The 71,311-nt window shown below is 48.8% G+C and overlaps 1 long non-coding RNA gene across 1 annotated transcript; it reads left to right on the forward strand.

Moving 5' to 3' along the window:
• The first annotated feature begins 13,798 nt into the window (after positions 1-13,798).
• On the forward strand, positions 13,799-24,294 carry LOC103350376 (uncharacterized). Its single transcript, XR_011388242.1, has 2 exons — positions 13,799-13,844; positions 23,815-24,294. It is a non-coding gene; the product is annotated as an uncharacterized lncRNA (long non-coding RNA).
• The last annotated feature ends 47,017 nt before the right edge of the window (positions 24,295-71,311 follow it).

Genomic DNA, 71,311 nt, shown 5'->3' on the forward strand with positions numbered 1-71,311 from the left:
GACCTCCCACAGTGACTGCCCCAAATCCCAGCCATACCCTCTGCCCTCCCATGCACCACAGTGTTTTCACAGTCCCAGCACAGACGCCTCCCATGGTCATGATCACCCAGGCCCCTGCCAGTTCTCCCAGCCAGACTCAGGCGTCTCCACTTTGCTAGTTGCTGGGTGCATGGACATGAGCTGGTGTAGCTGTTACTTATATCCAAAATGGCACCCGCCCTCTCTTGGCTTGTTACAGGATGCTGGTGCAGGGTGGTCTGGGAGAGAGAAATGTGTCTCCTTTTTGTTCTCTAGTGTGACAGCTACACTCTCCTCCACAGGGTTCCCAGCCAGATTTCCACCAGGCTCTTCCTATCACCAGTGGCTTGGGCTGCTGCCGTTTGGTTTCACCTCATTTTGCAGAGCTGGTGCTGAGGTTCTCGGCTGCTGAGGCCCTGAGATGTGGGCGTCCACAGCCTCCACGTAGGTCCACAGTGTCCCTCTAATTTGTGTGGCGTTTCCTCTGTTGTTTTCTCCCTAATCTTCCCTGAGACTACACTCTCTCTATTTTTAAGAACTATCTTCTAGACTAGAGTAGTAAGTTCCCTCCCTATTCTGCCATCTTGGAGCCAGTCTCTCCCATACGTTTTGATATGTTGTGTTGTCATCTTCATTTGTTTCCAGAAATTTTTTGATTTCTTTTTTGATTTCCTCTATGACCCACTGGTCATTCAGGAGCATGTTGTTCAGTCTCCCTGTGCTTCCATATGTTGTAGGGATTCTTGTCTTGTTGATTTCTGGCTTAATTCTATTGTGGTCAGAGACGATGCATGGTATGATTTTGATTTTTTTTTGAATTTGTTGAGACTTGCTTTATGGCCTAGCATGTGGTCTATCATAGAGAAAGTTCCATGCACTGGTGAGAAAAATATATATTCTGCAAATGTAGGATGAAGAGTTCAGGTATCTGTTTGGTCCATTTGGTATATAGTGTCGATTAACTCTGTTGTTACCTTGCTAATTTTCTGTCTGGTTGATCTCTCCATTGCTGGAAGCAGAGTGTTGAAGACCCCATTACTGTTGTATTGGACTCTATGTCTCCCTTTAGATCCATTAACATTTCTTGTAAATAGCCAGGTGCTCTGTGATTGAGTGCATATATGTTTATTATAGTCACATCTTCCTGTCACCACGACTCATTATCGTCAAGCTTCAAAAGTAAAACACAAAGAAAAGATTCTAAATTATACAATAGAGAAATGCCAGATTACCATTAAAGGAACTCCAATTAGATTGACAAAAGAGTTCTCATCAGAAACTCTACAGGCTAGGAGAGAATAGAGAGATACAGTCCAAATCCTAAAATAATAATGCTATCAATCCAGAATACTGTACCCAGAAAAGCTCTCATTTATAAATGATGGTGAAATAAAGACATTCCAAAATGAGCAGAAATGGAAAGAATTTGTCACCACCTGGCCAGGCTTACAGATGGTATTTAAAGATATGCTACACACAGAAACAAAGATAATCAGCATCATGAAAGAATGTGAGGGGAAGAAAAGCGGTAGATTCCAAGATGGTGGAATAGAGGTGTCCTGCTCTAGGCTAGGGGTAAAGAGGGAAAAAAAGTGGAGAAATACGTTCTCAGGGGAGAGTTAGAGACAAAACCACAGTGGAGAGCCTATGGAAGGAAGAGGAATTCCGGGGTCAGTGTGGACAGTGTGGACCTGTAGCACGAGCAGGACATGACACACGCCCCCAGCAGCCGAGAGCCAGAGAAAGTGCCAGCTTTGGCAGTGAGGTGAGGTCAGGCTGCAGCAGCCCATGCCACTGGCGATGTAGGCAGAGGGAGAGCATGGGGTGAGTCCAGCCTAGTACCCACTGACCCCGTGAAAATAAAGGACATTTCTCTCTCCCCATAGCCCCCAGCCGTGGTGCCTGGCTGCTGGCTGAGGGAAGGGGGGTGCCATTAGGCCATAAGCAGCAGCTGTGGAAGCCCTCGTGCATGTCCAGTGACTGACTGGCCGGGACGCGGGGCCATTTTGTCAGTGGTAGCAGTGGAGGCAGCTTGGCTGCACGCACCCGGCAGCTGGCAGGGTGAAGCGACAGTCGTGAAAGGAGTGTTTGTGGATTGGAAGAATCAATATGATCAAAGTGTCTGTATTACACAAAGCACTTTACAGATCAGCGCAATTCCAGTCAAAATTCCAAGAATATTCTTCCCAGGTCTGGGAAAACACAAGAGACCCCAAATGGCTGAAGGAATCTGTAACAATGAAGACAAAACTGGAGGCATCACAATATCAGATTTCAAGACATATTACAGGGCAGTTGTAATCAAAACAGCCTGGTACTAGCACAAAAGTAGACATGTGGACCCATGGAACAGATTGGAATGCCTAGATATTAATCTATGCATCTATAACCAACTAATCTTTAAAAAGCCAACTATGTTCACTTCCTGGAGAAAGGATAATCTCTTCAACAAATGGCGTTAGGATAATTGGATCTCTACATGCATAAGTATGAAATAAAACCCCTATCTTACATCCTATGCAAAATCCAATTCATTATGGGTCAATGATCTAAACCCTAAGACCTGAAGCCATCAAATTACCCAAGGAAAACATTGGGAAACACTGTAAAACATTGGTGTAGGCAAAGAAGCACAGGCAATAAAAGCAAAAATAGACAAATGCAGTTATATCAGGCTAAGAAGCTTCTGCCCAACAAAGCAAATAGTCAACAAAGAGGCAACAGGCAGTAGGGGAGAAAATATCTGCAAACTATACATCTGATAAAGGATTACTACCCAAAATATATAAGGAGCTCGACTCTACTATAACAAAACAAACAATCCAGCTAAGAAACTGGCAAAGGACACGAACAGGCATTTTTCAAAGAATGAAATGCAAATGGCCAATAGACACTTGACAAAATGCTCAGGGTCAGTAGCCACAAAGGCCATGCAAATAAAAACCACAATGAGTTTTTATCTCAGCCAATTAGAATGGCTGTCATCCAAAAATCAAAAAATAGCAGCTGCTGGTTAGCATGTGGAGAGAAAAGTGTCCTAAAACACTGATGGTGGGAATGTAACTAGTACAGCCATTGTGGAACACAGTATGGATATTCCTTAAAAATCTGAAAATTGGTCTACCATATGACCCAGTCGTTCCACTTCTCGGAATTTACCCAAAGAATCAAACCAGCATAAGGAAGAGTTATCTGTATCCTCATATTTATAGCAACTCAATTCACATGAACTGAGATAGGGAATCAATCCAGATGTCCATCAGCTGATGAGTGGATAGAGAAAATGTGGTACAAATACACAATAGAATATTACTCAACCATAAAAAAGATCAAGATCCATTTTTTTTGCAACAAAATTGATGCACCTGGAGACCAGTATGCTTGGTGAAATAAGCAAGATGCAAAAAGACAAATATCATATGTTTTCTCTGATTTGTGGTGTCTAATCTATAGAGTACAAAAAAGTGTGATGTAAATGAGTGAAATTAACCATCTTGAGAGTTGATTATTTTTTATCTGCCTTGTCTATACTACTACACAATAGTGGTCTTACTACTTACTGAATTTGTCATTAAGTGGAGGATTAAACCTGTGATTATAAAATAAATGGAAATTATGTTATTGAAAATTAAAAGACAAGGAAAGGAGGGAGGAAGGGGTGAAAGGAGGGTAGGAAGCACTATTATGTGCTTAAAATTGTATATGAAATTCATGAAACCTGTTCTCTTCATACAAATTTTAAAAGAGGAAAACCCTTGCTAGGGGTATGAGAAACCTAATAACCAATCTCTCTAAGATAATAGTACAATTATAGTATCTGAGTACCAAGTAAAGTCTAAGCCAAACGCCAAGAAATTTGAAGTGAAATAAAGGCAATAAAATATTTATTTTATTGGAAAAAAAAGAACACGGAACAGCAATGCCGAACAACAGCATATGGAGCTATGATTTACCGGAAGAGAGATGGTGCTCTAAGTCAGACTGAACATGGAGCCGTGTGGGAGGGAGACAGCACGGATCTCTAAGAGAGACAGACAGAACACAGAGCTCTAAGTTAGAGAAGCAAAACACACACGGAGCCCCGATGTGGATGTGGCCAGACAGACCCTGGAGCGCTGGGTCAGACCAAGGCAGAGTGCTGAGGCGGACAGACAGAACATGCTGTCGCAGGGAAACCGCGAACGCTGAGCTCTGCTGTGGAGAAGCGGATTTGGAGCTCCAAGGCAGAGACCCAGAACCCGGCGGTGTGTTGCAGAGAGACGGACCAGAGAGATAGGACAGAGGACAGCCCCGGAGCATCGAGCTGGGATGCGCAGAAACAGAAGTGACGTTCTCCCAGAGACATTAAGCTGGACGTGTAAAAGGACATTGCATTTGGTTTGTGACTTCTTAGCCTTCAGCTACCTGCAGTTAAAAACTAGAAGCTGAAAATCCCCAGTTCACCTGGCTTATCCCTCCCCGAGTGAAGGGGGCAGGACACAGGCAGGCACAATACTTTGCTAATTGCTGTCTTTGACAACCCATGGAGAGACGCCTCAGCGTGTTTAAAATAAGCTGGCTCTCAGCTGCTTACCTTTGGTCCCTGAAATCACTGGTGAGGGGAAGGTGGTGAGAGGAGACCAGAAAACACCAGAAAGCACACATCCCAGCCAGTTTGATCGAATTACTGTCCTCCTGGGGATTGCGCCACCTGGTGGGGCTCCCAGGCCTTTGAGTCTCCTGTGTTGCCTGCCGCTTCCCTCTGGGGACTGGTAGGGTAGCCAGCAAGGCCTAGCCCTGCCATCCAGCCTTCTCTTTGTCTGGGTTTTTGATTGATCTCAGATTTAATTTTGTCTACTAGACATTCCTGATAAATCTCCAAGCAGGGAACAATAGTATTTTTCTTTCCTCCTCAGTGAGAAGAGGGGTAAGACCTTACAATAATTTTTCTTTGTGAAAGAAGATGAATTGAAATGTTTGCAGGGTAGGAAGGAATAATAAAAAAAGGATCATAAATAGAAGGAGCTTGGTAGGGCCTGAAACACCCAGATTGTAACGAGTAGCTGCTGTGATCCAATGAACACCCCAACCCCACCGTTTTATCTGTGACACGGTGCCCCCTCCCTCACCTAAAAGATATTCTAGATTTTCAAATGATGGATTCAGAACCCAAAGTGGAACTTATCTTGGTGTCTAGTACTATTGGATTTGTCCCAGCGTGATTTGAGGGGTGGGAGCTGTGCTGCATGTGAAGTGGGTCAAGCTGCCGCTTGACACACAGGCATCTCCCAGCAGAGTGCCTGGTTCGAGTCTCACCTCTGCTTCTGAATCAGCTCACTGCTAATGCATTCATGGAGGCAGCAGTTGGTGGCTCAAGTCCTTGGGCCCCTGGCACCCATGTGGGAGACCCAGATGGAGTTCCTGACTCCTGGCTTTGGCCTGATCCAGCCCTGGATATTGTGGATGTTTGGGGCATGAACCAGCAGATAGAAGATCTTATTTTGGCTGGCGCCATGGCTCACTAGGCTAATCCTCTGCCTGTGGCGTCGGCACCCCGGGTTCTAGTCCCAGTTGGGGCACCAGTTATGTCCTGGTTGCTCCTCTTCCAGTCCAGCTCTCTGCTGTGGCCCGGGAAGGCAGTGGAGGATGGCCCAAGTGCTTGGGCCCCTGCACCAGCATGGGAGACCAGGAGAAGCACCTGGCTCCTGGCTTCAGATCAACGCAGCGCCGGGGGTGAACCAACGGAAGGAAGACCTTTCTCTCTGTCTCTCTCATTGTCTAACTCTGCCTGTCAAAAAAAAAAAAAAAAAAAAAAAAAAAAAAGAAAAAATCTTACTTTGTCTCTCTGCCTTTCAAATATATAAAAATGAATATTTTTTAAAAAGATAACTTTCTTTTTTGAAAATTAAAAAAGCATTTTAATTTTCAAAAAGTTAAAGCAGAGTGTTAAAGCTGTCCCCAAGGCGAGGTGACAACCCCAAGGCCTTACCCTTTCTTCACCTCTCGAAGGTCCCCAGAAGCCAGCTGTGGTTTTTGTCTTTTGCTGCCTTGGCCCCCTGAGGAGGGGGCAGTGAGAGCAAAGTGGAATCTGCAGTTACAGTGTGCAAGGAGCCAGCTGCCACAGCATACAGTTTTTCTGTTGTGCCAATTTATTTATTTTTAAAGAGAACAGTATTTGTTAAACATTTTTTATCTATGTGAAGGGCAGAGAGATGAGAAATGGAGGGAGATGGAGAAAAGAGAGAGAGAGAGGGAGGGATCGAGCTTCCATCTGTTGGTTCACTCTTCACGTACCCACACAGCTAGGGCTGGGCCATGCTGAAGCCGGGAGACAGGAATCCCATCTGCGTCTCCCATTATGGGTGGCAACAGCCCAAGTGCTTGAGCCATCACTTGCTGCTTCCCAGGGTGTGCCTTGGCAGGAAGTAGAGGCAGGACTCGGCAGGCACTGCTGTACACAATGTAGGTGTCCTAAGCAGTGTCTGGACTGCTGTCAGCAGGGTCTTGACACCGTGCCGAATGCTCGTCCCTGGTGTTAGAATTTAAGGGACAGTCCTTTCTCCTCACTGCTCTGTGTTGTCATACACCGTATGAATGGACGCCTACAAGCGATGAATGAGGCTGCTCTCTTTGGAAACTCGGTTGAGTAGGGTTGGGTTTTAGGTGGCAGGTCTTTCTCGGAGAGGTTTAGGATAGCGGTTGAAGGATGATGTTGTGGGCAGCAATTCTGAAGTCAGCCTTTGGAGCCAGTCCCAGCAGACGGCACACTCTGTTAGCTGCTCAGGGGATTGATTCTAACACACAGCCTGGGGCACAGTAGGCACTCAGCGTTTGCCAAGGGGCCAAGTGTGCGGCTCAGTGGGTTAAGCTGCCACCTGCCATGCCTGCACCCCATAAGAGTGCGAGTTGCCAATCCAACTGCTCTACTTCCTATCCAGCTCCCTGCTAATGTGCCTGGGACAGCAGCTTAAGATGGCCCACGTGCTCGGGCCCCTGCCACCCACGTGGGAGTCCTGGATGGAGTTCTAGCTCCTGGCTTTCGCCCAGCCCAGTCCCAGCTGTTGCAGCCATTTGGGGGAGTGAATCAGTGGATGGAAGACCTCTCTCTCTCTCTCTGCCTTTCAAATATTTCAATAAATAATTTTTTGTGATAATTAGAAGGCATCTGTTGAGTGAGGGTCTCCCGAGTGCCCCTCAGGGCAGCGAGGTCTACTTTCCCAGGAGGGGCGAGTTGAAGGGTGGCAGAGGGGGAGGGAGCTGCGTGTTCTGTGTGTGATTCTTGCAGAGGGCAGCGTCTTGCTGTGTCCCCTCACGTCATATTCTTACCTTTCCTCTTACAGGAGAGATGAGTTTGAGAGTATTTCCTTCCTCCTCTCCTTCCTGTCTTTGAATGGGATGTCACTGCCATCACTGTCACGGCTGGCGTTGCCAGTGACTCAGCACTGTTCTCTTTTGGTGGGGGTTCACTTCAGTAGATAACTGTGTCCCCCTTCTCCTGATCGGGATACCTGCTCACGTCTGGAGTCTCCAACGCCACAAAGCCGGGCCAAGTACAGCTCATTCAGCCTAGCGGTGAGGGTGAGCACTGCTCCTGAGTAACAGACGGAGAGGGAGGCGGGGCAGGCGGAAAGCACACTCTTCCGGGCAGGATCTGACATCCACCCCGACACTTAGCCCTTCTGCTTGAAGACTAAGACGGAAATCTATGGGGAAATGAAGCCACCGTGCCTGGAACCGGGGTGGTGTCGGTGTCCCAGGTGGGTTGCGCTGCTGGTGGGCTTCTGTGAGAGCAGGGCTTTTAAGGGGGGACCCCCAGCGTGGGGTGTTCTGCGATTCGGTGATGCTCTTCCTGGGACAGGGAGGTCCCTTCCCTCTCTGGGGAATTCCTCCACTGTGCAGGTGAGCTTGGAAAACAGACTGGCTCACATGGGCCTCCTCACTGACCCATCTAGCTGTTTAAGTGTTACTTTTTATTTATTTTCATCTACTTAAAAGGCGGAGTGACACACACACACACGGAGCAGGGGGTGGGGGGAGAGAGAGAGAGAGAGATAGATCTTCCATCTGCTGGTTCATTCTCCAAATGGCCACAACAGCCAAAGCTGGCCCAGGCTGAAGCCAGCAGCCAGGAACTCTGCCCAGCTCTCCCACAGGAGTGGCAGGACTGCAAGCACTGGACCCATCATTTCCTTTCTCCCAGGACATGCATTAGTAGGAGGCTGAATCCGAAGCAGGGTGCCAGCAGGGGGCAGTGTTGTGGTGAGTGGGTAAAGCCTCCACCTGCGACACTGGGCTCTCCTACGGGTGCCAGTTTGTGTCTCAGCTGCTCTACTTCTGCTCCGGCACTCTGGGAATGGCCTGGGAAAAGCAGCAGAAGATGGCCCAAGTATTTGGGCCCTGTCACCCACGTGGGAGACCTGGATGAAGCTCCTGGCCGTTGTGGCCATCTGGGAAGTGAACCAGCAGATGGAAGACTGATCTTTCTCTCCCTCTTGTCTCTGTAACTCTGACTTTCAAATACACAACTCTTAAAGAGAAGCGGAGTGCCTGGGACTTGAATCAGTACTCTGACATGGGATGCAGGTGTCGCAAGCGGTGGCTGGATCCCCTGTACCACAGTGCCTGCCCCAGCTCACCCTGCCCCAAGGACCCTAAGTGACCCCCACTGTCCCGACTCCCTGGAGAACGATCTCTGGGTCACACAGTGATGTTAAGCATACCTGATCATGGCCTTTCTTTGAGGGCGATTTCACATTCTGTTGAACTCTGAACCTGCTGAGCTTTGGGGCCTCTTCCTGTCTCTGTTCTAGCAGCTTGGCTGACGCACTGACGCACTTGTCACGTCTGTAAGCCGGCTTTATGATCACGTGCTGGAGTTTCATTGTCTGTGAGTCTTCGGTGAGGAGAGAAGCTCTAATCCTGTGCCGTCGGAAGTCCAGCACAGCACCCTAGGCCGCAAGGACTTTACCTTAGATGAACCAACGCATCCTGATAGGTCATCATTCAGCGTTCCTGAAATTTCTGCCCCATCTCCCAGCTGAGGCCATGCGCATTTGTAGATGGGAGCTACGCACTGTGGTGCACAGCCAGCCCTGGGCATTGCTGCCAGCGAGGGCGCCGTGACTGCTTGCTGTGCTTTGAGGGTTGAGGCTGGATCCAGAACCTAGGCTCATCCGTTCATTCATTCATTCATTCATTTCTTCAGCATCTCCTCTGCTCTGGGCGCTGTTCCAGGCACTCGGGACTCCACAGTCCCTGCTTGGGAGGGAGCAGGGGAGACAGAGACAAACAAACCAGAAAACTGTGTGGGGTAGCGGGTAGTGAGTGCCAAGTGCTGAGAAGTGAAAGCAAAGGAGGAGATGTACATGGGAAGCATTGGAGGGTGGTCAGGGAAGCCTTTACCTGGCAGACATCTGAGTGAGGATTGAAACGGTGAAGGAATGAGCCTCATGGAGTTCTGCTGGAAGAGCTTCTAGAACGGTGAGCACAGTACGTGCAAAGGTCCTGAGGCAGAGTGTGCCCAGTCTGTTCCGTGATTCCTGTTCTGGAAGGTGTGGCTCTGGCCTCTGTGATTCGTCTCCTCCCACTGCCCATCTTGTTCTCTCCGCACCAGCCACACTGGCATTGGACCTGTGGGGGAGACTGTACCTCCGTGGCCTCTCTTCCTCCCTCTCCCCAGAAGGGCTCCCTGGGCAGACTAGGTTCCAGTGACCATCCCTCGTGTGGACTTGGGTCCACAGGCCTCAGGCCGGGGCCACTTTGGGAGGGAGCAGCGGCAGTGCCCTGCAGTGCAGTGAGTTCAGAAGGTCGTCAGGTGGGGAGGACTGGCGGCGGGGGGGGGCGGGGGGGTGTCTTGGAGTCACTGGGAGCCGAGGTTAAGTTCATGAACAGGAGAGCACGTGTGGAGTGGGGGGGGGGGGCGCTGCGGAGAGGGAGGCTCTGGGCATCTCAGATGGTCACGCGTTTTAGGCCAGGCCGTTGGCACCTTCTTGACCCGCCTGCTCTGAGCTCACCTTAGCCAGACAATCTCACACAGGGTTGTCAAAGACTTGCATCACTGTTTCCGCAGGACGTCTCCTCCCCTGAGGCTTTTCTGGGACTTCTAGAATGCCCCTAGCCCTCCAAAGGCTCGCTGCTTCTCTTTCTTTAGGTAAAATCGTTTCATCTAGCATTGCCATTCAAATATAGAAAAGCAATGCAGAAGGCCTTGGGGAAAAATTAGAACAATGCATATGGGCTCTGCACTCAGTGTTTCTAAAGCAGCAGCTCTGGCTGCTTCTCCAGTGACTGTGGCTTCAAATAACGAAGGGATTTAGCAGAGAGAGAGAGAGAGAGGGAGGGAGGGAGGGAGGGAGGGAGGGAGGAGAGAGAGAGGGAGAAAGGGAGAGAGGGAGAGAGGGAGGGAGGGGGAGAGGGGGAGAGAGGGGGGAGAGAGAGAGGGAGGGAGGGAGGGAGGGGGAGAGGGAGAGAGGGAGAAAAAGGGAGAGAGGGAGAGGAAGGGAGGGGGAGAGGGGGAGAGAGAGAGAGGGAGGGAGAAAGGGAGAGAGGGAGGGAGGGGTAGAGAGTGGGGAGAGGGGAGAGAGTGGGGAGAGAGGGGAAGAGGGGGGGAGAGTGGGAGAGAGGGGGAGAGGGAAGGAGGGGGAGAGAGAGAGAGGGAGAGAGAGAAGGGTAGAGTGGGAGGGGGAGAGGGGGAGAGATGGAGAGGGGGAGAGGGGGGAGATGGGAAGAGAGGGGGAGAGAGGGGGGAGACGGGGAGAGGGGGGAAGAGGGAGGAAGGGGGGAGGGCGGGAGGGAGGTATCACTCCCCAAATGTATATGTCAGGAGCCAGGAATTCAGCCCAGGTGTCCCACCTGGGTGGCAGGTGTTGTTACTCGAGCCATCACAGCTGCCTCCCAGGTCTGCAGGAGCAGGAAGCTGGAGTCAGGAGCTGGTGCTGGGGTTCTAACCCAGGTGCTCTGGTGTAGGACGTGGGCGTCCTGTGTCCCAGTGTCTTAACCCATAGGTTAAATGCTGGCTTCTGTGTGGGGAGTCTGGGTAAAATGAGCATCCAGAATAAACAAAGTACCCCCACCCCCCCCATCCTCCCGACTCCTTGCAGTGACAGCTCTGGGAAGGCCTCAGCTGGGACCTGAGCAGATTGCTAAGGACCCAGCTCAGTCCTGGACTGCACCTCCTCCCCAGGGTGCCAGCCCAGAGCAGGAGGCCCCAAACGCTGGGACTGACCTCCTGCAGCTCCTGCTCAGCGGGTGAGCTGAGACTGATTCGTAGAAACAAAAGGCATTGCCACAGTAGAGGGGCCAGGGAGCGTGGGAGGCGGGCCTGATGATTGCCCCGCCCCCAGCTCTGTGTTGGGTTCCCTGGGAGACGCAGGTGTAGCCATCAAAGCAGAGATGTCTGGAGCAGCGATGCAAAGGCAGCCACAGCCAGGGGCTCCTCCGCCCCTCCTCCCAGCTCTAGCCTAGCACACAGGCCAGCCCCCTTAGCCTGGGGAAGCCCCTGTCTATTCAAATTCTCTTACAGAGCAAAGTCGTGGTCAAGATGGGGACCTGGTGTTTCCTAACAGGAATGATAATAGTTATAAGCATGGCTGCAGGGCTCACTGTTTTAGGGGCATTATATTGTCCCCATTTTATAGAGGTGAAAACTGAGGGTGAGAGAGGTTCAGTATTTCATGAAGCCACACTCTGCTTTTACCCAGGCTGAAGCCCGTGAGTCCTGGGTCCTGTCCGTGCCTGGCAGGCTGCGCTGGGGCTGTCCCGCGGACCGTGTTGGGCACTGCTTCTCCCCCAGTCCTAGGCTCCTCAAGTGCTGTCTCTCCCCCAGGGCTGCTTCTGGGAGTTGGCTAGAAATGCAGACTCCCGGGCCCCAGTGCGGACGGCTGGAGCAGAACCCGCACTTCAGCAAGACCCTCCTGTGAATTGAATGGTAACGTGGCAGGCACTGCTCGGGGCGGGAGGGGGGTCTCTCCTACATGGAGAAAGCCAGTCAGGGGCGGGGCTTCTTGCAGGATGAGGTCAGCCAGACAGGACGCTGGGAGGGTCCATGCTGTGGTCCCCAGCAGATTTCCCTGCAAACGGCGAAGCCAAACCCACCCCCACTGATTTCTTTCCAAAGGAGATGGACAGAGTAGCTCAGAGAGATGCTCGGAGCAGCTCCCTGCGAGTCCCGCCGGCCTGACAGTGAGCCGACGCTAGATGGCAATGGATGGACAGGCACGGGCAGGAAGCACAGGAAGCTCTGTCATTGTCGAGGGCCAAGACAAAATGATAAAGGCTTGGGGAGGGGGTGGTGGCGGCGCTGAGCAGTTGGGTCATGAAAGGAGATTGTGGGGTTGATCTGAAAGAAACAGACTGCCCCAGCAAGTCTGGGAGGGCGGTTTTGTGGAAAGAGATTTGGGCCACTGTAATTGCTTCTTTTTTTTTGCCTCTAGTTATGTTGTACATACACACACACACACACACACACACACAGAGTCTCCCCACAGGGAGGGCTGTCAGCCACTGGGGATGGTGAAACTGCAGGGAATTCAGTGTGGGTAATAAGTTCCCAGTCCACTTGGTCCTGCACCCTGAGGTCAGGGGAGGCTGTGGTGGGTGGGCAGCACCGCTCCGCTGAGGGCGGCCTGCAGGTGGGACAGCACCCTGCCACATGGCACTGGGCTTGCCCTGCACACACACTGCTCCGTTGCTTGCTGGTGATACCCTGGTGTCTCTGAAAGAATTGGGCAGAAGTGTCCAGACCACAGTCTTTCAGGGTCCAGCTGTCTGGCTGCACTCTGGCTGGGAAGAGAATAAGCAGTGTTGTGGCTCCTGTTGCTTTCTCTCCTTTAGTGTCCACAGCTCCCTGGGACTCACTTGTGGGGTAGCGCCTGGGACACTCGTGTCGGACAGACTGGGGTCCATCTTCGGACCCGAGGAATGTGGCTTCTACAAAAACCAGGCAAACGAAGCTTTTGTATAATTCCCTAAATTGTGCGGTCACCTCATGGAGCCCAGCTCTTTTCTTCCATGGTGGCTGCTGGTCCTACCAGGACCCCATCTTTTGGTCAGTGGAACCAAAAGTCGGGGAACTTTGTTGGAAACCCATTCAAGGAACAGCACTGTTTTCTAGACTATTTGGTGCAAGCTGAAATATCCTGGAGTCGTGACAGGTGGGTGGAGACGGATTATTACAGATTTCAGTGTTTGTGTGGAGGAGTTCAGCTTTTTCTAGTTTTTCTGCGTCTCCAACCAAGATTTAGGCTTAGCTGGACAGCTGGCCCCGCAGGAACCAGAATGAGTATGATAGGGTAATAGGGTCAGAAAATTCCAGAATGGGTGTTGGCGATTGTCCTGCCCCTCGCCTATCTTGCTCCCATAGGAAAACTGAAAGGCCCAGAAAGAGGCATTTGGTTGATTTCAGCAAACCTTAGGTGAGTACCCACCGTGTGTCAGCACTGCACTGTGGCCTGAGGCCTCACCAGGCATCTAAGACACAGTCAGCATCAGTGACAGCCCCTCTGTCTGTTGAGGGACCAGCCTGGGGCTCAGGTGGCCTGGCCAGCATGGTGGGCGGTGACCACAGTCCTAGAGGGGATTACAGACAGATTCTTCCTCTCCTTTTTTTTTTTTTTGGTTTGAGTCCTGATATTTGAAGCCCCGGGGGGAACTTGCATTTACCGGGTAGAGACGAGTAAGCAGCAATTTTAGTGCTTCCAAGGACGCGTTTGATCTCTTTTGTCCTCCTCCAAAGGCCCCAATACAAGGCAGAGGCATAATGCGTTCAGACCCCAGGACGCAAATTTATTTTATTTTTTACTTACAGGAACTTGCCTTGAATTCTGAGAGGGGGAATATGAGCCACACTGGTAAGTTTACCGGCTGTTACTTTTGCTTTTTGTGCCCGAGGTAATATACCTTCTGCAACAGATGGGCCCAAAAACACCCCCAGGAAGAAGCTGTCCAAACAGCATTCCAGCCCTGGGTGTGGTCGGTTGTCCTCATTCTCCAAGTTCTCGCTTTTCTTTGAGGGTGCTTGGCAGGTTTTATGCTCAGTAAGTATTTAAGTTACTTAGCAGGTAGAAAGAGTGAATTAAAATAGAGATGTTATCGCTTTTACTGGAAAATTGCTCGGGAATGTCTGTGTCCATGACACAGAGGCACACAAGTCCACTGACCCTCAAGTATCCTGCAGGCAGGCCCCCCGCCCGCCTCCACATGGCCAGATCCCGGCAAGGCTATGGCGGGAGCCCTTGTGTCGGTACGACCATCAGGAAGAGGTAAGAGACCTTGAACGTCAGTCATCGGCAGCCTGCTTGTAATTGAGCTTGTGGCCTCTGAAAAACTTTACATTTTATTCACAAACACAGGCATCTGCTACTAATTAAAGTATCAGGGTGTAATCATACCCTTTCTTATTAGTAGATATGGAAGCTGACAGTTGCTTAGATACAAAGTAAGCGAGTGCAGATTGCGTTCTGCGCCCTTCACAGGCTGGGGAGACAAGACAACAGAATTGCCACACGCTCGGCACGCGAGTCTTGGTGCCCAGAAAACGTGAAGTTCTGAATTTATCTCCCGTCAGTGTGCCTGAGAACAGATGTGAATCCTGTCACCACGCTGTGATCTGAGCTTTAGTATCAGTAATGATTTCCCTTGTTCAGTCCCTGCACTCCTGCACCTCACCCTAACCACAAAGCAGAAAGCAGCTGTCTTTGCAAGGTACCGCCCAGCAGGGCTGTGAGGGGAAAGCAGGCGTGGCACCCCCCGGGGGTTCTGGGGCTGGATGCTGGAACTGGGCTGCACTGGCAGGGCTGGCCTGGGGCTGCTTCACTTCCAGATGGTTCTGGTCCACACTGGGCTCAGTGATGTGGATTTGGTCCCCTGGGAAGTCTCCTGCCTGTTCTCAGATAACCTCTGCCTCCTGCTCAGGTCATCCCTGAGCCTCTCTGTCAGCTCAGGGCTCAGGTGTTCTGTTGGTTGCTCGGAGCCAGCGTGGCGCCCGGCGCTTAGTAGGTACTCAGCAACTAGCTAGTGAAAGGCTGCACCCTGCTGATGTCCTCACGAACAAGGCACCTTGGGAAATGGGAAAGGCATCGCTTGCTTTCAAACTTCTGGTTGTTTCTCCTCTGAACGTGTGAACTGATAAGTCAGAACTTGGCAAACCATAGTCCTGGGGCCACATTCTGCTTGCCGAACTATTTTAATATAGGCTGTGAGCTAAGAATGATTTTTGCATTTTTACCTTTCTTTCTAAAGAAGATTTATTTATTTATTTGAAAGGCAGATGTCGGAGAGAGACAAAGAGATCTATATATTGGTTCGTTCCCTAAATGGCCTCAATGGCCAGGGCTGGGCTGGACTGATGCCAGCAGCCAGGAACTCCATGCTGGACTCCCACATGGGTGGCAGGAGCCCAGATACTTAGTCTGCTGGCCTCCCGGGTACATTAGTAGGGTGCCATCACAGAGCTTGAATTCTCCAACATGGGTACCAGCCTGCAGGCGGTGGCTTAGCTCACTGCGTCACAACACCAGGTTGGCTTTTACATTTTTGAATGGTCGGGAAAAAAAATCAAGTGAACCACATTTCATGACACATGCAAATCATGAGAAATCCAAGTTTCTGGGTCCATCAGTGAAGTTTTATTGGGACACAGCCACACCCACTCCTTGAGGAGTGGAAGTTGTATTTGCATTGTGGGGACACAGAGACCGTGTGGTCGGTAAAGCTGAAGCTATTTATTTACTGTTTGGAAATGTATTTATTTCCTTGATGGAACACATTTGCTGGCCTCTGGATTCATTAGGTCATTCCCCAGGGTTAGCTTGGATGTCAGGAGGAGTGGGCTGGAGGAGGGGACAGGGACAGGCTGGCTAGGGGCAGACAGCAGCAAGTCTAGAAGAGATCCCCACCCTGGTGCCAGCCCGGCCCTCCGCAGTGGAAGTTTCGATTTCTCATTGGAATTCTGAGGATTGCCCTCCAGGAAGGCAGCCATGATTATTCCTCAGACTGCTGCACGGCTCCCCTGCGGAGGACCGTGTCTTTCGGTTGCTGCTTGGTTGTTGTAAATCCTTGCTTCAAAATGCTCTCTCTTTGTCAAAGATACAACATTTTGCTTCTCAGACAGTGTTTGGGTAATAAATCTGTGTGTGAGCGAGTGAGAGCTGGAGCTTGTCTTGGCAAAGGGAACGTCTTTCGTCTTCACCACCCAGCAGGCACGGTGCCCCAGCCCCACATCTCAGCAGCCCGGGCTGTGTGGCCCCCCACCGGCTGCATGTCCTAAGCTTTCTGTTTCTAAGCTGCCAGCCAGGATGGAGCCCTGCCCTTGCAGAGGAGGGCCTTTGTGATTAAGCTGCCAAGGAGGCAATCAGCCTCGTTAAAGCCTTGATAATCCACTTGATCCATCCCAGCTCTCCGTCCAAATCCTGGGAGACGTCTTGTAGCCCTGAGTCTCATTTTTCTGGGGTTTGCAGGAGCTCCTTATGGAGCGAACTGCATCCGACCATTCTCTTACTAGGCATCTAAATTCCGAATTAGAGTCTAATTTTCTCCTAACCCCACACTTTATTTGGAAAGAGGTTACTTCCTTTTTGGCTGGCCCCATCCTCTGTGTTCCTGGAAGCCTAACCCATCCAAAAGTGCAAAAAATGCCCCGTGTCCTCTGATGGTACATTTAATGGATTGGTTTGCTTCCTGAGAGACAGCGATTAACACTGGCATTATTTACCTTCAGTAGATCTGAGTTTTGACAATCATAAGCAATAAGCAGATTTTCGTGTCTTTCTCCAGGTTCGACTGGCAGGGCGTCCCGTGGGAATACTAGCTGGTTATCTGATCTGAAAGGGTTTATTTTTAATTTAATTAATTAATTTGAGAGGCAGACACACACACACACACACACACATCCCATCTGCTGGTTAACTCCCCAAACACAGTGCAGTGGCTGGGGGCTGGGCCAGGTCATCAGGGAGCTGAGAACTACATCTGCATTTCCCTTATGTGTGTGACAGGAACCAAGTACAGGAACCATGGCCACTGCCTCCCAGAATGTGCATTAGCAGGAATCTGGAGTCAGGTGTTGAACCTCGGTATTCTGATGTAAGATGCAGGAATCCCAAGTGGCAGCTTAAGAACTGGGCCAGACACCCACTCCTGAAGGGGGTTATTTTTAAAGTCACGAAGGAAGTGGTTTGTGGAAAGAAAATGCTAGTATCTACGTGCTAAATAATCCTTACCATTTGGTGTACCTATTATACTCTAGACAGACGCCCGTCATTGTAGCTGTTTTCTCTAACCCTTACTGGAATCTTACAGAATTAGTGTCACTGTCTCCATTCCACAGAGGAGGAAACGGTGCCTTAAATAAAACAAATGGGTTGCTTGAGGTTCCACAGACAGGAAGTGACCCAGCTGGCACTCAAACCCAGGTAGAACTCACGTGCATAGCCCTCACTGCCCCTCTGCTGTGGCACTTGGGCCACTGTCTACTTTAAGGACAGATCATACTCAGAAAAGAACAAAAATACAAAAGCAGTTAACAAACTAGGCTGCTGGTGACACAGACCCAGCCAGCTTGTGGCTCTCTGTGTCAACTCATAGTGGGTCACAGAGTCCTGTAGTCACTTTAGTTAAGCTAAAACGTTCCCTTTCCTTTCCTACTAGAACTTAAAAAAAAAAAAAGTTTTAACAAGATTCAGTTAAACATTATTTATTCATTCATTGTTTAAAGAGTTTAAAATCCAAAAATGATAAGAAGACATTTAAAAGAGGGGCAGGCATTTGGCCTAGATGTAAAGATGCCTATTAAGACAACCATGTCTCATCAGACTCATAGAATGGCAGATGTCCTAAACAGCACTCTGGCCTCAGAATCAGCCCTTAAGGCACGCGGATCCGGCTGAAAAGCCCATGAGAGTATTTCAGGCATGGAAAGCCAAGACACTCTGGAAAAAAAAATGACCTAAATGAAAGATCTCCGCGAGTGAGATCCCAGTGGAAAGAACAGGTCATCAAAGAAGGAGGTACCTTTCTCTGAAGAGAGGAGAGAACTTCCACTTTGACTACGACCTTGTCTAAATATGATCAGAGTTGGTGAACTCAAAAGGCTTCCATAGCCTTGGCAGCTCATGACAAGAGCCTAGCGTGATCACTGATGCCATAAACAAGAGTGTCAATTTGTTAAGTCAACAACAGGAGTCATTGTGCACTTACTCCTCATGTAGGATCTCTGTCCTTAATGTGCTGTACATTGTGATTTAATGCTATAACTAGTACTCAAACAGTATTTTTCACTTTGTGTTTCTATGTGGGTGCAAACTGTTGAAATCTTTACTTAGTATATGCTAAACTGATCTTCTGTATATAAAGAGAATTGAAAATGATTCTTGATGTGAATGGAAGGGGAGAGGGAGCGGGAAAGGGGAGGGTAGCAGGTGGGAGGGACGTTATGGGGGGGAACCCATTGTAATCCATAAGCTGTACTTTGGAAATTTATATTCACTAAATAAAAGTTAAAAAAAAAAAGGCAACTGTGGCTAACATCAGAGAGCCTGGGTTTGACACCTGGCTCCAACGGGACTCCAGCTTCTTACTAATGAGGGTGAAGAACCTTAAAAATCAAACCAAGATGGAGTGACTTAAGCTAACACTATTAAAAATAAGAAGTCACCTTTGCCCCAAATAAAATTAAAGTTTAAAAATTATTGCCCTAAACTTTTTCCCCCAAAGCTAAAATTAGGTGCAGCTATAAAAATAAGGGACCCTATGCTTAGCTAGCTGCGACACTTGTGCCTGGCTGTCCTAAGACCTAACCCAGTTTGTATGCCTCCTAATACTCAAATAATGGTGTGGGAAGCGGGACACTGCTCTCCCTCCAGGGGAACAAAGGGAGCGAGATGTCGTCCCCCCTCAGGGTGAACAAGATGACGCTGACAGGGAAAGGAACTGCTAAAGAAGTAAACAACAAAATGGCGACGAGGTGCATGCCTCCCATGTGATCCCATAGCTGATTGGATAGAAGACGCATACCTTTCACATGATCAGCTCACGGATTGGACTGCTGTGTGCATGGACTCTATAGTGCTTTTGATTGGTCGCTGCGGGTATATAAACCGTGTGGCTTTGTGCTGGGCGCGCTCTCCGGACTCCCGAGTTCAGGAGGCCCGTCTGTGCAGACGCCGAATAAATCCTCTTGCTTTTGCATCAGCTGGTCTGGACTCTGAGTCTTTGGGGTGTGCCTCTCGACATGTTAGCATCCTCACTCCGAGGGTCTAACAAGGGCTCTGGGAAGCAGTTGTGATGGCTCACGTAGTAGGGTTCCTGCCACCCATGTGGGAGACCTGGATTAAGTTCCCGATTCCTGGCTTTGGCCTTGGCCCAGCTCCAGCCATTGTGGGCTTATGGGAAGTGAACCAGTAGATGTGAACTCCTATCTGTCTGTTTTTCTCTCCCTCTCGATAGATAGATAGATAGATAGATAGATCGATGGATGAATGGATGGATGGATAGATGGATGGATGGATGGATGGATGGATAGATGGATGGATGGATGTATAGATGGATGGATGGATGGATGGATGGATGGATAGATGGATGGGTGGATAGATGGATGGGTGGATAGATAGATAGATGGATAAAGGCATTTAAAGAAAAAAGGCCAAGTCCCACCCATGGGAGATTTCTCACAAGCCTCCTTATGGACCTATACCAATATGGTAGATTGTAAAAATAGTCCTGGTTCTCTCCCTGCCCTGTCTCCCTACACCTCTCTGTTCTGTGACTGTGAAGCTTCTGTCAACAAGAGGTGGAGTCTATTTCCCAATCTCTTGAATGTGGGCTGGGCCTGTGACTGATTGCAGTCTGTGGAACGGGTCAGCCGTGACAAAGTGCCAGTTCCCAGACAGGTCCTGTGTGATTTCGGATGTCCTTGTGCTTTGAGAATGTGAATGAATCTACAGTGCTTGAGACTGAAGAAGGTAGATTTTGTTGTCTTAAAAAATCACACTCAAGTGTAGTGACTCATGGTTCTCAGGGTCAGTCGGCAGTGTAGTGGTTCTCCTGACCTTGGGTGCTGAGGGCTCTGAGCTGGGCTTCCACATAAGGTGTGGGCAGTTCATGGGCCGGCTTGTGGCTAATCCAGGATGGGGTCTCGTAAGTGGGATGGTGAAGCAGGCATGGGCTCATGAACACGGTGACTGTAATTGCGTGGGTCCTCGTGCCATAACCGAGTGCTGGCCCCAATATGCAAGTGCTTTTGTAGCCCCTGTTTCCCTTGTGTTGGTTGTTAATGTCTCATTGACCAAAATTAGTCTCAAGATGAGCCCAGATGCAGAGGATGGGGAAAAGGCTCCACCTCTTCATGGGAGAACTTGTGAGGTTACACAGCACCAAATTTCTAACTCTTTCCTACGGTCTGTCACAAAGTAGGGAAGAGTGTATTTTTGTTTGTTCTTTTTTTTTTTTTTAATTCACTTTCAAGAGACTAATATTTAGAAAGAAAAAACTTGTTTAAAAATTCCTTCCACGCCAGGGTGCTTATGCTAATTCATGCGGCTGGCATAAATCTTCATGATTTTATCTGTGTGTATTATATATAATTGAATTCCCAGGTAGATGCTTTTTGGAAATAACTTTTCTTGGAAAATATGATGACATAGGATGATCATCTAGAAGTTACCAAATCGTTTTCTTACGAAGAGTGGGAAACATCCCTAACAGAATGCTACCCACCTAAAGATAGGAATGCTTCTATTTCAGGCTCAGACAATTCCTGTGTAAGCAGGTCCCTCCTGGAGAGGTGAGGACGTTGTTCAAAGTTAGGAAGAGAACATGGTGGGTGGGAGGAGGGCTCCAGGCACACTCCTATACGAAAATAAATAAAACAGGTGCATGACTTTGGAAAGGTCACTTAGCACCCCTGGGCTGCAATTTCTTTGTGCAGGAGAATTTGTTTCCAGTGCTCTGTGTGTGTGTGCTGGCTTTCCTGGCCTTCCGGAAGAGGATCACTCCTACTTGCCTCCTCCCAGGAACTGGCTTGTTCTGCATGGACCCTGGATAATTTAGATTTCTAAAAGGGGCTGCATAAATACAGAAAAGAGTTGGATTGAGCCTCAGGAGATGGAAGTGCTAGGGCCCTACGGGGCATGATGGACTCACTTGGGAGGGCCAGCACTTGAGTGTGGCCTTCTGTGCCCTGGAGCTCCAGTGGATCAAGCATGGGGTTAAGGTCAGCTGCAGCCTGAACCTCTCATTGCCCACTCACCCAAGGATGTTCCGCCCCAGGCAAGAAGGTCCAGACAGGAGCAGAGTCTGTTGGGGCGCCTCAAACCCGGCAACAGGTGCCACCCTCTGCTTCTCCCCAGTTCCTGAAGTCATTTAGGAACTCTTTGCTTTTCCACTTTGGTTTGTTGGTCTGTGAGTGGTTGAGGACTTAGAATGTCCCCCTTCCTGGATCTGGTATGAGTTCCTGGGCCAGTCCCCACCAACCTTCTACTACTAGGTCAGGAAGGAAAGTGTCAAATAGTGTAGGTCACTGCTCCCCTGGGGCTTTCTGTTGTCACTTATGCTCATTATAGAGGTGAAAAATTAAATGCTTCAAGGGTTTCAGAAGGTTGCAGAAATGTGTTTCATGCTGTCATGGAGCAATGGAGATGTGGGGGGCCAGTGCTGTGGCGTAGTGGGTAAAGCCTCTGCCTGTGGCACCGACGTCCCATATGGGTGCCAGTTCATGTCCCGGCTGCTCCTCTCCACCCAGCTCTCTGCCGTGGCCTGGGAAGGCAGCCGTAGACGGCCCGAGTCCTTCGGGCTTCTGCATCCGTGTGGGAGACCCAGAAAAAGCTCCTGGCTACTGGCTTCATATTGGTCCAATTCCTGCCATTACGGCCATTTGGGGAGTGAACCAGTGGACGGAAGACTTTTCTCTCTGTCTCTCCTTCTTTGTACCTGTAACTCCACCTCTCCAATCAATCAATCTTTTTTTTTTTTTTTCCAAAAAAGAAAAAGAAAAAGAAATGGAGATGTATATCCCAGCAAGGGCCTTTGCATCCAGTTTTGAAAAATGCCAGAAATACCTGCTTTTGGTAAGGACAGCCGGGCTGCTTCTTTTTTTTAATTTTTATTTATTTATTTATTTATTTTTTTGACAGGCAGAGTGGACAGTGAGAGAGAGAGACAGAGAGAAAGGTCTTCCTTTGCCGTTGGTTCACCCTCCAATGGCCGCTGCAGCCGGCGCACCGTGCTGATCCGATGGCAGGAGCCAGGAGCCAGGTGCTTCTCCTGGTCTCCCATGGGGTGCAGGGCCCAAGCACCTGGGCCATCCTCCACTGCACTCCCTGGCCACAGCAGAGGGCTGGCCTGGAAGAGGGGCAACCGGGACAGAATCCGGCGCCCCGACCGGGACTAGAACCCGGTGTGCCGGCGCCGCTAGGCGGAGGATTAGCCTAGTGAGCCGCGGCGCCGGCCCGGGCTACTTCTTTGAGTTCCTCAAGATTTAGAGTGAGTTTCTCATGATGTCAGCTCACCTTGTTGGAAGATACAATTATCAGTTTATTGCCCCAGCAACATCATGCCAAATTCTTTTGTTTATTTTTTACTTACTTAGGATGGGGATGGGGAGAGAACCATCCATTGGTTCATCCCCCAAACTCTCCCAATGTCAGGGTGTGGACTAAGGCTGAAGCCAGGAACCACATACTCAATCCAGGGCTCCCACATGGGTGGCAAGAACCCAAATACTTGAGCCATCACCTGCTGTCTCCCATGGCATCATTGGCTGGAAGGTGGAGTTAAGAACCAGAGTTGGAAATCAAACCCAGCCATTCTGATGTGAGATACAGGAATATTTCATTCTTAAAAAAACTTTTTTGAGGGACTGGCGTTGTGGCACAGCAGGTTAAAGCCCTGGCCTGAAGCGCCGGCATCCCATATGGGTGCTGGTTCCAGTCCCGGCTGCTCCTCTTCTGATCCAGCCCTCTGCTATGGCCTAGGAAAGCAGTAGAGGATGGCCCAAGTCCTTGGGCCCTTGCACCTGTGTGGGAGACCCGGAAGAAGTTCCTGGCTCCTGGCTTCAGATTGGTGCAGCTCTGGCCATTGTGGCCATCTGGGGAGTGAACCAGCGGATGGAAGACCTCTCATTCTGTCTCTACCTCTCTGTAACTCTTTCAAATAAATAAAATAAATATTAAAAAATTTTTTTTGAAAGGCAAGCTGATAGAGAGTGAGAAACACAGAGAAACAGATCTTCCAACTGCTGATTCACTCCCATAATGGCCACAAGAGCTGGGCTTGGGCCAGGCTGAAGTCAGGAGCCTGGAACTCCATCTGGGTCTCCAAGGTGGGTGGCAGTGGCTCAAGCACTTGGGCTATCTTTCACTGCTTTCTCAGGCACATTAACAGAAAGCTGATTTGGAAATGAAGCAGCTTGGACTCTAACTGGCTCTCATATGGGATGCCGGCACCACAGGCAGCGGCTTTACCTGCTGTGCCACAACACCAGCACCAAGGGGTGTGGAAATCTTAACCATTAGGGTAAATGCTCACCCCCTGCCCCTTTGCCACATTCTTCACTGAGTTCCCCAACTTCCTTCTCATTCATTTTGGGATGGAGCTTTTGATTTTCTGCTTCTCACCTTGTGTGGTTTTCAAGCCAGTCCATCTCATGGATCCTGGCCCCGACTGCGCCCTTGGGTGATGGGTGAGCCAAATGCTCAGACACAGGGAGGAGCTGAACTTTGGTGCCACAGCCCTGTGGGGATGACACAGCTCCTCCCTGGTGTGCAGGGGTCTTCCTCCCTTCCTTGGTCTCATTTCCTTTTTTTTTTTTTTTTTTTTTTTTTGCAGGTATCAAGAAGCTCAAGGAAATGAACATGGCCAAGGGTAGATTTCAAATATATAGGGATTATAATGGCCCATCCTAGACATGTGGGTGGTGGAACAGCATCTGCATTGGTGCCCCCGGTTTGCTTTGAGTAAGGAGACAGCTCACGGTGCCGCCTCATGAGCCGGAGGCCGCGTGAAAGAAGTGGACAGCCACTCTTGCCTTGAGTGTCCATAAATATTAACCATCTTGGTGCAGATTCTCCCTGAAAATGATCACCGAGGTTCCCCTCAAACAGTTCTTGACAGGAGCATGCAGAGAAGGCTGGCAGCTCCGAGTGTTCCCAGACAGCTCATGGTTTGTTGTCACTAAAGGACAACCCTGAGATGCCAAGGCTGGCTGCCTTTCCCAGCCCTGGGATGCTGAGCCCGGACCATTGAGACACCGTTGATGTGAACAAACGAAGAACAAATTAACCTGCTTTGGAATGAATGATTGAATTCTGCTCAGGCTCAGTTGCTTGAGTTTCCTGCAAACTCAGTGTATTTTGGGGTTGACGGTGCATTGCTCTGCTACTCCGCTGGTCTCTGATGGCCATTGTCAAGGAGGTGAGGTGCAAGTCTTCACTTCAGGCTCCAGGAGTAATGAGGATGCATTTGGTGAACTCAGACCTCAGAACCTGAGACCAGCTCAGCCCTAACCAGTCTGTCTAGGCAGTCAGCAGCCACAGGGAGACCTGGTTGGAGGTACTGCGGGCAGCCAGGGAGGTCATCCCTTCGTAGGATGTGGCAGGAGTCCAGCATCTTCCCCTCCTGTGGTCCTGTCTGCATATGGCTGCACATATAGAGAGATTATAAGGACAGAGGTAGTAGATTTGGGCACAGATACAGACCCCTTTCCCACATAAATACATTTCTGTGAAGAAGTGAATTAATGGGCCAGCACCGTGGCTCACTAGGCTAATCCTCCGCCTAGCGGCGCCGGCACACCAGGTTCTAGTCCCGGTCGGGGTGCCGGATTCTGTCCTGGTTGCCCCTCTTCCAGGCCAGCTCTCTGCTGTGGCCCAGGAGTGCAGTGGAGGATGCCCAAGTGCTTGGGTCCTGCACCCCATGGGAGACCAGGAGAAGTACCTGGCTCCTGGCTTCGGATCAGCGCGGTGCGCCGGCCGCGGCGGCCATTGGAGGGTGAACCAACGGCAAAAGGAAGACCTTTCTCTCTGTCTCTCTCTTTCTCACTGTCCACTCTGCCTGTTTAAAAAAAAAGTGAATTATTTTTAAATGTGTGTTTTTTAGAGTGCATCCTTTAAAGTACTTTCATATTTTGCCTGGATTGCTTTTGGAAGGAAGAATTTTTAAGTGTAAGATGTGGTTTCTGGCTACCTTAAAATTAAAAAAAAATTGTGAAACAAAAGGGTGGGGAAAGAGAGAGTGAGAAGGGGGGGGGAGAGAGAGAGAGAGAGAGAGAGAGAGAGAGAAAGCAAGCAAGTGCTCTTCTCTGTTGGTTCACTCCCCAAATGTCTACAGAAGCTGGGACTGGGCTGGGCCAAAGCCAGGAGCCAGGAACTAACTTCATTTGAGTGGTAAGAACTCAATGACTTGAGCCATCACTGGTGGCCTCCCAGGGTCCACATTAACAGGAGGCTAAGACTTTAACCTGGGCACTCTGATGTGGGACGTGGGCAGCTCAGCTGCTAGGCCAGATGCCCATCCCAATTCCTGTCCTGTTAAGGCAGAGTACTCCAGAGTCAATTTAGCCTTAAATATCTTTTTTTTTTTAAAGATTTTACTTATTTGAGATGTAGAATTACAGAGAAAGAGAGAGAGAGAGGGAGGGAGGGAGGGAGGGAGAGGAGGGGGAGTGGAGAGGAGAGGAGAGGAGAGGAGAGAGAAAAGTCTTCCAACTGCTGATTTAGTCCCCAAATGACTGCTATGGCAGGAACTGGACCAATATGAAGCCAGGAGACAGGAGCTTCTTCTGGATCTCCCATCTGGGTACAGGGGCCCAAGCGCTTGGGCCATCTTCCACTGCTTTCCCAGGCCATAGCTGACAGCTGGATCAGAAAAGGAGCAGCTGGGACTTGAACCGACACCCATATAGGATGCTGATGCCACAGGTGGAAGGTTAGCCTACTACACCACAGCACCAGCCAGACCTTAAAATATCTTTATGTTATTATGGAGTATTTCAAGCAAATAGAAAGTGACAGCCTAATATAATAAGCCCCGTGTTCCCAATCACCAGCCTCAAGAATTCAGGGCCAACTTGGTTTAGCCTGCCACCTGCCACCCCAGATTGTGTAGATTCGTCTTGTCTGTGCTGACCTAAGGCCGTCATCGTGAGTTTATCAAAACGTGCACGGCACCTGATGTACATATTTACTTCAGTGTCCTTCTCATATCTGTGCCCGTGGCTTGACCAGAGATTTTCCTAGCTCATGTCTTGCAATCTGGTCTGGAAAGCTCTAGGCTAAGGGAGTTAAATTTCTAAGTTAAGGGGCAAGCGTCGTTGCGGTAGGTAAGCTGCTGATGTGACGCCAGCCTCCCATATTGGAGCCCCGGTTCCAGTCCCGGCTGCTCCACTTCTAATCCAGTTCCCTGCTAATGCGCCTGGGAAAGCAGCAGGAAGATGGGGAGTGAACCAGCAGATGGAAGATCTCCCTCTCTCTGTGTCACTCTGCCTTTCAAGTAAATAAAGTAAGTCTTTAAAAAATTCTATGTGAAATAAGAACATAGGTTTTTAAAATGTATCAAGTACTTAATTAGGTTCTCGGTAAGAAATCAGAACACCAATTTGTGAAGATAAGTTCCATTTCAGAGCAAAAACAGATCACAGGCAGCCCTAGGGCTGAGAAATGGCTTTGATTTTTGATGAAACTTGTGAGTTCCCAGCTTTCTGGTCAACCGTGGGCTGCTGTGTGATCTCATGCTGCTTTCTCTCCATACTGAATACCTCACTCTTCCTAGTGTCCCAGCTTCCACGGCTGCCACTTCTTAAAGAGGCCTCAGGGAGGTGCTTTGAGATTTCCACATTGTTGATGTCAGTTTCTGTGGAGGTGGTGATGCCACATCTCTGGTGTGTCCCAGGCAGGGGGACTTGGCTGGGGGCAGAGTTCACAGCTCAGAAGTTGCAAACTGCTGCCTTGCTGCGTCAGCAGTCTCCAGTTGCCCAGCAGTGATGGTGAGAATGGTCAGGGCGTGATGCTGGCCCTCCCACGGGCTGCCTGAGGGTTTATGTTGTGGCCCAGCAGCTTAGAGCAAATCCTCAGTGGAATCACGTCTAGGGACTTGCAAAGCTTAGCACCCTGGTGCCACCAATCCCCTCCCCACCAACTAGTTTTGTGACCGTGGCAAGAACCTTCATTTCCATGCGATCCTGGGCTTAGTGGCTGAGCAACCCCTCCTATGCATGGCCTTTCTGGAATATACAGCAGATTGTGAGTGTCTGTTCATTCCTCCACAAGGACAGGGTCATGGTGGCAGCCGGCTTCCTTTCCTTGGGCTTTGCAGCCTTAAAGTTGTCCTTTGTGGCTGCCCCTGGCATCGGCCTTCTTAGTTCCAGGTTACTTCTCCTAGTATCTAGCTTCTCAGCTTTTACATACATACATACACACATATTTAAAGCTTTATTTATTTGAGTAACAGAGGGAGGGAGGGAGGGAGGGAGGGAGAGAATGAATCCATCCATTGGTTCACTCTTAAAGTACCTATAACAGCCAGAGTTGGTCCAGGAGCCAGAAACTCCAGCCAGGTCTCCCATGTGGGTGTCAGAGACCCAAACACTTGAGCCATCCGTCACCCGCAGTATTCGCAGGAAGGTGTTTTGGAAGCAGAGGGGCTGGGACTTGATCCCGGACACTCCGGTACGGGACACCGGTGTCTTGTGCCACAAGGCTACCCTTTCTCAGGTGTTCCACCTCTCATCTTGCAATGTGGGAGAGAGAACTGAGCACATAGGGCTGAAGGGAGACTTTCCCACCTGGATTTAAACACCAGGTTTATGTCCCTGGAGGATTAGGGTTTAGAACTTTTCCTGTCTTAAAGTTGGAGGTGCTTCCTTGTATTGTGCTGTAGCGGAACTTTTCTTCCCCTTTGAAGGTGAAGTCATTGTGAATAGATGTCAAGAAACGGAAAAGCATTCCTTTATGACAAAGAGTCTGAGACACACATGAGGGGTCCGAGCGTGCTGAAGATGTCTTTGGCTGCGATGTGGTGGGGTGGATGGAGTTGGTCTTGCTCTGAGCGTGCTGAAGATGTCTTTGGCTGCGATGTGGTGGGGTGGATGGAGTTGGTCTTGCTCTGAGCTTCTGCGTCATCCTGGCGGCTTCACTCAGGGGCACTGCGCTGTTTTGCACCAAATGCCTCCAGGCTCTCGTGTTTTCTCCCCATCCTTTCTTCTTTGCTATCTTGTTTGATTACCCAGCTGTTTGAAGCCCTTCTGCAGTTGCAACTGAGGAAGCCACTGTTTGTTGCAGGGTCAACCACATAGCCACACTTGCTGTAGCAGTAACCTTCTGTGTGTGTGTGAAATCAAGCCCCCAAGCTTCCCCTTCTGGCAGCGTGCCGGACTGCCTGAGCTCAGATGCTGTGCCGGAGGCAGACTCTGTGTGCCACAGCAGTGTGGTGGAGTCGTTCCTTAGTGGGACTGGGAAGATGAGAAGAGAAGAACTTGGGGAGCCTTCACGGACTCTTGGTGCCTTGAACTTGCAGCACCTTCCAGCACCCTCTCAGGGTGGACACCTGCATCCTGGGGATCAGGCATGCCGGGCCTCTGGGGATACATTCCAATGACCTAAATTTAAGTGGAGGAATAATTAGGATGTAGAAGATGCTTTGCTCACCCCCGTCTCTTCTTTACTCCCTTTTAATCTCTGCCTTCAGCCTTTTCCCTCTTTACGTTATCTTCCTTTCACAAACGCTTGGTAGAAACACTTCTTTCAGGGTGAAAACTTGAAAGCAAGCCATTACCCTAAACACTGAAGATGTTCAACATGGATTTCTCTGGGGAAAAAAAAGCCCCACCGTTGTTTTATTCAATCAGCTGCAGCTCACAACAGAGGAGCAAATTGAGAGCGGCCTGGTGAAAGGCGGAATTAGTTTCACGGCACACACCTCCACGGCACGGTGTGTTTCTGGAGTGGTTTCCACTAAGAATGCAGGTGGCGGGGTGGCACCTCTGTCTCCCTTCCCTGGCCCTCGTGGGTCTCCACTTCCTTGTATATGCATGCTGTTTACCATTCGCCATTGCTGTCTGAGCTTCTACGAGCCACACTGGGCTTGGCTGCTGTCCCAAAGCGGGGCCTGAAGCATGTTACCCATTGAATTCTCAAGACAGACCTATGGTGGGGACCCTGAAGGTTGATCCTTTGCAGATGGGTGACTGAGGTCTGGGGCTCTGTTGGATTTTACATGGTCCCAGCTCTGTGCATAGAACTCAGAGTCTAGCTCCAGAGCTCATAATCTGAGACAACGCTTGCCCTCCCCGCTTTCGTGGAGCCTGCACTGGGCCTTGGGAAGGCTGGACGCGGGGATGAATGCTGACTGCCTGACACCACAGTGGCTGCTTGCTTTCCTCCTCCCTGCTCTGGAGGGGTCAGTTCTCCGAAGTCTCAGCTTACGCAGCGATGGGCACCTCTTTTTGGAACCTTCTCCAAACAGATTGGCTGTCTGTGTTTCAGGCTGACTCGGTTCCTTCCTGTCACCAGCTGGGGCAGGCACAGTTCTGGTTGCAACAGCCACATGTTGTAGATCACAAGGCTTGCGAGAGCATGATGGATGAGAGAGAGCCGGGTTTGTTTAAAGGAGACACGCACGAAAGCTTGCTAGATAGGCCGTACTTGTCAGCGGCTTGTGAAACTCTGGAAAAGGGGCTTGGAGATACCCATGCTACTGGTGGCCACCCTCCCATGGACAGTCCTACCGTGTGGTCAGGACAGATGGGAGGTGGGGTTTCTCCAGGCAGCAGGAAGGCTTTTGGGAAATGGGTTTGCAGGTTGGGGTATGGGCTGCAAGCTTCAGAAGTTTTTGCCTATATTCTCTGTGGTATACCCGGACCAGAGTCCCTGCCAGACATGGGAGCCTTCTGGTTCCTGGGGATGGGAGGGTGGCGGGGTGGGCACCTACCTGGCTAAAGATGAGTCAGCTGAGTGACGTGGGGACCGGCAGGCTGTGGCCTCCTGGTTGGTTAAGGACAGCGTGCTGTAAGGAGTCGCTCTATAAAGTATGGGGTGGCTGCCCAGGGCCGGGTGTCTGGAGGCTGTGTCATCCATGATAGCCGCATGCTCTGTTGGCTACCGAGAACATCGTCATGTCTGAAAGCTGAGCAGGTTCAATCTCAAATGTCACAGACTCATCCCTAGGTAGAAATGAGTGGCAAATTTGGTTCAGTATTTATCTTTGAAAAAAAATCAATGCTCTATCGTACCTCAGTGCTTTTGACATTTAACTATAATTTTAAGAATATTTTCACACCTGCAGTCTTTGTTCTTGCGTGAATGTTTGCATCAACACTGCCCCCAAAAGGCTGAAAGGACCCCTCCCCTGCTTCAAGTGCTCCACGCTGCTGCTTCAACCTTTGTACCTCCCCTGGGAGCTGATTGCTTCCTCTCTCTCTCTGAATTAACAATGCATTTTATAGTCTAGATTTTTTCCTTGTTCCTCTGAGGAAAAATCCTGTGCATACATTGACTTAAAAGGATAAAGACTCCAAAATCTGGTACGGAGCAGAAAAATACATCCAGACAATGGCAGTCTAGCAAGATGCTCCCCATAGCAGAAATCCAAAGATAAATTGCAATTGCACTGCATATAGATCTAATACCTCAATTGCCTATACAATCCCCCCCGCCAAGCCTGCCACCTTCTTAGCTAATAATTGGTGTACTTCCTGGCTGATGTGGCCATTTAGCAAATAAGGAAATATTGAGCTAAAGAATTAGGCATCGGTGACAGTCTTCAAGACACATAACACAAAGTCACATTTGGATTAAGTTGGGATTATCCAAGTTAGTGCTTTCTTCCATCACAGTGTAAAATCTGGTGTCCTAGTAGCTCAGATGAGTGGTACAGTGTCATGGGCCTAAGTCATGTAGTCATCACTTCTAGGGTGCATCAAACTAAGGCTGTCTTCTGGTCATTCCGCTGGACCCTGGCTGTTCATCCTGCAGGTGGGTGCTGTTAGCGCCTGAAGGAGCAGGTGAAAGTGCACAGTTTATGGGCCAGATTTCACCCCTCTCTGGGAGAGCAACTCAACATTTTGGGATAGGTCCCTCTCTGTAAATTAGAGAACATCTCCCTCCCTGCCTCCCTGCCTCCCTCCCTCCCCCTCTCCCTTCCCTCCCCCTCTCCCTTCCTCCCTCCCTCCCCCTCTCCCTTCCTCCCTCCCCCTCTCCCTTCCCCCCTTCCTCCCTCCCTCCCTCCCTCCCTCCCTCCCTCCCTCCCTCCTTCCATCCTTCCTTCCTTCTTTACTTCCTCTCTACCTCCCTCCCTCCCTCCCTTCCTTCCCTCCCTCCCTCCCTCCTTCCCATCCATCCATCCATCCATCCAGCAAACGTCTGATGTCCCCATAATAAGCTTGGAGTTCAGTCTGGTGGAGAAGCCAGCAGTCTCAGAGTGTTGAAAGTTTATTTTGAACAGACTGTTGGAGGCTGGGGTTAGTCTAATGAATGCTTGGTTAGAGAGGAGGGTGCAATAAGTTAAATGTTATCATGAGTACATTTCAGAAGTTATTTATGCAGGTTTAATTTATATACAGTAAAATGAATTTTCAGGGTATTTCTTAGTGAGTTTCTTACAAGTGTACTTGCCCATGTGACCGCCAGGCAGAGCAAGACACAGAACAAGTCCAGGATCTCAGGAAACAGCCCGCTAGTAAGTTCTCCTGACTCCTCCCCATCAGTCAGTCTGTTCTGATCTTGCGCTTCACAGAAATGATGTCACACAGAGTGTACTTTTTGGGCTTGGCCTTTCACTCAAATCCTGTCTTTGAGAACCACATGGCAGTGGAGTGGCCTGTCCTGTTTTATTGTATGAACAGCCACAATTCGCTTATCCTTTCTTCTGTCAATGGGTACTCAAACCATTTCTTATTTTTGACTGTTTTGGCTTTTTGTGGGTGTACACATCCTTCTGAAGGTGACAAAAATGTAGAGAAAAAGGAGAATCAACAGATTTTTACTTATTCATTGTGATGAAACCCTTTATTATAACAGGTGGAGAAATCCAAACGTGATGTGGCCTCCAGACAGGCTAGGTGTGAGCCCTCTGATGCGCATCACCACATTTGAGTGTGTCCTTCACACGAGGTTGGGTGAGGAGATGAATTACCCATACTGCCTTTGGCTTAGTCACAGATTTTCTTCCGGGAAGGGAGGCTCCCCGTGGACTGCACGTCTGAGTCACTGGGGGACCAGACACTCTGGGAGATGAAGCTAGGAGGTCTCATCTGTGATGAAGAGGGTCCCCCAGGTTTCCCTGTGTGTGTGTGGGGAGGACCCAGGGTCTTGCTCCCGTATCCTTAGCCACAGTGAAGGTGGAGAGTGGGACACCCTGACCCCAGGGATGCAGCTCCAGGTCAGCAGATCTCCAGCGCCCAAGGCCTTCGTCTACCCAGCCATGTGCCTGTAGCAACACAGAAGGCCAGCATCTCATGATAGACAGTTTAATCTCACCTGCCTGCTGTGAGGCACCTCACCATCCCAGAGAATTGCAAGGTATAAATTGTGTCTTAACACTGATAAACAGTGAGGAGGAGGAAAAAGCCCTGACAAAATATTACAACTTAATTGTATTTCTCAGCTGGGCTCAGGAACCTGCTTCCTCCTCAGGCGAATGCTATTTACGAAGTCTCCCAGCCCCACAATAATTATTTCTTTAACCCTTGGTGGGACAGCGCCATGGCGTGGGATGGGGCTGTACTGCCAGGAAAGCTTAATGAGACCGACCCAGGTGCTCAGGTCGGGGAGTTTGCCTTCATGAGGGGCATGGATCGCTGTGTCTTCTGGCTTCTGGCTGCCTCTGAGAGTGGAAGCTGACCGGGATGCGGAAGCGGGCGGGGGTGGGGTGGGGGCGGGAGGCAAGGCTTTCCGCTGGCCTGGTTTTCTATAGTGCACAGGTGTTTGCAATTCTAAATAAATGTGCAGTGTCAGTACTCAGCAGCCATCAGCCGGGCTTATAATGAGGACTGAGCAGAGAAATAAGATTGGCCCTCTCTGGGCACTTGTCGTTATGTTGGATACACCCAAATCCAAACCTAATTACGAACCACGGTAGCCCGGGAGAACTGAGTTGGGGGTGCGAGCAACAGGGGGCTGGCTGCCCGTCAGAAATATGGTGTGTTCTGAAAATCGCCCTCTGTGGAATACGGGAGCTCACTAGTGCCAGTGCTGCTGCATTTTCACTGTGAGAGGTGCCTTTATGCCTGCCACAAAGTTTTGAAAGACAGTGTCTTTTGAATAGCCATTCAGAAAGAGGAGTCAGAGGCAAAAGCTGTCCCCCCTCGCAGAGCAGTGTCCACTGGTGACTCACAAAGGCCCATCTGGTGGCCCTGGCAAGCGAGGGCGGCTCGATTCACCTGGCTGATCATTCACTCCTGCATTTGTCTGTTGGCTCGGTTGTTTATTCGTTGCTATCACACACTCAGAATAAAACCCTACATCCTCATTGTACTGGGCTGAATAGCATCCCTCAACTATTCATGTCACTCTCTGAGCTCAGAATGTGAGCTCATTTGGGAACAGGACTGCTGCAGGTGTCATTAGCAACGTTCAGATGAGGTCATACTGGTGCAGGGTGGCCCTTGATCTGCAGTGACCAGTGTCATTATTAGAAGAGAAAAGGCATGGAGAGACACGCATAGAGGAAAGGTGACATTGTGGAGAGGCAGAGATGGCCGTGACACAGCTACATGCCCAGGAGCACCCAGAATTGTCGGCAGTCACCGGGAGCCAGGACAGAGGCTTGTAGCATGTTCTCCCACTGAGCCACCGCGAAGAAACCGGCCAGCGGACACCTTGACTTTGCACGTCTAGCCTCCTGAGCTGGGAAAGCATACATTTCTCTTGTAGTAACTCACCCGGGTTGTGGTTCTGTCGTGGCAGCCCTAGGAAACCAGGCCATTTGTCATGGCTGGCAAGGCTTCAGCTGCCTCCTCTGCCTCATTTCTTTTTTAAAATTTTTCCCAAAGAAACATTTTATTTAAGGAGCATAAATTTCATAAGTACAACTTTAGGAATACAGTAATTCTTCCCACCATACCTTCCTTCCCACCCACACTCCCACCCCACCCCTTCCTCCCTCTCCCCTTCCCAGTCCCATTCTCCATTAAGACTGTTTTTCAATTAACATTGTACACAGAAGATCAACTCTATACTAAGTAAAGATTTCAACAATGTGTGTGTGTGTGCAAACTTGTTTGAGAACAAGTTTTACAGTTAATTCTCATAATATAACTCACTGAGGACAGAGGTCCTGCATGGGGAGTTAGTGCACAGTGACTCCTATTGTTGATTTAACAATTGACAGTCTTATGTATGATGTCAGTGACCACCTGAGGCTCTTGACAAAAGCTGCCTAGACTATGGAAGCCTTTTGAGTCCATGAAATCCTTCAGTATTTATACAGAGCCATAAGCAAAGTGAAAGTTCTCTCCTCCCTTCAGAAAAAAATACATCCTTCTTTGATGACCACTTTTTTCCAGTGGGGTCTCACTCACAGAGATCCTTCGTGAAGGTCATTTTTTGCCACAGTGTCTTGGCTTTCCATACCTGAAATGCTCTCATGGGCTTTCCAGCCAGACCAGGAAGTCTTAAGGGCTGATTCTGAGGTCAGAGTGTTACTTAAAGTGATTGTCATTCTATGAGTCTGCTGTGTGGATTGCTTCCCATGTTGGAACATTCTCTCCTTTTTAATTCTATCTTTTGTTATTACCAAATACTTGATCCTATTTATATGATCACTTTAACACTTAATCCTATCTATATGTTCACTTTAGTACTTAATATGATCACTTCAACACTTAAGATGGCATTTTTACCACCCAGCTTAATGGGATTTGGGACCCATGCCCAGCCTCATTTCTAACCACTCTCCCTCCAATCAGCTTGGTCTCCTGACTGGTCATCATACATGTCAGACACACTTGGCCCTCAAGGGCCCCACACTTGCTGTTCCTTCTGCTCTAGAACGTTCTTCCCTAAATGGCATGACTTCCCTCAGGCTCTTGCTCAAATGTCACTGTGGGGAGCAACCCGGACTAGACTGAGTTACTGGAATTAAGACTTATTCTATGCATCTGCTCTCCCACAATATGGCGCTGGGAGAGAAGAAAACAGCTTCTACACAGCTGCCTCCAGTTCAGCCAATAAACTGTAGGACTTGCTCCTGATTGGAGGAGAGCAGCGTACTCGGCGTGTGGGCAGCCGAGTTAGGATTGGCGGAGGAGGACTATAAAGGAGGAGAGAGACGGCATGCACCAGGAACATCTAAGGGGAACATCTGAGGGGAACACCTGTGCAGCCCCCGAGAGAGCCGGCCGGCGGTGTGCCACTCCCCTGCAGAAGTGGGGAATGTGGCCAGGGGGAACTGCCCTTCCACGGAGGTGGAAGGGACAGTAGCCAACCTGGGAAGGGACAGCAGCAAACCCGGGGAGGGCCGAGCAGACGAAAGAACAGCGCAGGGTCCTGTGTCGTTCCTCCATGAAGAGGGGGAGCGACATAATGGTGCCGTGACTCGGATATGAAGCCTAGGCAGGGTCTAGTGTCGTTCCTCCACGAAGACGGGGAGCGACATAATGGTGCCGTGACTCGGATAGGAAACTTAGGAGGCAAGAAACGGGAAGAAGTGGAAAATATCGGAGAGAGAGACTAGCAAACAGCCTAGGGAAAAGCCGGATGAAAAAGGTGCTGGGGAGCCGGCGCCGTGGCTCAATAGGCTAATCCTCCACCTTGCGGCGCCGGCACACCGGGTTCTAGTCCCGGTCGGGGCGCCGGATTCTGTCCCGGTTGCCCCTCTTCCAGGCCAGCTCTCTGCTATGGCCAGGGAGTGCAGTGGAGGATGGCCCAGGTGCTTGGGCCCTGCACCCCATGGGAGACCAGGAAAAGCACCTGGATCCTGGCTCCTGCCATCGGATCAGCGCGGTGCGCCGGCTGCAGCGGCGGCCATTGGAGGGTGAACCAACGGCAAAGGAAGACCTTTCTCTCTCTGTCTCTCTCTCTCACTGTCCACTCTGCCTGTCAAAAAATAAAAAAATAAAATAAAATAAAAAAAATAAAAAAAAAATAAAATAAAAAAAAAAAGAAAAAGGTGCTGGAAGAAGCTATTGAAAGCCTAGGCATAGACTCGGATACGGACTACGGGGGGAAGCTGGGAGAAATCTCTAAGGTCGAAAGCGAAAGTGAAAGCTAGAACAAACAGACTCGGATACGGACTGTGGGGAGAAGCCAGGAGAAATGAGGGAGGAGTATTGTTGGAAGAAAACTTAGGGAAACATACCGGGTAGAGAAAAATGTTAGGGAAATTGAAGCCGCGGGGGGCAGGCCGAGGCGGAGACGAAAGCCACTTTGGGATTCTCAAGTTAGCCCGGGAATAGGGGGCGAAAAGTTGAAACCAGAAGCGGAAACGTAAGCCAGATTGGGATCCGTCTGATTAGCCCGGGGAGCAAAGGACGGGAAGCCAAATCGTGGGGCGGAGACGTGAGCTGGGTTGAATTCGCCAGGTTAGCCCGGGGAACTTATATTGAATACTAGTGGCGGAGACGTAAGCTACGCTGTGTGACTCGCAGAGGCTGCCGCGCGCAGAGAGAGCGTGCGGGGCACAAGTAGATAGGGAATGCTGGGCTAAGTGCGAGACCGCGGAGTGTGCGCGCAAAGCCGAGCCGCGCAGATGAGAGAGGCGCGGGCTGAAGCGGCTCAGCCGGGAAGCCGCCGAGAAGCAGCCTCGGGGCGGGCGCCGGGAAGCCGCGGGGATAAGAGAAACAGAAGTTTAGAAGTAAAATGAGAGAAATAGGAATGCTGGTAGATAGAAGTAAAATAGGAGAAATAGGAATGCCCGGAGATAGAGAAATAGAGAAATAGAAAGGCCTCCCCACAATACTGCAATGAGAAGGCTTGGATTCGGTCTGCCTGATTAGTGAGGCGATGAGCACCTGTGGGCGGCTAGCAGCTTATGCGCCGCAGGTCACCGAAGACAGGCACGTTATCAACACCAATAAGTCACCCCACAACATGGCAATGAGAGAGCTTGGATTCGGTCTGCCTGATTAGTAAGGCGGTAAGCACCAGCAGGCAGCTCGACCAGAGTATGAGCTGCAGGTCACCGAAGATAGGCACGAATCAACACCAATAAGCCTCCCCACAATATGGCAATGAGAAGGCTTGGATTCGGTTTGCCTGATAGGGCTTGTAAGCACCTGCAGGCAGGCAGAGCATGCGCTGCAGGGCACCGAACACAGGCACGCATCAGCGCCTAAAAACCTCCTCACAACATGGCGAAGAGAGGACCCGGATTCGGTTTGCCTGATTGATAGGACTTGTAAGAACCTGTGGCAACTCTAGCAAGTAGAGCAGAGTGTGTGCCACGGGGCACCAAAGACAGGCGCGTATCAACGCCAAAAAATAAAAAGAAAGGGGGATCTGTGGGGAGCAACTCGGACTAGACTAAGTTACTGGAATTAAGACTTATTCTATGCATCTGCTCTCCCACAATATGGCGCTGGGAGAGAAGAAAACAGCTTCTACACAGCTGCCTCCAGTTCAGCCAATAAACTGTAGGACTTGCTCCTGATTGGAGGAGAGCAGCGTGCTCAGCGTGTGGGCAGCCGAGTTAGGATTGGCGGAAGAGGACTATAAAGGAGGAGAGAGACGGCATGCGCCAGGAACATCTAAGGGGAACATCTAAGGGGAACACCTGTGCAGCCCCCGAGAGAGCCGGCCGGCGGTGTGCCACTCCCCTGCAGAAGTGGGGAATGTGGCCAGGGGGAACCGCCCTTCCACGGAGGTGGAAGGGCCGGTAGCCAACCCGGGAAGAACCAGCAGCAAACCCGGGGAGGGCCAAGCAGACGAAAGAACAGCGCAGGGTCCTGTGTCGTTCCTCCACGAAGAGGGGGAGCGACAGTCACCTCTCCAGGGAGAGCTGCTTTGCACGTCCTCTCTAACATGGCAGCTCCTCTATCACTCTCTTTCTTCCTTGCTCTGCTTTCATTTTCTCTCTAGAACTTACAGATGTTATGGTATCTGCTTGTATATTTGATTTTGTTTTTCCAACTTCCCTACCTCCAAGGAGGCAGGAACTTTGCTTGTTTACTACTATATCCCAAACATGGAATAGCACTTGGCAAACAATAAGTGCTCAATAAATACTGATTTTTTTTAAAAAAAATCTACTTACTTATTTGAGAGGCAGAGTTATAGACAGAGGGAGAGAGAGACACAGATAGAGAGGTCTTCCATCCACTGGTTCACTCCCCAAATGGCCTCAATGGCCAGAGCTGGGCTGATCCAAAGCCAGGAACCAGGAGCTTCTTCTGGGTCTCCCATGTGGGTGCAGGGGCCCAAGGACTTGGGCCATCTTCTGCTGCTTTCCCAGGCTGTCATCAGGGAGCTGGATAGGAAGAGGAGCAGCCAGGACTCCAACCAGAGCCCATATGGGATTCTGGCACCACAGGCAGAGCCTTCACCTGCTATGCCACCGTGCCAGCCCTATTAAATACTGATTGCTAATATTACCCTCTGCTACGTCAGCAGAAACAAAGCCAGTTCTTGCACTTAGGGGCCGATATTCTAGTAACTGGTAGTTAGAATATGAAGAACTAGTGGGGGCTGAGAGACGAAGAGTTCATCTGGTTTTGGAGGCCAGGCAAGGATTTCTTGAACAAGTCAGACCTGAGGTTTGATTGTAGAGTTGGAGCTGATCAGATACAGAGTGTGCTGATGCTTTGTGGTGGGGGGAGCATGGGTGTGTTTGAGAAAGTAAAGAAGGCTGATGTGACTGGAGAGCTGAGAGCAAGGGCAGAGGGCAGAGGGAAGCCAGGACCTCGAACAGACCCTCCAGTCCATTCCTAAAGGGGGTGCAAGGCTTTGAAGGGGTTAAGAGTGGAGGACAGGCGGGAGGGCATGATGCAATCCGATTTGTGTTTTGTGAGGTCCACTCTGGCTATGGGGTTGGCAGATGCCTGGGGGCAACTACCTAGATTACTGCAGTTGTCTGGAGAGCTGCCTGCCCATGGTGAGAAGGGGCACATTCAAGAGAGATTTAGGATTCAAAATGGCAGGATTTGGGAATAGACTGGGGTTAGGGTGAGGAGAGGAGAGGGCAGTATCAAGGAAGAATCCCAGGCCTCCATGCACAACGGCATGGATCATGGTACCATTCACAGCATGGAGGAACATTGGTGGACTCGTGTGTGCACATGTGTGTGTATGTATAGCATTATAGGTGCTGGGAGGTGTGTGTGTGTGTGTAGATGCTGGGAGGGTTGTGTGTGTGCACATGTGTGTGTGTAGGTGCTGGGAGGGGTGTGTGTGTGTGTGTGGATGCTAGGAGGGGTGTGTGTGTGCACACGTGTGTGCACATGTGTGTGTAGGTGCTGTGAGGGGTATGTGTGCACACGTGTGTGCACATGTGTGTGTAGGTGCTGGGAGGGGTGTGTGTGCATGTGTAGGTGCTGGGAGGGTGTGTGTGTGCACACGTGTGTGTGTAGGTGCTGAGAGGGGTGTGTGTGCACACGTGTGTGTGTAGGTGCTGGGAGGAGTGTGTGTGTGCGCACGTGTGTGTGTAGGTGCTGGGAGGGGTGTGTGTGTAGGTGCTGGGAGGGGTGTGTGTGTGTAGGTGCTGGGAGGGGTGTGTGTGCACGTGTGTGTGCAGGTGCTGGGAGGGGTGTGTGTGCACACGTGTGTGTGTAGGTGCTGGGAGGGTGTGTGTGCACACGTGTGTGTAGGTGCTGGGAGGGGTGTGTGTGTGAACACGTGTGTGTAGGTGCTGGGAGGGTGTGTGTGTGCACACGTGTGTGTGTGTAGGTGCTGGGAGGGGGTATGTGTGCACGTGTGTGTAGGTGCTGAGAGGGGTGTGTGTGTGCACACGTGTGTGTAGGTGCTGGGAGGGGTGTGTGTAGGTGCTGGGAGGGGTGTGTGTGTGCACACGTGTGTGTAGGTGCTGGGAGGGGTGTGTGTGTGAACACGTGTGTGTAGGTGCTGGGAGGGTGTGTGTGTGCACACGTATGTGTGTGTAGGTGCTGGGAGGGGGTATGTGTGCACGTGTGTGTAGGTGCTGAGAGGGGTGTGTGTGTGCACACGTGTGTGTAGGTGCTGGGAGGTGTGTGTGTGTAGGTGCTGGGAGGGGTGTGTGTGTGCACACGTGTGTGTAGGTGCTGGGAGGGGTGTGTGTGTGAACACGTGTGTGTAGGTGCTGGGAGGGTGTGTGTGTGCACACGTGTGTGTGTGTAGGTGCTGGGAGGGGTGTGTGTGCACATGTGTGTGTGTGTAGGTGCTGTGAGGGGTGTGTGTGCACACGTGTGTGTGTAGGTGCTGGGAGGGGTGTGTGTATGCAGGTGCTAGGAGGTGTGTGTGTGTAGGTGCTGGGAGGGGTGTGTGTGCAGGTGCTGGGAGGTGTGTGTGTGTAGTTGCTGGGAGGGGTGTGTGTGTGCACACGAGTGTGTGTAGGTGCTGGGAGGGTGTGTGTGTGCACGTGTGTGTAGGTGCTGGGAGGGGTGTGTGTGCACACGTGTGTGTAGGTGCTGGGAGGGGTGTGTGTGTGCACACGAGTGTGTGTAGGTGCTGGGAGGGTGTGTGTGTGCACGTGTGTGTAGGTGCTGGGAGGGGTGTGTGTGCACACGTGTGTGTAGGTGCTGAGAGGGGTGTGTGTGTAGGTGCTGGGAGGGGTGTGTGTGTGAACACGTGTGTGTAGGTGCTGTGAGGGGTGTGTGTGCACACGTGTGTGTGTAGGTGCTGGGAGGGGCGTGTGTGCACACGTGTGTGTAGGTGCTGAGGGGTGTGTGTGCGCACGTGTGTGTGTAGGTGTTGTGAGGGGTGTGTGTGTGTGCACACGTGTGTGTGTAGGTGTTGTGAGGGGTGTGTGTGTGCACACGTGTGTGCAGGTGCTGTGAGGGGTGTGTGTGCACACGTGTGTGTGCAGGTGCTGGGAGGGGTGTGTGCACACGTGTGTGTGCAGGTGCTGGGAGGGGTGTGTGTGTGCACATGTGTGTATAGGTGCTGGGAGGGGTGTGTGTGCACACGTGTGTGTGTAGGTGCTGGGGTGTGTGTGTGTGTGTGCACACGTGTGTGTAGGTGCTGGGAGCGGATCTTGAATCCACGACAGCTGCTGCAGCCTGTGCTGTGTTGGAAGCCTCCCCAGCGCCCGCCCATGGGGATGAGGAAGAGGCACCTGTGAGGCGCGCAGTGGTGCCGAGTGGCCTGTGATACTGCAGTGGGCGAGGCAAACAGACCGAGGCAGATGACCGAGCAACCTGGCTAGTGGGGGCTTCTTGGGCTGAGTGCCCAGACAGGTGAGGCCCCTCTGCCGGCAGGGCTGCCTCCTGCCTCTTCCTTTGCCGCCAGTTACAGCCTTGTGGGGGGCTGTGTGCAGGGGGCTCCAGTCCCCAGGGCCTGCTTTCTGCTGTCTCGCTCCCCCAGCCCTTCCACGGCCGTTCTCTCTGCCTGCGTTTCCCTCTTTCCTCCCTTCCTGCTACTTCCTCTTCCACGGCTGTGGGGGGGCCCTCAAGGCTACAGAATCTTCTGGAACCCAGTTTAGGGTGTGCATCATTGCCTCTCCTCCATTCCTTTTGTCCCCCGTCCTGGCACTGGAGCAAAATTGGGTCTCTTTTGTCTTTCTGTAATGAACAGGTTTAGCCATTGTTAGCTGGTTCTTATATTGGACTGAAAAGGCTGTTTGTGAGCCGTTGTCAGCCGAGACCCGGGACCAACAGTGACACCTCCTTAATTATGTGCCATTAGTGATGTACACACTGCAGATAGGGGAGCGCTGCTGATCCATTTCCCGCTTTAGTTCCGTGCTGTGTTGTATGAAACACTAATGAGTCCAGAATTCTCAAAGGTCATAATCTGAATACATTTCCTTTTCTTCTTTTTCGGGCAATGGGGATAGAATTCAGAACAATTAAAATGAAATTTACTGCATCATTTGGCTAACAGCGTCCTGCACGGTGCTAATTATGCTGAGATATGTATTCATCCGCCGGTCATTCTGGGCAGATGTGAGTGCGCGGCTTTCTTGTAGGCTCTGAATTCTACACGGGAGTTTTTTTTTTTTTTTTCCTTTCTTTCTAGCTGCTCACCCCATTGATTAGGAGAAAAAACTGGAAAAAAATTGCATCCAAACTCTTACAATATGGAAAGTGCAAAGTTAGCACAACCAGCCTTGAATCTTCCAGGGAGTCATTTATCATCCTTAGAAAGTTTTGGTTCTTTGCAAATAAAAAAGAGAAAGGAATGGTAATTGCTGCACTCAGCTAATTGACAGAATTGTGTCAGAAAAAGGAGGCATTTCAACACTGCCTCCGATGATGACATTTGAAGGTTGTTCCCATTCTCTGCTCACTGTCGAATTAGGTAATCATTATTTCCTTGTGAAACTGATTAATCTAAATGGTTGCTTCTTCCCCCAGCCCTCCTCGGTCAGATTTGAGATTTGGACAGAAACGTGACAATGAATTGCTGAAGGTCAGACACTTGTTTGGTCAGCTGGAGTGGTAGTCCCTGGCCGTGTGGTTCAGTTCCTAACTAGGAGAGGATAGGACGAAATACGTTTAAATTGCAGTCAGGGGAATTCAAGTCAGGTGTTGCAAAAAGCACCCTCTCATTATGTGAGTGGAAGCAGAAAGCCTGGTGTTCCAGGTGCCCACTGGTGATGTGTTGAGGCAGTAGGAGCTGAGAGCCAGTAAAGGCCCCAGTCCGTGATCTTCAAGCTTTTTTCTTCTTTCCAGCTGGCCTCAGTGGGGGTGAGAGGCTGCACTGGGGGGTCGGGGTTAATGACAGTCGTCAGTTTTTCGCCCTGAAAATTGAAGACTGTCAAATGAAGACGCCCATGAGAGGTAGGACTCAGGATACGACCTCCGATGAGAAGGCGCTGATTTAACGGCTGCTTTAAGCAAGTCGGGGCTTGGTTTCTGTCTATCATTATAACCAAAATGCCAGTTTGTGGTGGAAATGGTTAGTGTGGACAGTCGGTCGGCAAGACCAGCGCCTCCTCAATGGGACAGGTAGGCCGCAGCCCTCAGGGAGGCCTGGGAAGCAGCGGGACCTGTGAGGACCAAGGCCAAGTGTGCTGGGCGTTCTTTCAGCCGGTGGGGGCCGTGTCAGGCTGCTTTGTGTTGCCCTAACAGGAGGCGGGGTAAACTCAAGTCTCAGGAGCTGGACAGGGCCTTACATGGTAGAAGGGCAGATGGGTAGGGGAGAGAGAGAGACCCCAGAATGTGCTTTGTAAGAAACCGGTCCCATGATAAGGGTCCCTTCATGGGGTCAGAGCCTTGGTGGCCTAATCAGCCCTTAGAGGTGCCCCTCTCAACAGGAGTTTGAGGGCAACAGGCTGCCCCTGCAGTCTCTGAGCCTGAGGACCTCCTCAGTCCCCCAGCTGGCCATGGGGTGGGGAATGCTGTCACGCCGTCGGCCCCAGGCCCCTCTCCTCCCCATCCTCGTCAGCCCGTGCTCCTTAGGGAGCCAGCAGACACAGCCCATCTCCCCTCCCCAGACGAGGGGGCTGAGGGTACATGACCAGTGCATTCTGGGACATTTCCTGCTTCCTGTCCTTTGCGGCTCCTCACACTCCACAGAGCAAACAGGAACTGCATTGCTGGGCAGCGGAACAGGTGTGGCAAATGCTGTTTAAAAGTCAGTGACCTGGGCTGGGCTTTCTGTTGGGCTCAGACGTTTGGACCAATGGTTTTGGAAACTTTTTTTTTTTTTTTTTTTTTGACAGGCAGAGTTAGTGAGAGAGAGAGAGACAGAGAGAAAGGTCCTCCTTCCGTTGGTTCACCCCCCAAATGGCCGCTACGGCCGGCGTGCTGCACCAATCCGAAGCCAGGAGCCAGGTGCTTCTCTTGGTCTCCCATGTGGGTGCAGGGCCCAAGCACTTGGGCCATCCTCCACTGCACTCCCGGGCCACAGCAGAGAGCTGGCCTGGAAGAGGAGCAACCGGGACAGAATCTGGCGCCCCGACCGGGACTAGAACCCGGTGTGCCGGCACCGCAAGGCGGAGGATTAGCTTAGTGAGCTGCGGCGCCGGCCTAACCTTTTTTCTTTTAATAATCATTTTCATCGACCTAGTTAAGAGTCTTCAATAATTTTTTTAATTTTTAATATAATTTATTTTTAATTAGTGTTTACAGATTCTGTGTGATTTATAATCACATTTATGACTATTTATCATCACAATGTGATTCTAAGAACACGATAGTGTTTTAAAGGAAGCATCGTGACAGTGTTGCTTTTCCCCCTGGACGCGGATGACAACAGCTTCATGCTTTGCTCTGGCAAGTGAGCCCACATCAAGCCTCGCGTTCACCCACAGACGTCAGGGCCCCGATGCCCCGCCTCTAGAGAAGGGTCTCTGACGGTGTCCTTGTTCAGAAACGGGGCGAGGCGCTTCCTGTCGGTGTCCCGTGTAGTAAGTCGCCTGGGTGCGTCTCATTTCTCTTCTGAGGTAGTGAAGTCGTTTTTCTCCTCTTCATAAGATGTTTTCCTCATCACTGCAGCCTTCACAGCGAGGTTCAGTTAATGACAACAATGGTCATCGTTAGAAATGTCTGTTAGTCGCTCTGTTGTTCCAAGAGGGCAGATTTAACTGTATTATTCTCTTTTTCTTCCTCCCAACCCCTCCACACTGAGCTTTGTGCTCCTTGGTGTAGATTCCACCCAACTTGGGTGAAAACTTATCACGGTTTATCGTGAACTAAAAAGCGAGGGTGATGGGCATGGCTGGGCAGCAGGTGGTGGCACCGTCATGATCTCCTTGATCAAGCAGCCGTGACCAGGGACTGGTGTTGTGGTGCAGCCGGTTAGGCTGTTGCCTGCAGTGCCAGCATCCCACATGTGATCTGGTTCAAGTCTCAGCTGCTCCACTTCCTATCCAGTTTTTTCTAATGTGCCTGGGAAAGCTGCAGGAGCTGGCCCAGGTCCTCTGGCCTCTGATTCCCACGTGGGACACCCAGATGGAGTGCCGGGCTGCTGGCTTCCTTGTAGCCACCTGGGGAGTGAACCAGTGGATGGAAAATGTCTTGCCCTCTCTCTGTAACTCTGCCCTTCAAATAAATAAATAAGTCAACCTCTTTTTTTTTTTTTTAAAGAGATACTTGACCCTCTGCCATGTGTATGGCTGGAGGAAGCTCCCCTTGGATGTTCATAGGTTAGGAGCAAAAGGCCACACATGGACAGAGGGAGAGAGGGGGAGAGGGAGAGAGAGAGATCTTCCATCTGCTGGTTCATGCCCCAAATGGCCCAGTGGCCTGAGCTGGGCCCATCTGGAGCCAGGAGCCAGGAGCTTCCTCTGGGTCTCCCATGTGGGTGCAGGGGCCCCAGGCTTTCTATTCATATTTCTTACTTTGCTGGACCCTGTGCACTGGGGACCTTGGATCCATTCATCTCAGGATGAATATGTTCCTCCATGTGCTCGCCTGTATGGGTGGCCGCCTTTTTTTTTTTTTTTTAAACAAGCAGAGTGGGCAGTGAGAGAGAGACTGAGAGAAAGGTCTTCCTTTTTCCGTTGGTTCACCCCCCAATGGCTGCTGCGGCCGCTGTGTTGCGGCCGGCGCACCGCGCTGATCCGAAGCCAGGAGCCAGGTGTTTCTCCTGGTCTCCCATGGGGTGCAGGGCCCAAGCACCTGGGCCATCCTCCACTGCACTCCCGGGCCACAGCAGAGAGCTGGACTGGAAGAGGAGCAACCGGGACAGAATCCGGCACCCCGACCGGGACTAGAACCCAGGGTGCCAGTGCTGTAGGCGGAGGATTAGCCTAGTGAGCCGCAGCGCTGGCCATGGGTGGCTGCTTTAAAATGCAGTGAGTCCAGTCCCATCTCACAGTCCAGTGTTGGTAGCGTGTGACTCATTTTCATGGCCCCAGAACTTGAAGGTGGTAGTTACAGCAGTACGGTGATATTTATAGGGTGATTTTGGCTGAGGCTGTCTTCATTTTCTTTCCTGCGTAAGCCTGCGTGACTTTGCCACGGCCCTAATTACACTGCCGGCTCTTCAGGAGGGAGGTGATTCAGACATGAAACTGGGGATTTGACATCCATTAAAACTGAATGATTGCTGTTTCCATATACCTTAATGTGACATAAACTGGCTTAGTTCCCCCCCTAAAATTACCATTATTTTTATTTTATTTTTTTTTTAATCTTTTATTTAATGAATATAAATTTCCAAAGTACGACTCATGTGTTACAATGGCTTCCCCCCCATACCGTCCCTCCCACCCACAACCCTCCCCTTTCCCACTCCCTCTCCCCTTCCATTCACATCAAGATTCATTTTCGATTATTTTTATTTTGTAATTGATACAGAGTGAGAATGGTGCTGGTCTCCCTGCTTTCTGAGCAGCCGTAAACAGTTTCTTGGCTAAAACACAAGACAGCGAAACTCCTGTTCCCTCCCGCTGCTGATTGGGCTCCTTCAGGTAACCCTGTAGCTGCAGGCCCCTCTCAGGTTACGGATTCAGCACAGCTCCTCCGGCGGCTTGGCTCTTTCCACATCACTCCAGGGATCTCTATTAACTTAATACACTAAAAATAACGCTGCAGAACTGCTGAACGGGCGAGGGAGACCGGAAAGGCCTGGGGAAGGCTAACTATTGCTTGCATTGATCAGAAACGTGGGCTCTGCTCCCAGAACGCTTGCTGTTTGACACTGAGGCTCATTAAGGACCCGTTTGTGCATCTGCCGGCTTGAAAGGCAAGGGAGTGAGTGAGGCCCGGGGGCTCCGGGAAGTGAGGACGCTACTGGTGGCCACAAAGGTCTCTTTCCACCAAGCCAGGGCCTCCTTTTCCTGTGAGTTAATGCGACTCTTGCCTGAGCCGACACTGGACCTGTCTTCCCCCCGGCAAAGGTTCTCGGTGGAGAATCAAGTCAACTCTTACTTCCCTTTAATCCCAGCCACAGTTCTACATTTTTTTTCTTGCAGAGAGCAATGGTCTCATCAAATAGTAGATGGCAGAATGGTGTATGTGTTTCAAGTAGGGCAGCAGTTGGAAAAAATTCAGGGTCTGCTACCTTAAGTTTTGCATTTGAATCCTGGATCTATTGCATGTTAGTTGCACTGTGTTGAGATAGTTAAGGAACCGCTTCCAGCCTCAGTTTCCCCAGCTATAAAATGAGAATATTAATTGAAATGAGTAGCTCTGTCACAGGATAGCTGCGAATTCACACGGGGTAGAAGCCTAAGTGTTTAGGGAACAGAACCAGAGTTAGTATTCTCCTGATATCTGTACTGTGAGGCTGAGTCAAATGAAAATGCCAGTGGTTAACCAGGTTTGTCCTAAAAAAAATGGCAGTTGCTAATGAGTGGTGCAACCCAATGCACTAATGTGAGGTTTTGGAAAGTCTCTTTCTTCTCACTTCTCTGAAGGAGCCCTGGGAGACTGAAAGGTTAGAAACAGCCGTATTTTAGCGCCTGGGGAAATTTAGATTTCGAAGGTTACTTGAAGCAAGTTGTATAGAAATTTGTGTGTGAACCGGCTCTCCCATTACTCAGTCTGTGGTTCCTTGACCTTGGCCTGAGCTGTCAGTGAGAAGCTAGCAAGAGCCTGGTGGGAAGTCGCTTTCCCAGGCGGGAGGTGGCAGCCTCTGCAGCACGTGCCCTCCGAAGGCCTGGTTCTCGGGTGAGGCCTGCTTTCCTGAGCTGGTGACAGCGTGCTGCAATGCGGACTCTTCCAGGATCCCCAGCAGCCTCTACTGAGCTGCCGCGTCCTGCTCACTCACGCGTCCTCGTCCCGGTCTGTGCAGCTCAGGGCTCTCCTGGGATCTGGCTTGGCTGGTCTGCATCGGTGTCTGCTCTCGCTCCGGCCTTTCCTTTGGCCCGGGCTGGGCCCCTCAGCGTCACCACGCTTGCTGTTTTGGGCCAGGGAGTTCTTCATTGCGTGGAGCTGCCTGGTGCCTTGTAGGCAGCTGAGCAGCAGCCCTGGCCTCTACCCACTAGATGCCAGTAGCACTCTCTCCGTAGTGACAGCTCGAAATGCCTCCAGACATCGTCAAGTGTTCGCCAGGGGGACAAAATCACCCCTAGTTGGGAACAGCTGGGCTGGGGGACCTCTGGGTGTGTGTGTGGGTGGGTGGGGGGTGGTGGTGCCTTCCGGGACATTGGCCAGCTTGTCCCAGGAGCTTCCCCACCTCGGAAGGAATCACATTTCCTTTTCTCCTAGCTCCCCGTGGAAAGTGGTGACGAGTAGGTAAGAGCAGGGTCCTGTTTGGGGATATTGTTTGCTGGTTGCTTGTGTCCAGGAAGAGAGGCGTAGAGTGGCCCAGGCCCTTAGGAAGAGAAGAAGCTGAACTGGAGACCAGGTTCAGGTCCCTCTGTTTCCTGGCGAAACCATCTGTCTTGTTTTTCTAGTTAATTATAGATTTTCATGAGCTCACTCAGCTAATCAAGTTTAATGACACTAGACCCAAATCACATTATTGTTATTTTTCAAGGCTGTGTTGGAACCACGCTGCCTGAACCCGCCAGCAGCCGGGAGACAACTGCCGTCACTCAGACCCCGGAGAGGCCACGCTTTTATTAGCAGTGCCGAAAACGTGTCACCGCCGAGATTAGGGAGACGACATAAACGCAGCAGAAAGAGGACATTTTCCACAAAGAACACTTGAGGAGCTTTATTGCAAAGCAGAAACTTCATTGCAATTTGGGCAGCGAGACACGCGTCCTGTATCTGCTCCCATTTCCAATACGACTTCTGGTGTGAGAGACAGAAAAAGACACACAGAGGGTAGAGGTGGCCCTTCCTTTCTGTGTCGCTGACGGCAGTGAGGAGCCGGCATTTCCCAGCAGGCCTTTGTGACCTACCTTTGATCCCCACTCTCTGTCCTCGTCCTCGGGAATTCCTGATGGAAAATGGACACAGCTGTGGGCCTTCCTGCTGCCTCCCCACTCTCTTCTCGCCTCAGATGAGTTAAAAATACCACTCAGCAAAAAGTTGGATTCTTTGCCTTAGGACTTTACATTGCCTGGAGAAAAATGCATGATAGTTTTTTTCTTTGCACATTTCATTTGGTCTGGATCACAAACTTTTTTTTTAGTAAGTTTTGAGAAGGGGCATTTTAAAAAGTAATGAAAAGAATTTTCTAGATTCTGCTGCTAAAGTGGCCTCAGTTAGATCCTTACGTTGCTTTCAGCACATCAGATGGAACACTCACATTTCATAGTTCAGCCTCTGTCTTCTGAGGGGAGTTTGTGATTGATTTCTGGGCCCTTAAGATTGTTCTGTAAACTCTTGCAATTGATAAATTAATGAGAAACTATTCTTTCTCTTTACAAATGAGAGACTTGCAGTGGCCTGTACAGAATGCACAGAGAGATTGCTGAATGCCATGAGGAGAAGATCGGGTTATCTGGGCACACACAGGAGCAAAGGGCCAGAGGGCTTGAGCTTTGAAGTCGGATTGATTTAGGATTTGAGTCCCGGGCCTGTCACTTTCTAGAGGGCAACCAACAGGGGGCCAACTACTTTGCCATTTGGAACTTTAATCACCCCCCCTCCCTTCTCTTTCCCTTTCTGAATACAATTCTTCCTTTCAAATATATTAATCATATTAATCTTTTAAAAGAAAAAAATTGAAGTTAAAAGAAGATTAAAAGGATTGCTGATATTGTGGTGTAGCTGGTTAAGCAAGCCACTACCCTTGATGCCAGCATCCCATACATGTGCTGGTTCCAGTCCAGGCTACTCCTCTTCCTTTTTTTTTTTTTAATTTGAAATGCAGAGTAACAGAGAGGCAGAGAGAGAGAGAGAGAGAAAGGTCTTCCATCTGCTGGTTCACTCCCCAGATGGCCACAATGGCCGAAACTGTGCTGATCTGAAGCCAGGAGCCAGGAGCTTCTTCTGGGTCTCCCACGCAGGTGCAGGGGCCCAAGGACTTGGGCCATCTTCTACTGCTTTCCCAAGCCATAGCACAAAGTGGAGTGGGAAGTGGAGCAGCCGGGACTCAAACCGGCACCCATATGGGATGCCTGCATGGCAGGCGGCAGCTTTACCTTCTATGCCACAGCACTGGCCCCTGCTCCTCTTCCAATCTATCTATACTGTTATGCTCCTGGGAAGGCAGTGGAAGATGTCCCAAGTACCTGGGCCCCTGCCACTCATGTTGCAGACCCAAATGGAGTTCAAGGCTCCTGGCCATTGCGGTCATTTAGGGAGTGAACCAGTGGGTAGAAGATCTCTCTCTCTGCCTCTATGTCTCTCCTTCTCTGTATGTAACTGCCTTTCAAGCAAATAACTAAATATTTTAAAGAAGGTAAAAAATAAAAAAACTTTAAGTTCCTTATCTGCAAACCAGATGTAATAACAATAATCCTAAGGTTTTTATGAGCATAGACAAGCATACGGGGTGGGGAACATCTGGCCTGCAGGCCATATAAGGACAGTGAAATAATTTGGCCTGTCCTGTCAAGGCAACCGCAGGCAGTACTCAAAATTCAATAAATCTACAGCAGACTAATTTTTAAGTTGATCATTTTGTGCGGGCTGCAGATGATATTATAAATGTCCAAATGGCCCTTGGCAGAAAAATGATTCCCCACCCCAGTCATTGTCTAGACACAGTCTGTGCTCATTTGCTATTAGGGGGTGTGGTGTGATTATTTCTTATGCAGGGTTGGTCCTGTGACCTTTGCCTGACTTGGTAGATAGAGCTGTTGGCCGGTGCTGTGGCTCACTTGGCTAATCCTCTGCCTGCGGCGCTGGCACCCCGGGTTCTAGTCCTGGTTGGGGTGCTAGATTCTGTCCCGGTTGCCCCTCTTCCAGGCCAGCTCTCTGCTGTGGCCCAGGAAGGCAGTGGAGGATGGCCCAAGTGCTTGGGCCCTGCACCTGCATGGGAGACCAGGAGGAGGCACCTGGCTCCTGGCTTTGGTTCAGCGCAGCGCGCCAGCTGTGGTGGCCATTTTGGGGGTGAACCAACAGAAAAGGAGGACCTTTCTCTCTAACTCTGCCTGTCAAAAAAAAAAAAAAAAAAAAAGCTGCCTTCTGTGTTGCTTCTTCTTCAAGTCAGAGTCCTGAGGTCCCCTGAATCTATTTTCAGATATTTCATCCCAGAAATTCTTCCACAGGAACTCGGCTCCTCATCTCCTGGGAGAGTTGAGCGGACGATAAATAACAAACAACCAAGACAGCCCGTGTGTGCTTGAGAGTGAGGGACATCCGTCCTGGGGGGAGGCATCTGAATCCCACTGCAAAATACAGGAAAGACTCCGTCGGAAGTGTGAGAATAATCAGAGCCTGAGAAATCCATGGTCACTGCAGAACTGTTGGAACTCATCTGGGTGAAAAAGAATTTCTGGCTGCATTTGTTTAAAATGGTGAGCAGGACCAAGAAGAAAGCAAAAGTATTTAGGAAAAAAAAAAACTAAGGCTCTCAAAATACTGGAAATAGCAAAGCAAAACAAAAATAAGAAACAAATAGGATTCACTCTTGCAGGGTGATTTTACAACGAGGATTCAAAGACCCAAACAAACTGTTTGGGAAACTAAAGAATTGAGAAGACAGAGCAAAGATCTTTTAGGGAAATTCTTGGACTGTTTTTTCTTTCTGCAGCATCTCGGGGTGCAGCTGTGTTCTGCGATCACCAAGATCACTGTGAAATTCCTGGTGTTCAGTGAGGCTTTAGGTCTCACTGAGGTGTTATTTGGGTGGTAGACTGGTCAGGTGGTAGCTCAACAGAGCAGGTCTGGAGGCTGCTAGAAGGGTGGGGTTTTGGGATAAAGGAGAAGTGTGTGCAGCTGGGGGAGTGGAAGATGGAATAGGATTAAGGGAAGGCAATGATAAATTACCTGCTATGTTCTAAGGCTCTCACGTAGACCAAGTCATTGAATCTTACAGCAGCCCTGAAGGGATGATGGTGCTATGCTTATCCAGGTAGACTGGTGCTCTGAGTACCTCCCAGAGGTTACTTAGCTAGTAAGTGGTAGAGCTGGGATTTGAACCCAGATCTGTCTGATTCCAAAACCCATGGCAAACAGAGACCTCTTCCAGGCAACATCATTGAAGGAAATAACTGAAGCATAGGAATGAGTGAGGGAGAATTTTCATGCCTTGAACTTTGTCCTTGTGATGCCAAGGGTGAAGAAAGACAAAAAGAGAATGTGAACAATTTATCAACTCCTCCTTCCCCTAAGAAAAGCAAACAGGAAACAATAAAACAAAGTCACAGCAACTACAAAAAAGCCCCAGAAAACATTGTCTCCAAACTTTTGTGGATGCAGCAGAGGTGTGGAGAGGAGCATGGAGTCCATTTTTGGCCACTTTGTTTTCGCCGGTGTAGCTTGTCAGCTCCTGCAAACAGGGTGACAGTATTTGCAAAATGAAGGCGGTTCTGGAAGGTGGAATCTGGGTAGATGTAATGGCACTTTTTGAAAAATGGGAAACATACTGAAAACTGAAAATGAATACCTACTGGAAAAGATTTCAATTTCCTTGTAATATAATGGAGCAAATATCAAGAGGGAAAAAATCTGTAGTCACTGGAGGATAATAGAATAATGAACATTGAGCTATTCAGGTCTGTAAACAAAGAATCGTGCCAAGAAAACCAACCCTGACAGTTTCTCACTGATAGAATTATAAAATTAGTAGATGAAGAGAAAAAGTAAATTTAATGTATTTGGACTTTTGGTAATATACAAGAGAGATATGGAGGAAAACCAGGGGGATTGAATCTAAAGTTTTGGCAAAGTATTTGACTGTAAAGGATTGGATTTTTTTTTAAAGTTGCTTTAGTTAGATTGTTTTGCTAACATTGCTGAAAGCATGCTTGCAGGTGGATATTTCAATATATTTTGGATACAATAAACTATCAAAGGATCATGATATTGAAGTGCAGACCAACCAATCAACCAACAGACTCCAAAACAAAAAATTTTGAGATTACTGCAAAGTGAAAAGGAATTATTCCTCTTTTGGTTTAACTCCAAGTGGATTGTTTTCTGCTGAAGCCACCCCTTAATGACCAGCACCTTTGTGATGCTCTGACAGCTTGCTTGTTCTCTTTTCCTGGAAAACACTCAAAGGTTCTGCTGGTCTACCAGGAAACCGATAGAAAGAGATTCACGGCGGCCTCAGATGGTGCTTTTAGAGCTCAGAATCCGGTTTTGAAATGGAGTGGTGACTGACGAGGGTTTTCAAGAGAAACTTGCAGAGGCTATCCCTGTATTTAGCTAGTAAATGGGAGTGACAGACATAAATGAGGAAAATGGAAAATGATCGTCTTGTTCTCATAAAACACCAAGGAGCAAGTGCAGTGAGAAATGGTCTTTGGGAGACAGAAATAATCTTTATGGATATCTGATAGGAGTGTACTTCAAAAAGTTTATGGAAAATGCACATTCTAAAAAATGTTGGTATGGGTTTCTAATATTTTTGTACCAAAATAAAGTTACTTTTTAAATGTATGTATTTGGTCTGAAAGGCAGAGTGACAGAAAGGAAGGAGGAGATAGAAAGAGATCTTCCTTCTGCTGGTTCACCGCCCAAGTGGCACGGCAGCCAGGGCTGGGCCAAGCTGAAGCCAGGAGCCTGGTAATCCGTGCGTCATGATTTGCTACCTCCCCTGGTGCATTAGCAGGAATCTGGATAGGAAGCAGAGCAGCTGGGACTCGAAGCAGCCACCCTGATGGGGAATGTGGGCCATCTAAGCAGCCACTTAACCCATGGTGTCACAGCCCTCGCTGCTAATTCTGTTTCTCCCCAGACTCTCTGAAGTGTCCTTGTGAGTGGTTGATGCCTGCAGAAGCTGGGTGTAGCATACCCACTGTGTGGTACTGTGGCTAATAGGGAAGATGCGGGAGGGCTCAAGTCCTGTTCCAAGGTAACACCTTTGTTACTTGTTGTTGTAAAACATACACCGTTCTGAAATAGGACACTGGCATCGCACGCATCTGCTTCACCCACCGTACCACAATGCCTGCCCAAAAGCTTACAGTTCAGTGGTGTTAAGATTGTTCATGTTGTTATGGACCCATTACCACTATCCATTTCCAAAACTCTTTTATCATATCTACTGAAGTTCTGTACCCATTACATAGCTTCCTACTTCTTGCTCCCCACCCTGGCCCTGGTAACCAGTATGTCAAAGAGACTACTATAGGCAGAGAGAGAGAGGTCTTCCATCCACTGGTTCACTCCCCAAATGGCTGCGACGGCTGGAGCTAGGCCGATGCAAAGCCAGGAGTCTGGAGCTTCTTCCGGGTCTCCCATGTGGGTGCAGGAGCCCAAGGACATGGTACATCTTCTGCTGCTTTCCCAGGCACATTAGAAGGGAGCTAAATTAGAAATTGAGCAGCTGGGACTTGAACTGGCACCCATATGGGATGCTGGCTCTGCAGGCAGTGGCTTTACCTGTTATGTCACAGTGCTGGCCCCTCTATTATGTTTGCTATGAATTTAACTCTTCTGTGTACCTTGTATAAGTGGAGTTGTGCAACATTTGTCCTTTTGTCTCTGGCTTATTTAATGTTTTCAAGATTCATCCATGTTGTAGCATGTATCGGAATTTCTTCTCTTTTTAAAATTTTATTAAAAGGTTTTGGGCCAACATGTATTTGCATATTCTCAGGGATACAGTGTGATTTTTCAATGTATAGACATAGTTTAGATCAGCCAAGCCAGGCAGTCACCCTTTCTATCTCCCCCTCTTTTCTTTGTGTTTGGCACCTGCCAGTTCCTCTGTTCTTACACAGAATATCACATATTGTGAGCCATGATCACCCACTGTGCTGCAAGACACCAGGATCTGTCACATCCATCCCCATTATCCCACCACCCCTGTCGTCTACCCGTCTTTCTTTGTTTCTAGTAGTCGTTGTTTTAAATTGAGGTCAAATATATAAACTCCCACTTAAGTGTCTGGCTTATTTCATTTAACATAATGATCTCCAGTTCCATCTATTTTGCTGCAAATATCAGTATTCTTTTCTTTTTGTGGCAGGAAAATGCTCAGTAGGGTATATAGACCACATTGTCTTTGTCAGTTTATCCATTTATGGGCACCTAGGTTGATTCCGTATCTTGGCTGTTTTGCTTAGTGCTGCTGTGAACCTGGGCGTGCAGAGACGTCTTTCCTATGTTGAAATTTCCTTCAAATTTATACCCAGAAGTGGGATAGCTGGGTCATAGGGTAGATCTATTTTTGGTTTTTTGAGGAATCCCCGTACTGCTCTTCATAGTGGCTGTGCTAATTGAAATGCTCATCAGTAGAGTAGATGGGTTCCCATTTCTGCACATCTCTACAAGCATTTATTGTCCGGCCATTCAGACTGGAGTGAGATGATACCTCACTGTGATTTTGATCTGCATTACTTCCTGGCTAGTGATGTTGGGCATTTTTTCATGTACTTTTTTTTAAAAGATTTATTTTATTTATTTGAAAGACAAAGTTACAGAGAGAGGTAGAGAGAGAGGTCTTCCATCCGCTGGTTCACTCCCCAGATGGCTGCAATGGCCGGGGATGTGCCAATCCAAAGCCAGGAGCCAGGAGCTTCTTCCAGGTCTCCCACATGGGTTCAGGGGCCCAAGGACTTGGGCCATCTTCTACTGTTTTCCCAGGCCACAGCAGAGAGCTGTCTGGGAAGAGGAGCAGCTGGGGCTTGAACTGGTGCCCATATGGGATGCGGGCACTTTGGGCCAGGGCTTTAGCCAGCTGCACCACAGCACTGGCCCCTTTTCATGTATCTGTAGGTGCTTTGTACCTCTTCTTCTGAGAACTGTGAATTCAGACTCTTTGTCTGTTTCTTAACTGGATTGGCTGTTGTATTGTTGTTGAGTTTTCTGAGCTGCCTATTTACACTGGATATTAATCCATTGGCAACTTTGCAACCATTTTCTGTCATCCTACAAGTTATCTCATTACTCTGTTGATTGTTGACTTTCCTATGAAGAAGTTTATTCCACTGTGTGTACATGCCATGGTTTTTAATTCAGTGGATATTTGGGTTCTTCCCACCTTTTGGCTATTATGAATAAGGCTGCTATAAACATTGGTGTACAAATATCTGTTCAAGTCTCTGCTTGCAGTTCTTTTGAATATACACCTAGGAATTGAATTGCTGGATATTATAATTGTATGTTTAATTTTTTGAGGAGCTGCCATACTGTTTTTCCACAGTGGCTATAATATTTTATTTCCAGTATTAATGCACAAGGGCTCCAGTTTCTCTATATCCTTGCCAACACCTGTTGTTCTCTATGTGTGTGTTTTACAAAACAGCCTTCCTACTGGGCATGATGGGAAATGTCATGTGGCTTTGACTGGTGCTTCCCTAAGATGTTCATCTTTTCATGAGCTTATTTACCATTTGTATATCTTTGGGTGAAATGTCTATTCAAAGCTCTTTCCATTTTAAAAATTGAATCATTTTGAATTATAAAAGGTCTCTATATATTTTGGATATTAATTCATTATAAGACATGATTTGGCAATGTTTTCTCCCCTTCTCTGAGTTGTTTTAACTCTGTTGATTACTGTTCTTTGATGCAGAATAAAGGTTTTTTTTTTTTTTTTTAAAGATTGATTTGAAAGGCAGAATGACAGAGACAGAGATCTTCCATCTGTTGTTTTACTATCCAAATGACCCCAACAGCCAGGGCTGATCCAGGCTGAAGCTAGGATCCCAGGGCTTCCACCTGATTGGCATGTGACATGGTTGGCCCTTGGGCCATCTTCTGCTGTTTTCCCAGGTGCATTAGCAGGGAGCTGGATGGGAAGAGAGCAGCCAGGACTCAAATGGCACCCATATGGGATGCTGGCAACAAAAGCCATGGCTCAGCCTGCTGGACCACAGCATTGCCCCCAGCTTTTAATTATAATGAAGTTCAATTGATCCATTTTTTTTCTTTGTGGCCACTGCTTTTGGTATTATGTTGAAGAAACCATTGTCAAATCCAGTGTCATGAAGCTTCATCTTTATGTTTTTTTGGTAAAAGTTCTATAGTTTTAAGTCTTGTGTTTAGATCTTTGATTCATTTGGAGTTAATTTTTGTATATGGTATAGGGCAAGGGTCCAGTTTCATTTTTAAGCATATGGATATTTAATTTTCCTAGCATCATTTGTGGAAAAGACTATTCTTCCCCCATTGAATTATATTGGCAGCCTTATTGAAAATCGTTTAATCATATATGCAATGGTTTATTTCTGGGCTTTTTATTTTATTTTTCTGTTTGCATGCCAGTACCAAACTCTTTTTAGATTTGTAGTAAATTTTGAAATTGCAGAGTACAAGATATGTCTACCTTGTGTTCTTTTTCAAGTTTTTTTTTAAATATTCAGTCCCCTTGAGATTCTTTATGAATTTTAAGAGGGTTATTGTTTTATTTCTGCAAAATCTGTCATTGAGATTTTGGTAGAGATTTCGTTGTGTCTGTAGATTGATCTTAGGTAGTATTGATATAATAATACTAAACCTTCCAATCCATGAACATGGGATAGTTTTTCATTTATTTATGTCTTCTTTAATTTCATTCGACAATATTTTGTAATTCTCAGTGTTCAAGTCTCTTGCCTCCTTGGTTAAGTTTATTTCCAATTATCTCATTCTATTTGATGATTTAAAAGGAATTGTTTTATTAATTTTCATTGTGGATTATTCACTGTTATTACATTGTAACACAACTGACTTGTGTGTGTTAAAGAGCATACTATTATATGTGACATTTCACTGCCCTTTTCAGTTAATTTTAAATTCCCCTCACTTCCTATCCATATTGACAACTCATTTCTCAATGTAAATAACAGGAATGTTATTTAAGATGATGGAAGGAATGAGGTTATACATATACATTGAGAGATTTATTCTTGTAGTTGTTGTTGGTGATTGTGTCTTCACTGGGCTCTTAGCACACTGCAATCCACATCACTGAACTACAATGGCTGGCTCTGACCGGTGAGTTGCAATAATATTAGTGAGTTTCTTGTCATTGGATATTTTCAAGTAGAGACTGGATAGTCACTTATTAAAGGCAGTAAAGAAAAGTATTATTTACTAGCTAGAGGACTGTGGTCAGTGAAGTTTTGTGTTGATTTGCCCTTCCAAATGTAGGGGTCTTTCACTTCTTACATAACTTTACAGGCTGGATTTGGGTAACCAGAACAAAGAGTCACTAAGTGACCACCATGAACAAAGCCCTGTCCAGGATCGTGACTGTTAGAGTTGAGTAGCACAGAGAGTGTGTTCTCTAAGAGATTTCTCCTATGTTGTGCAGAGATGGACCTAATGTATGTCTGTGTCTTACAAAGCCTACATTTGCAGTGATGCAAGTTTATGTACTCAGGGCCAGTAAAATAATTTGTTCTTTAAAATTAAGAAGAAATTGAAAGGCAGAGAAAGAGAGTGAGAGAGAAAATGAGAGAGAGAGAGAGAGTGAGAGAGAGTGCAGGCAAGCACTCCCATCCGCTGGTTCATTCCCCAAATGGCCACAATACCTGGGGTTGGGCTGTACCAAAGCCTGGATCCTGGAACCCAATCAGGCCTCTCATGTGGGGAGTGGGGCAGGGACCTAAGCACTTGAGCCATCTCCTGCTGCCTCCTAGGGTGCATTTTCAGACAGCTAGAAGCAGAAGTGGACCTGGACTCACACCTGGGAGGTCCCATGTGGAATGTGGACATCCAGGGTGGTATTGTAACACCCAGCCTGAATGTGTGTCTTGTGGCGGATCCACAGATCTGTAGGTGGAAGACACTGAGGCAGGAAGAGAGGTTTTTGCAGTTTTTCTGTCCAACATTGACCCTTTTTGTGCCTCTGCTTGTGCTTGTCTCGAGTTGGTTTATTCTGGCTTGTGAGACCTAATCATGTATTTCCTTTTTTTTTTTCTTTTAATTTTCTTTTGACAGGCAGAGTGGACAGTGAGAGAGAGAGAGACAGAGAGAAAGGTCTTCCTTTTCCGTTGGTTCACCCTCCAATGGCTGCTGTGGCCAGTGCACCACGCTGATCCGAAGGCAGGAGCCAGGTGCTTCTCCTGGTCTCCCATGGGGTGCAGGGCCCAAGGACTTGGGCCATCCTCCATTGCACTCCCGGGCCACAGCAGAGAGCTGGCAACCGGGACAGAATCCAGTGCCCCAACCGGGACTAGAATCCGGGGTGCCGGCGCCGCAAGGTGGAGGATTAGCCTAGTGAGCTGCGGCGCCGGCCCCTAATCATGTATTTCTCTCTCCAACTCCTTGTTTGGTGACATCATAGTGGTAGTTTGCAGTTAGCCCAGACTGGGAATGTTTGTGCCACCAGTCAGCAGACACAACAAACAAGAGCCTTTCCATGCTGCCCACCTGGCGAGAGTTGCTCTAAGGATCATGTGACATTGAGAGCTCTCTACTGGCTTGTCGGTGAAGGTTCACTGTGGTCCTCAGTTCATGAAGGCTGATGCCATGGCCTCGTTCTCCCAGGACCTCTCAGATGGTTTCCAGACTGCTTTGTGGCAGTTCTTCCTAACTCCATTCCCTTTGCCTCTTCTCTGATGACTTTTGGTTACCAAAGTGGTCAAGGATTTGACAGCCTTGTAAGCAGTGACAAAGCTTACCCACGTTTTGACATCTCCATCACATGTACATGACAGCCGGCCCAAAGATGATGCAGGAATCCATTAGAGCTGTTACATTGTGGAGAATGATCCTTAAAACGAGATTTTTCATAGACAAGAGTAGGACTTTTGTAGGAGGAATTGTGTGGGCAAAAAATGCAAACAACAACAATTGCAGGTAGTGACTATACTACTAATTAATCAGCTAAAAATTCTTTCATGATTATTAACTTCTATATACATGGAATTTGGACCTCACGGATTTTTCTCTGGAGGATTGCCTAGTTGGGAAAGTCTGGTTAGTTAATTTTTTCTGTGGCCTCTTTTGCACAAACACACTGACACACTCACACACCCACCCACACGGTGTGGGTGGTAGCAGGGACGACGTAGTGGGTCCCAGAGGCAGCATTTCCTTAGTCGTTTTCTGGAAACACTCAGCTCACAGACATGGAACTGCAGCTCACAGGAAGCTATCCATCTTCCTCAAAACACTTCAAAAAAGGAATCCATTTTCTTTAATATAAATCCTCTTTGTCTTGTGATGTATAAATCATCCCTTCGAAAGAAGTCCTTTGAGTTATCAATTCTAGGCATTCTCTCAAAACATCATCCCTCAGCACAGCCCTTCGGTGGAAGCTAATCCTTTGTGGCTGCCAAGAGGCAAAATTCGTCCCATTTTTCACTGAATTTCCCATCTGAAGCCCTGTGTTGTCGTCTTAGCAATTAGGATGGCGTATCAGGGTCACAGTGACCTTAGCCGGGTGTAGTTATCTGGATGTGAAGAAAAACAGAGGGAAGAGTCTGTCTGACATAGCGATGTCAAATTAGTGACTCTCTCGGTAATGAACACACTTACAGGGTCTCTCTTTAGAGAGGGAAGCTGGTACACACTCCCTTGTCAGGGCTCAGCTGGGTCACTTGCTAATCCTGGGGACCTCTGGAGAGGAGGATGATGTAAAGGCTATCTCTGTGTGTGGTCCAGTTTTGGGGATGTAGCAAACCATGATGACCCCTCTCCTTGGTACCAGGCTGGTTGGTCATCTCCAGCTGCTTGCTTGCTGCAGCTCCTGGTTCACGGTCGCCTTCTCCTGAGTATTGTTCCCAGATGACTGAAGCCGCCTCACCTGGAGAGGCCCGGCAGTTACACTCGCTCCTTTATTCCAGAGCGGCGTGTTGCGATGGCTGTCTGGGGCTGCGTGAGCGAGGATTTGCAAACCCGGACCTCTTGTCTCTGCGCAGGCAGACGCACAGTGCAGCTGACGCTCCGGAGCTCCCAGTAGGCGTGTGCTGAGGCTCAGCATCCCCTGACATCCCATCCCCTGTGACTTGGCCTCGTCTCTACCCTGCTCTCGACTGCCTTCCAGATTCCCCCTGGGAGCACGCTCTCAGCAAACCGCTGAGGTGCACTTAGGTCACTTGGGTGACCACCTTAAGTAGGTCCAACTCGAGCTGATCCAAAGACCTTGCAGAGTTACTTGTTCTTAGAGTGAAGGGGCTGTTGTGTGGTCCAGAAATTCAGTTTAAATGTATTTTTAAGGACTGCGACAGCCTCTCTGGTCTTGATGACTATTCATTTTGTGCAGAATTTATTTGATGAAAACGTTGATCTAAAAACCTGTGGTTGTTTGCATTTCATTAGGTGTGAATCAGGTTTCCACAAGGAGTTAAACCTCCCTTGGGCACTCTGCACTGTCTGGGTTCACTGTGTGGCTTTCTCAAGCATTAGAAGTCATGTTATTCTCAAGGAGTTTGCTGCTTAATTGGGCGATGGGAAAACACACCAAAATGAGGCAGCCCGTAGGAACTGCCCAATGAAAGGGCCCACAGCATGGACACGGTGCCGACTGGAATAATCAGAGCCCAGTTGGAGAGTCAAAGTGAACGTTTATTCAGCTAGTCAAACTGAGGATTTAAACCCAGAAACAGTGTGAATTGGCTGCTTGGCAAGCTTTTGTTTGGTTATAATTCTTACGGACTTTTCTTACAGAGCAGATTCAGCCTTGAATCAGGTTTAAATTAGACAGGTTTGTGTGTGGTTGTCAATCATATTAAAAGGTAAGAAGGCTATCTGGAGGTGGTCATAGCATTTGCTATAAGTAAGGAGGATGTGACACCTCAGTCTCCATGTTATCTACACACAGGAGAAGCGAACAATGTGGGTGATAATTCTTCCTCCAACGGCCTTAACGCTAACTCCTTCCTAAGGTGCAGCTGATGTTTCCTGGTTCACAGTCTGCTGAAAAGTGGCGTTGCCCGGAGACTGAGCATACACAACATGGATAGTCTCCCAGCTCGTTTAGGCCTCTGTCATCACCGTTTCACGTTTTTTTTTTTTTTTGACAGCCAGAGTTAGACAGTGAGAGAAAGAGAGACAGAAAGGTCTTCCTTCCGCCGGTTCACCCCCCAAATGGCCGCTACAGCTGGCGCACTGCGCAGATCCGAAGCCAGGAGCCAGGTGCCTCCTCCAGGTCTCCCATGGGGTGCAGGGCTCAAGCACTTGGGCCATCCTCCACTGCACTCCCGGGCCACAGCAGAGAGCTGAACTGGAAGAGGAGCAACTGGGACAGAAACTGGTGCCCTGACTGGCACTCAAACCTGGGGTGCCAGCGCCGCAGGTGGAGGATAAGCCTAGTGAGCCACGGCGCCGGCCGCCGTTTCACTCTTACATCCAGAACTGGGTCAGGGTTTGACGGCTTGAGAAATCACTTCGGATAGCGTGTAGCAAACGTGTTTTGCTGAGCGGATCTGAATTGGGTCTAGAAGAATGAGTGATGGGCTTCAAAAGAGGAGAGACTATTGGGTCAGGCTGGAAAAGACTGGAGACTTTGTGTGGGCAGCATTTGCTACTATACCTGAGTACCAGAAGGTGTAAGGTTATATCCTCTTTGTTACAGAGAACCCACTAAGAGGAGCGCCTGGTAAAACTGTACGTCCCAACTCCCGAAACAGCCCAGTCCTTACAGCCTTTACTGTAGACTTTGTCACATGCCAGTCTCTCGCTCTGAGTTTGCGCATAGTTCTACTTCACTTTGATGATTGCAAGTCGACCCCTTACTGAAGATTAACTCACTAAATTGGGGGTGCAAGGGTCAGGTTGACCATGTAGGACCCCAGCTCTCAACTCAGAATTCAGTGGTCACCTTTGTAGCTGATATCCTCATGCTGGACTCCTTTTTTGAGATGCTTTGCAGGAACCCCTGACCCAATGAAGGTATAACCATCCACCCACAGACCTCAGAGCCTCTGCCACCATAGCATCCTCAGAAGAACTTATTGTCTTCCTATCATTGATCAATCAAAGGCAAGCCATGAGCACTGTGGACCAACCAGGGATCTACCTAGGAGCCAGTCACACACCACTCAACCCCAACTTTACTCCATCTCAGTTCACCAGCCCTGATACCTCAAGGATTCTGAGAGCTGAAGAAGACTGCCTGGCTCATTGCTCTGCTTGTGCATTGCGCCAGTCCTGAGTCAGTGCTTGGCTTGTTGCATGTTGGGTGAGCAAACCCAGGTTTTGGGGTTCTAAAACTCTCCATTGAGCTTGACTTAGCCATGTTACTAATTTTGGCCAGTGAGCTCTGAGGGGACCTGTGCTAGATCCAGGCACATATTTGAGTCTATGCACGACTCTTATCTTCCTTTCTCTTGCTGCTGTCACGGGAACTCACCTGTTGAGATGGAGTCTGTTTGCATATGGCTCCTCTTATCAGAAAACACTGTGCGAGCACATATGTTATGCTCCCAGATAAATCCCTTGTGCTGAGTTTTGCTTTTCTCATCTACAGAATGATGGAAGTTGGGCTGTACTTCTCAGATTCCTTCTAGCTTCTTTGAATCTTTGCTGATGGGCCCACGCTGAATTTAGTAAGAGTCTTGCTTTATCTCGGAAACAAACAAAATGGGGAACAGAAGTGTTTTATTACTGAAAACAGATAGTTTCTTGTCACATCAATGGACAAAAAGATCAATCAGAGAAAGGAAAAATGATGTTGAATTTCCTTTATTCCTGCTGTAAAATTCTGAAATTGGGACTCTAACCACATAGAAGTTTGTCCTTTCAACAAAGCAAGGATCTGACAACTCTGCAGGAACCGGGGAAAGTACTCATTAATGAAGACGGCTGCAGCTCAGATGGGTATTTCAGTGAAGTCAGGGGTCTTGTTTATCCCGCTGGTGTAGGCGTGTGTTAAAGGTTGTATAAGGTTTATTGTATTTATTATGCAGAGGAACACCTGCTGTTCAGACTCATTTCTTTAGGGCTGTTGGGAACATGCTTCTCCAAGCCTGTTTTGCTTCCCGTCATCCAAAATTCAGCCATAAATCCCCTTCCACTCTGTTCGGTGTGTCGTTAGAAGCTACTTTGCGTGTAGAAATGTTGCTGGTGTGGTGAGATCTTGTTGCTTATATGCCTTCGTCCCAGCTAAGCAGGAAATTACCTTCTGCTCAAATGAAGCCCTCTCATTCCCTTACCGCACCGTAATTTTAGTATAATTTTCTCTTTCCAGATGATCTGATGGAGTCCTTATGCTGGCTGTTTGTGTCAGGATCTCATGTCTGCTTAGAAACAGAATTCCCATCTTGAGCTAAAGAAAGGGATGTTAAGCCTTCTGAAATCATTTGCTATTTAATTATAGAGGACAGCCTTCTGTTTTGCACTTTATACCCAGGTTTTGTAGAATTTACGTTTCTGTTAATAGGGTATTAGAAGAGGCCTCCTCTGTCTTTGTTTTAGTAGAAGCTGCGAGAAATCTAATCACACAAAAGAATAGATGCTACCCTTTGCTTTCCAAAATGAGATGCTGGACCGCCCATGTAGGGTTGTGTAGAAGGTAATGAGGAACCAGCTTTGTGACCCTTAAGCAGCTCTCAGCTTGAGCATAAAGCATGATTGAGTTTGTACAGGGTGAGAGAAAATCTTTGGAGAAAGGTGCTCTGGTGCTTTCTCACTGCGTCGCCATGGGAGCAAGGAGGTGATGGTTATGCCAAGTGAGAGGCAATTTAAAGACACTGATTAAATCCCTGAAGTACATTCCCTGGGGTTTAAGGGTTCCTGTGAACTTGTGGCTGACTCTAAACCTGATAAGGTCAAAGAAGAAAGGTGAGGGGAGCAGTTTGTTTGGTTTGGGGGTGAAGAAAGATGGTGTTACCAGGATATAGCAACCTTTCCACTCATGTCAGTGGCAATCCAGGGTCATGGTTTCTGGGAATTGATTGTGGACTCTGATTTGGGAACTGGCCTGCAGGTATTTCTGAGGATTTCACTCAAGAGGATGAATGAGATGGTGTGTGGGCTATGGGAACCTGGATGGTACATGGACAGACTTCCAGAAGCCCAGGGCCCGAGAAGGGAGACATAAGCAACGGGGGATGGTAGAGGCATTCCCTGCACCAAGATAGGTGCACAGTAGCATCCCTAGTGAGAATGGGTTGTTTTTGAACATTGCTCAGCCACTTGGCACCTCCTTCTGCACATTAAATGGCTTGAAAAGGAGGACAGGGGAGAGAGGGACAATCTTTATGCTTGCATGTTGGGTCTTGTTATACTCATGGTATGGTGTGTTGAGGGTTTTCTTGCACATCAGAAATACATTTACTATCATGTTTTATTTGCTAGAGTTTGTTGTCTTTTAGGATGTCTGCTTTCCTGTAGAATGTTATGCAGTTAGCAAATTCTGAGTGCCACCTATGTGCTAGTAACTGTGTTATGTATTGGAAAACCAACATGAAGAGGCAAATTTCAGATCTCAAGTCCTTTGTACTTTAATGGAAATGGCACAGAGCCACAATTTTGATGTCAGGTGGAAGGGCTGCATAATGTGTAATGGAACCACATAGAAGTGTATGGCCCATGTGAGTGAAGTCACTGTGCTTTTGATTAGATACATTCACAGCTGTATGTTTATCTCTTCCTATTGCTTTATTTGCAACAATCAATTTGCATATGTAATATTTTCATTGTTCACTTCTAATATTTTATATTTTTTCATTTACTTTTTAAAAGATTTATTTATTTGGAAGACAGAGTTACAGAGAGAGGTAGTGAGAGAGAGAGAGATCTTTCATCTGCTGGTTTACTCCCCACATGGCCACAAACTGCTAGAGCTGAGCTGATCAAAAGCCAGGATCCAAGAGCTTCTTCTAGGCCTCCCACTTGGGCCATCCTCCGCTGCTTTCCCAGGTGCATAAGAAGGGAGCTGGATCAGAAGTAGAGCAGCTGGGACTCGAACTGGTGCCCATATAGTATGCTGGTGCTGCAGGCCAGAGCTTTAATCCTCTGTGCCATAGTGCTGGCCCCAATATTTTATAATTGTTTTTTTTTTTCACTGATGTGATCTCAAATTTTCAGTAAAATTTTTGCTGTCTTTGATTTTTGCTGTATAATTTTATTTTATTGTCAGAAATCATTTGTAGGATAGTAATTCTTTGGTATTTGTTAAGGCTTGTTTTATAACCAAATAGTTACATGAGGGGGCTTCAGAAAAATGGGATTAAAAGATAAGTTGAATTGTCCACAAGCTTTCTGAAACCCTGACACATTTGCTTAATTATATATCTGAATGTAGTTACAGTCGTGGTTAATTTCTATAAATGTCTTACATATGTTTCAAATGGTTGTCTAATTATTGGGTGTGGGCTACTATATCAAGATTGTTTATTGTTTAAACCTTATTTATCTTTGCTAATTTGAATCTTGCTTATCTATCTGTTACCAACAGAGGAATGTGAAAGCCTGCTTTGGACTTGTCCTGTCCTTGTAATTGTTTTTATTTGGCGTATTTTGGGGCTATGTTGGTAGGTATTCCTGTAGCGACATTGTTTTCCTTGGGAATTATTCTTTAGGACATATAGAATATCCCAGTGGGTCCCTTATTATTACAACTTATAATATTGTACAATATGTGCCATTGAAGTAGAGATACTTTGTAATGGAAAGAGACACTAAAAGCAGCCAAGCTCTCATTGGTCTGTGTAAATGTAGATGGACTAATGGGCACACTAGGATGTTTGGCTACCATATTGGTAGTTCTTGCACCTGCGCGGGTCTTCTTGTAATGTGTGTTTGGATCTTTTCTAAGCACATCTCCGTCAGGGCTGGCTGTTCCTGTGAGAATTCTCAGGGGCTTGTGGAAGTGGCCCGTAGGTTGGTTTTGTTTTGCTGATGCCTGTGGGAGCACCGGTGCAGGAACAGTTTGTAGACTAGTTCTCTGGGATTCTCACAGGTGTGGTGGTGCAGATCTGGCTCCTCAAACCATGCAAAGCCCATGCTGTGCTCTGCAGCTTTGATACCTGGAGGGAGCCTCTTTCCCCCTGAGGTGGGTAAGGGACAAATTTCTTGCTCTCTGTTGTACTAGTGCACTGGTTTTCCTATCCATAGAACCTGTGACACTTAAGGGTTTTGGTCCTAACAGATCCTAACAACTCCATACCTTTCTTAGACCTTGTCTGTTATCCCTCTTCGGTCAGTAGTCACCATAAATCATCATTATCTATAATCACCTTGCTGTACATGCAGTAATGCAGTCATTCATTTCCTAGATGGGACCATTCTACAAGGTGTATAGACCACAGAGCATTTTGCTGTCCATAATGGATACATGCAATGTCAAAATAAAAGAATTAAAAATTAAATTAATATTTTAATACCCCCCCCCCCACACACCCCTTCTGGGTTGTCACTAGATCCAACTCTCCCTCCTCCTGGAGTTATGGTGGCATGAACCAGCCTCTTGGGGAGGAAGCCAGCTTCCTGAGCTCGGCCAAATGGCTGTGGGCTTCAGGCCTCCCCTTTTAGAAGCACAGAAAGATACAGGAAGTGTTTTTGAACTGGCGTCATCCAGTTTTCCTTCCAGCCTTGGCTTTTGTAAGTGGGACGGTGTAAAACGGATGCCTCATGCTTTGTTTTACCAATACTGCAGCCCCCTTCCCCACCGGAAGCCAAAGAAGGCCACTTTCTCACCCTCTGGTCTGCTGGAGGCCATGTGAGAAGAGAGAGTTGGCCAGGTAAGACAGGGCCAGGTCGGGCAGCGCCTTGGGTGTGGTGTGAAGGGGTGTTGATCTCTTTTCCACTTGAGTTGTTTATGACACCTGCCAGTTTTCCTTATGGTAAGAAAGCTTGCAAAATTTCCCAGTATTGACTTAAATGTTTTCATTGCAATTTTACCCAACTCTGCAACCACAAGACTGGGTTTAATGTCTTTATGCAAGTATTTATAGCAATTGCACATCTATGAAAAGACAGCAGATTTAAGCACATACTCAAACAAAACTGCGTCACGAAAGAGAAAGTAAGAACTTCAGTGCATCAGAGGAGGTCACTTTGGGAAGCAAAATCGCACTGTGAACGCGACTCCTCTCAGGTTGTTTCAGTTGGGCTTTCCTGCACAGTGTGTCAGAGGAGAGAGGATGCTACTGTTCCCATTCTTCTCTATTCAAGCCACTGTGAAACTTAATTTGGGCTGTGAAGTGGAGTACTTCCAGCTTCATTTGACCCCAAGGCATCATTTTCTCAGTGTTTGTCTCTGGACTCCCCCTCATGAGCCTGGGGAAATTAGAGTAGGGTGACCTGCAGCCCACGCCATCACCAGGTGCCAGTGTGGACACTGGCATCTCAGGGTAGTACTCGTTTTAACAGTGGAAATCCAGATTAGTCAGCAAATAATTGTATTGAAAACTTCACAAATATCATTGAAATGAAGAGGGGAAAATATTCTCACAGAGATGTTTGAGGTCTTCCCACAGTAAATCTGGACTCCCCACAGTCTCCAGCCGAGAATTCGGATGCATTCCCGAGGTGGTGGAGGTGATTAGGGTACTTTCCGTGACGAGAATGGAAGATCACTGTGGGAGGGGGCTGCAGGGAAGGCAGAGAGGGGTGAGAAGCCGGAGCTAAGCCACCCTGAGGGCTGAGGTTCAGGCTGGCAGGGCTAATGCGGTGGGTACCGTGGGCTTCACTCAGGTCGCCCCTTCAGGCTGTGCCAGCTGCTGGGACTATTGGTGTTCCTGGTTCTCCCTGGGTCCTGCTGTCAGTGACGTGGAACTGGTCGGCTCACGGCTGTGCCTCTTTTGAGGAGTCTACCCTTGGCAGGTGAATGGCTACTGAGGGGACCCAAAGGCCTCAAAGCCGGGCAAGATCGCCGAGACCACGGTCACAGTTGCGCTGTGGGTCACCGTGGATCAGCTTCTGCACTGCCCAACCTGCCCTCACGCCCTCGCAGGTGTGTCTCCTGTGTGTTCTCCCCAGTGAACTTCTGCATGCCGTGTTGTTGACATTAATGCTATAAGGACAGGCTGGCACAGCAGTGAGGATGTCACTTGTGACGCCTCGTTCCATATCGGAGTGCCTGGGTTAGAGACCCAGATATGTTCCAGATTCTGGCTTCCTGCTAATGTGCACTGTGGAAGGCAGCAGCTAATGACTTCAAGTACTTGGGTCCCTGCCACCATGTGGGAGACCTGGATTGAGTTCCCATTTCCTGGCTTTGGTCTGCTCCAGCCTCAGCTCTTGTGGACATTTGGGGTGTGAATCAGTGGAGGGGAGCTCTGTCTTTGTCTTTGGTTTTTCTCTCTCCCTTTCAGTTATATAAAGATTTAAAAAATTAATGCATAGAATGATATATGTATATACATTTAAAGATTTATTTTGTTTTAAAGTCAGGACTACAGAGAGAGAAAGTGGGAGAGAGAAAGAGAGATCTTCCACCTGCTGGTTCACTCCCCAAGATGGCTGCAATGACCAGGAGCCAGTAGCTCCTTCCAGGTCTCCCATGTGGGTGTCGAGGCCCAAGCACTTGGGTCATCTTCTCTTACATTTCTAGGCCATCATCAGGGAGCTGGATCAGAAGTGGAAAAGCTGTGAAATGAACTGGCACCCATGTGGGATGCCAGCATTGCAGGTGGTGGCTTTACCTGCTGCACCACAGATCTGGCCCCAAGAAAGATTTTATCATTTTTATATTTAAAATTATTACTTGAAAGGGGGGGGAGAGGGAGGGGGGAGGGAGGGAGGGAGGGATTGATTGATTGAGAGAGAGAGAGAGAGAGATCATTCTCATCCACTGGCTCATTCCCCAAATGCCTACAGTAGAGTCAGGAACTTGCTTATGTTCTTAAAATTGTATGTATTGGGGGCCGGTGCTGTGGCACAGTAGGTTAATCCTCTGCCTGCAGTGCCGGCATCCCATATGGGTGCTGGTTCTAGTCCCGGTGGCTTCTCTTCCAGTCCAGCTCTCTGCTGTGGCCTGGGAAAGCAGTAGAAGATGGCCTGAGTGCTTGGGCCCCTGCACCTGTGTGGGAGACCCTGCAGAAGCTCCTGGCTTCAGATCAGTGCAGCTCTGGCCGTTGTGGCCATCTGGGGAATGAACTAGTGGACAGAAGACCTTTCTCTCTGTCTCCCCTTCTCACTGTCTGTAATTCTACTTCTCAAATAAATAAATAAGATCTTTAAAAAAATTGTATGTATTGAAATACACACAATCTATTTCCTTTATATAAATACACGGATAAATAAAAACAGAGGGCCCACCACATGAATATCAGGAACCCAATTACTTGAGCTGTTACCACTGCCTCCCAGGGTGCACATTAGCAGGAAACTGGAGTCTGGAGCCAGACCCAGGGCTTGAACCCAGGCACCCTGACATGGGGTGTAGACATCTTAGCTGCTAGGTGGGCCAAGTGCCCACTGCCTGCATGCAATTCTCTATTTAGGACCTGATTCCAGAGATGCAGTCTAAGGCAAATGTGGGACTTGTGGATGGATGGATGGAAGTGGTCACTCCAATGCCCCCGTGCCCAGCAGCATAGCTGGTGCCTCCTAGGTGAGCAGTAAATGCTGTCGGGAGGATGACCCGTGGACTTGAGGAGTCAAGGAGGACTTTGGAGATCCTGGCCATGGAAATCGATCTGGTGATGGTGTCTTTAGGTGAACAGGATGAATTTAGACATTCCAGGTTCTGTCATGCTTCCCTGTTAGGGCTGGCTCCATGCCCTGCCCTCACAAGCCACTGTCTCCCCTAAGTGCACCTGTAGGACTTTCTTGAGGTGTTTCAGAGTTTCAAGTGGTTTATGAGATGTTAATAAGGATCAGACCCGCTGACCCCTCCCCGACACCCCCGTCCCATAACCAAAAGTGGAAAGTCTAGTCTCTGGCTTTCTGGTGGGTGTTTCTGGGGTGTGCCTACACCCAGGAATCAGGAGTGCAGCGTTAGCAGGCCTTGTTACGCATCCATACCTGCAATGACAGTCATTAGATCGGGCGAGGAGCGGAAATGCCTCGTTCTCTGACTGTTCCAAATTTCCTTTCTGGAGGTGTCCAGGGAGAGCTTTTCGGTGGAGACAGGAGCATTACCATTTTAACGAGCCCAGTCTCCCTGTAGTTTATGACTTCCGTTCACCCACGGCAAATCTGATGTGCAATTGCTTTCCCTCCAAAGGTGGCCTTTCTGGGATCCAAGATTGGGTCAGACACTCCTCCCCACCGTCAGACAGCCTCATAAAGCCTGGATGGCGCCTTCTTTTAATTGGAATTCCAGGCCATTAAGTAGTGGCCTAATTCAAGGCCATGGACTGTTTCTCATACTGACTTAGCCAAAGTAAGAGGCAAACCAGATTTGGGTACAAATCTCTTCCCCATGTTGTGTTTCTTAAAGGGTCCAGTTTGCATTTCTAGGAGACAGAAGTCTGAGAGAGGGGCCTGGCTGGCGGGAGATACTTCAGTTACAGAGTCATAGAAATACGGGAAAGCCGGGCCCTGGTGTGGGGGGGCTCACTAACCTCAAGTCACAGAGTTGACTTAGGACCGAGAGTT

Source organism: Oryctolagus cuniculus, chromosome 4, assembly GCF_964237555.1.
Source record: "Oryctolagus cuniculus chromosome 4, mOryCun1.1, whole genome shotgun sequence".
NCBI lineage: Eukaryota > Metazoa > Chordata > Mammalia > Lagomorpha > Leporidae > Oryctolagus > Oryctolagus cuniculus.